Genomic DNA, 72,089 nt, shown 5'->3' with positions numbered 1-72,089 from the left:
ATATGTGCGACCTGTGCGCCCGTCATTCTAGGGGCGGCCCTCTTCTGTGTGTCCTCATCTGATTCAATCCCTATGGGGGCTGCCTTTGGCTTTTTCTGGCAGACTCGTAGAGAATGACCAGAGTAAAAGTTAGGAGCAGCATAGCTGGAGAACTGGACATGGAGCACACATCCAAAAATCAGCAGTCGGTCTAGTGCCGCTAGGCAAAATGTATACACCTGAGCATGAGGTTCTTGGTGTAACATTGTGAGCAGACTGTATGAAGCCACTGCCACGTCACGGAGAACCTCTGAGTGGGTCCCTACATTATTTAAGCCTTATAGATGCGGTGCCACATTAGGAGTCCAATCTACCGCACCATGCTGTACTGGGGATACAAGTGCACTGTCACAGATACCAATTCCTATAGGTCATCATTGTGTTGAAACTCGACATCAGCTTTAATTCAGAACTTTTTTTTACTGCGCATAATTTTTTTTTTTTTTATTTCAAAAAGTTGTATTCTCATTTGGTAGTGTGAAATTTGTGTAGGTGATGGGGACTAAAAATGCCTGTACGGAGGCCTGTTAAAGGGCTAGCTATGAATATTAATTATGTCGGCCTCGACTATTAATAATATTGCAATAATTTCTCACCAATAATTATACTGGCTGGCTGGACCAATATGTTAACCCCTTTACCCCAGAGCATGGTTTTCCACTTAAAGGCAATCTGTCACCAGGTTTTTGCTCCCCCATCTGAGAGCAGCATAATGTAGAGACAGAGACCCTGATTCCAGCGATGTGTCACTTACTGAGCTGTTTACTGTCATTTTGATAAAATCACTGTTTTCTCTGCTGCAGATCTAGCAGTTATACAGAGTTTATGAATATGCTGGACTACCTGGTAACACGCCAAGTAGTCCTGTAATGATAATCTACTGCTGGACTACCTGGTAACACGGCAAGTAGTCCTGTAATGATAATCTACTGATAATCAGTGATATTATCAAAACTACAGTAAGTGGCTCATCACTGGAATCAGGATCTCTGCCCCTACTTTATTCTGCTCTCAGATTAGGTGACAAAATCCTGGAGACAGATTCCCTTTAATGACTCGGCCATTTATTGCAATTCTGACCAAGGTCACTTTATGAGGTTATTACTCTGGAACGCTTCAATAGATCCTGGGGAATCTGACATTGTTTTTTCATTACATATTGTACTTCATGGTAGTTGTGAATTTAAGATGATATTTTATTTGTGTTTATTTGTGGAAAAAAAATGGAAATTTGTCAAAAATGTTGTAATTTTCAAACTTTGAATTTGTATGCCTTGAATCCATTTGTCCCACAAAATAGTTCCTAAATAACATTTCCCACATGTCTACTGCACATCAGCACAATTTTTGAAACATAATTTTTTGAATGAGGAAATTAGAAGGTTTCAAAGTTCATCAGCAATTCCCACCCGAAAATGGACCCCAAAATCTGTTATGCAGTTTCTCCTGAGTACGCGGATATCCCATATGTGGTGGAAAACTACTGTTTAGACACACGGCAGAGCTCCAAAAGCAAGCAGGGGCATTTGGGAGTGCAGACTTTGATGGAATGGTCTGCAGAACTCTTGAGGTGCCAAAATAGTAGAAACCCCCCACCACACACAGAGTGACCCTATAATGGAACTGATCTAGGGCTTCCTGGTATGTGGCTTTTATACTGGGGTAGTATCTGCAGGAGCACATTACGTTAGCATCTGTTAGTTGTGTAGAAATAAATGTAATTGTTTTAAAGGGAACCTGTCGCCACTTTTTATGGCGTATAAGCTGCGGCCACCACCACCGGGTTCTTATATACAGCATTCTAACATGCTGTATATAAGAGCCCAGGCCACTATGTACAACATAAAAAACACTTTAGAATACTTACCTGACGGTCGCGCGGTTGGTCATATGGGCTTCTCCGGTGCCGGGGCCGCCTCTTTTGGCCATCTTTGTTCTCCTCTAGCCGTGGTGCATGACGCGTCCCACGTCATCCACACTCTCCGGCATTCAGGTCCTGAGCAGTATTGTAGTGCGCCTGCATAGGACCGGCGAGTGTGTATGACGTAGATGCATCATGCACCCATGCTTCAGAAAGATGGCTGAAAGAGGCGGCACCGGAGACGCCCATGTGGCCAACCGCGCGACCGTTAGGTAACTATTATAATGTGTTTTTTATCTTATATCCCCGGCCTAGGCTCTTATATACAGCATGTTAGAATGCTGTATATAAGAGCCCGGTGGTGGTGGCCGCAGCTTATAGGCCAAAAAAGTGGTAACAGGTGCCCTTTAAACACAAGGCAGGTTTGTTGGGGCAGGTGTCGCATTGCCAAATGGTGTCCTTCCTTATCCGTCTTATGTAGCACACTCAGTACTTTTTCTGTGACCTCCATTTTCTGGTTGTTTGAGGGGTCTCACCTGGGATATATTGCCCTGGAGCAACACGAGCACCTTCAGCTCCAGAGGTGCTGGGGCCTGCTCCTTCCTGACATCCAAACGTCAGGGTTTTTATCACTACCTTCCAAATAATGCAATAAAAAAAAAATAGATTCGGTATTACAGTATTAAAAACAAAATGGTACTTGTGACGTAAATATTGGCAGTTTCATCCACTTGGAGGAAAAAAGTATTGTGTCCCAGTAACCCACCCATTACTAGTGAGACTTTCCATTACTGCAGCTACATTACTATATTGTAGTAGTTTTAATCGTGTGATTTATTGTATCTCTTTTTTCTCCTGGCCCAGCTATATGTTTAGTTTTGGCATTGACTGACCATTTACAAGACCCAGTTGTCAGTGTATCTCGACTCGGGAGGCCCCTGTATAAATAAATCTTGAGAAGCCTTGGTATAGTATTATAATAAGACATGTACGCTAAAGTATAACCCCATTGGCTAAAGTTAAATTTAGTTAAGGCCATGATGTCTTCTCCATGACCAGTTTCTAATACAAATTGCCATGCTGGATGAGGCTATGGACGGTCATGATCAGGATATTACAGTGCTTGTCTTGTGCCTTCTGTCTTTGTAGATTCCACTGTATGGTAATCTAAGCTTGAAATTTATCATCAAAGTGAAGATTGCCGAAAATCTTTGGTGAATTTTGAAGATGGACAAATGCAGGAGCCAAATGACTAAAAAAATCCTAAATCTCACTTTGGAGATCATCTACTTGCTGACTGGAGAGGTGAGGGGTAGAAATAGTACAATAATTATCACAGTATAATGAACCCCAAAGAACTTTATTTGTCCTTTTATTTAGGATTATGGACCTTTGAAGAAGTTTGGTCTCTGCACATCATCCAAAAATACCTCCAGTACATCAGGAATTGGGAAGACTCAAAACCCGGCCATGATGCCACCACCTCATTCATTTCATAAAGAGAAAAAGAAAGGGATTCTAGACCTCACGAAGCAGATAACGGAGCTTCTGACTGGAGAGGTGAGCACTCCTGGGAATACTGGGCAGATGCTACACAAGTCCCACCATAGGAAGTGTACGACTGATAATGTATCTGTGTGTCAGGTTGGTGTAAGGTGTGAGGACGTCACTGTCTATTTTTCCATGGAGGAGTGGGAGTATTTAGAAGAGCACAAAGATCTTTACAAGGACATTATGGAGACCCACCAGCCTGTCACAACACGTGGTAAGACAACGTTCCATAATCCTGGGCACTGTTAGTAAATCACTTGTGTAAGGTTCGGGGTTCTTACCGAGCAGTGGGTATCTCGGACTTGAACTCGAACACAAACTTTAAAAAAAAAAAAAAAAAAAAAAAATGCGATTCGGTGTTCGGGTACTCTTTGCATGTTAATAAAGTTTGTTGAAAGCCTGCAGCCAAAATATGGACCAATACCTCCACGTCAACAGTGCAGCTTCTCCTGCTCTGCTCTGTCAATGGGGCGCGATTGCTGATGGCATGCTGAGTGACAGCTGGCTTCCCGTAATTAGGCAGCAGGGACCCATCTGTTAATCGGCATAACGTCGGCAGTCACATCCCATCAACAGAGTAGAACGGAAGAGAAACCCCAGCTCTGTCAACGTGACGTCAGCAAAAAGGCTGCATCGCTAGCAGATCGGTGCTGTGCACAACAAGCAGGTAGTTAGCAATTACTTGCCTTTTCATTGTTAGGCAAATCGTAAAAAGACATTAGTCTCCGTTAACCTCTTTAAGCAGCAGAATGAAGAGTTTTCCAGTGGTTGGAGATAACCATGTAGCAGCTGTAATATGACTACTGTTTTTATATGGAAGATTAGAAGTCTGTAGTATGTGTAGTGTCATTGCAGTCATTCAATATTGTCAGATTTAGTTGTTAAGAAATGGCTGGAATTATGTGTTGGTTTTTTTACCACTTAGTGGAACTGGCCAACCATGTTTGTGGGTTTCCCACTTTATAGGATACATTGGGAGCAAGGAAGAGGACTAGGATTGTTGAATTTTAAGATGCTAGACCCTTTGTTTTAATGTGGGGAATGAGCTGCTGCCAAAAGTGAGTGGCAATGGCTTATTTCACACTGAAAACCCATATATATTTGGCAGAGCCGAGCTTGCTGGGTTATGGGGAAATTGAGAGGACTTGCTGAATAAATACGCCAGCAGCTATCTAGAGTCTTCAGCCACCTCTTCACTTTAGTATGCTTCATAAGACTTTAAAGCATTATATTTTTTGTTTCTCCCAACAGCATTAGAGCAGTCTGTGAACCTACCTCAAAGGGTAAGCAGCCCATCATCAGAAATGAGAGATTATACACAGCACTATCCAGGTGCCAGCATTAAAGAAGAACCTCTCCCATTTGATGAAGAAAAGGTCAAACTCTCTCATGTTAATACAACCTTGGACAGTGTACAAGATCCAACTATTCCTATTAATAAGGACTCCTTACAAGAAGAACACTCCTTGGAACCTTACTCAGCTAAAACGAATAAACAACTCTCAGCACCATGTACAAAGTTGCCAGCCTCCTGGGCAAAAGAAGATGCCACAAACTCTACCATCTCTCCAGTCATAGCTCAGACACCATTCAAGTCTTCTTGCATGAAGAAGGGCACTCTGGGTTTGGATAGAGGAAATCGTAGAGTCCAGAACATTTTTAACACCACAGATCCTACAAAGCAATTGTCACCTCTAAGTATGAAGGAAGGCATGGGCTTATGTGGAGTGCACCCATCTAGGGCTTTTTGCTCTGAACAGCTTCCTGATCCAATAGAGGAACATCAAGTGAAGGAGAAACCGCATTTGTGCATAACGTGTGGAAAATATTTTAGATGTTTTTCAGAACTCCTTTCACATCAAAGATGCCACACAGGCGAGAAACCATATATGTGCTTTCTGTGTGGGAAGGCATTCTCCCTAAAACGAAATCTCTTAAGCCACATAAGGTTTCACAGTGGAGACAAACCATTTTGTTGCTCACAGTGTGGAAAGAGTTTTATCAGCAATTCCCATCTTATTGAACACCAGAGGATTCATACAGGAGAAAAACCATTTTCTTGTACAGAATGTGGTAAATGTTTTATTACCAAATCCGATCTTATCCGGCATCACAAGATTCACGTGGTAGACAGACCTTATCCGTGCTCAGATTGTGGGAAGAGTTTTAAGCGGAACTCAGATCTTATTCGGCACTTGAGAATTCACACGGGAGAAAAGCCATATTCATGCTTGGAATGTGGCAGGGCCTTTACTCTTAAATCAAATCTTTCCGTTCATAAGCGGGTCCACACAGGAGAGAAACCTTATTCCTGTTCAGAGTGTAGGAAGTCTTTTATCAGCAAATCCCAGCTTCTTATCCATCAGAAAACCCACACAGAAGACAACCCTAGCGCTTTATCTGAAGGTGGGTCAAACCCCATTGTTGTTATACATCCAAACGGTTATACAGAAGATCATGTTTCTTTGTACTGAATATAATATATAAAGATCATATTTCAAAGGATTGAAATATGCTATATTATTGGACATGAAATGTTTCACCAGAACGGGTGATCTACTACATTTTTTTTTATGCTAAGGACCTTCCTTTAATCAGTTCAGATACGTGGGTAGAAATTAATAGAAGTATCTTCTTCTGTAACGCAGCATACTCCTCCAAATCAAACCAGTGGCTGAATGATTTTGCTGGTAGCACCTAAGTTTTACCCTTGAAAGCAGTCAATGAGCACTGCGGCTGCCGGTATAAAAATTCAGTCTTAGGACTTATTCATGTAACCGTAGAGCAGCCACATTTTCTGGTCCTTGTTATAATTCCTGAACAATGGCGGTTCACTTTAACCAAACTAGCGCCTAAGGATATATGAGGCTGTTTGGGGCAAAAGACCCGCAGTCTGGCCTGGGCATTACCGTGTACAATTGCGTGAATAAGGCTGTAAGCTTCACTTCTAAATTGATTCATTGAACATTAGTAACAACAGTTGGAAGTGAATTGGCCACTGTACAGATATTTCAAAGTTATGTTTGACAGCATTGAAAAAAGGTCTATTGTAGTAACGAGTATAGTAAGATGATTCTAAATATGTTAATATACGTTAGCATTTTCTGGTGCTATCAGTGCATTATCTAAGTCATTTTGACAAGGCTCATTAAAGGGTTGATACTGGCTTTTAATATGGCTGCTTCCAATAGTTCGTGCTAGAGATCAAGTCTTCTTTCTCTTTGCAGAGGCTATTTGCATATTTAAATTCCCAGAGGAGCATTGCATGACCTATGTCTCCTTACACTGGCTTGGCACTGTCCACATGGAGAAACGTTCCCTCTCAGACCTCCTATCGGAGGTCTCACATAGCCAAATCAGATCTCCTACTTTACACTGATGAAGGGCAAACACTCTGAAACATGTGTCTGAAAATGGAGTGTCTGGTGTGGCTTATCATAAGTCATGTGGCAAGGCTCATTAAAGGGTTGATATTGACTCTTCGGATTCCTATATCCAATAGGTGGCTCTAAAGTTCAAGTCCTCTGACGAGGTTTTTTTTTTGGCAAACTCCAAAGAATAACATGGATAACATTTCTCTAGAATGCTCAGCCTTTTGTTGAGTCATCAGATTTTTTGCAATCATTTACAATATAGTATAGAAAAGACCAAGTATTTAATGTACACCAGTTAAGATGTAAATGTTTACAGCAGGAGTGCACAACCTTTTCTGGTCCGAGGGCCACATAGTCATGTTGAACTATTACCAAGGGCTGCAAAAAAAAACAAACCTGGAGAGATATTACCATTTGAGACATATGGTATATCAAATATATGCCTGATGGATAGTGGTACACACAGTGGTAACTGCACCTATGGAAATAATGGGGCCCCTTTAACCACAGTTTACACTATGTAGAGGGGAAGGCCATGTGTGGCTTTCTCCCCTGTTCTCTTCATGCACAGAATGGCATAGCGAGCTATATGTGGCCCCGGGCCTTAGGTTGGCCCTCCTGCTTTAGAACACTATTATGGACTTGGAATATCTGTTTTTAGGCTCTGTTCATTAATTATGTTTGTATTTTCTTTGCCATGTGTTACACAAAACTGCAATTAAAATCCGTGTCAACACGTTAACATTATATGGACATAGTCTAAACCTGTGACAGTTAGTGCAGTTTGCTGTTTCTTGTTGGAATGTGTGATATGTCCATGCCTAGATCCAAAGGGCTCGATTGTAGTTACAGAGAATGTTGGGTACAAATGGTTCTGGAAGGGGATTACCCTTAGTGATGCAGCCAATCTTGACCGTGGAGAGGTGGTCCACTACAATGTATAGTGGCCACATCGATTTGAAACTGAGAAAGGAGGCTTTTTCCAAATACCTTCTGTTGCCAATTCTGCCTGTGAGCGGCGCTATCGCAACTGTCACCTTTTGAAAACACAATTTACCTGCAGATTTATGGCTAATCTACCGGTGATATCATTATTCTTCCACCACTTCATTAAAGGGAAGGTGTCAAATTTTTTTTCTACAAATAAAGTATTAATGTTATGTTAAAATAACATTTGTTTTTAATTGACAAAAATATATTAAAAAAAAAAAAATTAAAAGTTTGCTATTGTCCACTCTTAAACACTAGGGGGAGCAGCTGCTGAAATCCTACTGTATAACTACTGTAGAAATATATCTCACATTACAGCTGCAGTAAAGTGGGCAGAATCCGCTCTCCTGTGTGTGATCTCACAGCTCCCCCTCCCAATCTGGGTGTTTCCAACAGGATAAGAGAGGATGAAGTTTAGGATCACAGTGCGGAGCCATTTTGTTGTTGGCCGCAGAGTGATCCTAATGTCTAAAGTGTCACTAAGGCCAGCTGCATAGTGCCCCAGCGCTCGCTGAGTGTGTTCCCAATGCTCCAGCGCTCGCTGAGTGTGTTCCCAATGCTCCAGCGCTCGCTGACTGTGTTCCCAATGCTCCAGCGCTCGCTGACTGTGTTCCCAATGCTCCAGTGCTCGCTGACTGTTTCCTTATGCCTCTCTGTATCCCGTGCCCCCATATACTATGCTGCTGGCTGGGATCGAAAGTCCAAGGTGACATACGGCGAGGAGGGGTGATCGGTAGTGCAGTGCCGCTCAGGCTGCAGGTATCAGCTGCGATCACTGCTCCCAACTGCATGGACTCAATCTCATGCCCCCAGCAGCCTGTCCTGTCGGCGATCACAGTCCATAGCAGGGAGCAGCAGAGGCCTGAGGTGAGTACATGTGAAGGGGGGGGGGAGATGGGGGTAAGTAAGCAGACAGGGTGTGAGCTGTGATCTGGACTGCCCAGGGGGTGCATGCATTTCACAGCAGACGCCTTCTCTATGTTACGGTATAGGGTCGCAGTCTGACAGCAGTCTTTATGCCCAGGGGGCTGCCATAAAGGAGTGAATAACTGTCGTTACAAACACCAAATCCAGCATGGCAGCCCCCAGTGCTTCAGTAAAACTAGAATTACATAAAAACTAAATAAACAATGAGTTAAATTTTGTATTAAAAAAACCTTGATTTCATTATCACTATTATTAATAGAAAAATAAAAAAACGCAACACTTTCCCTTTAAGTTAGGTGCACAAGTTGATTATGTGCAGCAGACATTTCTGCAGGAAAAATGCTGCTCAAAATACGCACGTTTTTTCTGCTTTTTTTTACCTCCATTCATTTGAATGAGTGAAGAACGCTGAAAAAATTGACATGCTGCAGGTCTGAAATTGCTTCACATTTGCAAGGAATAAATAAGCAACGTGCATGAGATTTCAAAAATCTTGTTTACTTTGCTGATACTGCAAATTGCAACACGTTGATGCAAAATGTTTGCTGCAAATGCTGAACATGTGCACATACTCTGAGAGTGCAGCAACCTGGACTTACGAGGAGCTGCTGATAAGTCTTTGGCTTTACCCAGAGAGAAACTAGATAGGATGATGACACTTTACATTTATTTCACATACTCTCCACTGATGTCAACAAACTTCTTGCATTGGTATTCCAAGCCAAGTTCTGTAAGCCTAGCAAAAAGAAGGATTTCGGTTGTACCTCAAACCAGGCATCCATAACAGCCATGGCATCAGAAATGGTGTGAAATTTTTTACCCTTGAGGTGTTTCTTCAGGTTTGGAAACAGATGATAGTAGGAGGGAGCTAGATCTGGTGGTCATCCAGCTGAAAGCTCAACTCTGCCAGTTTTGCTGTGGTAGTCGCTTGTGCAGTGTGAGCGGGGGCGTTGTCTTGCAGGAACAAGATTCCTTTGGACAGCTTGCCGTGCCTTTTGGCATTTAGAGCTGCCTTCAATTGTTCCAAAAGTTCAGTGTAGTACCTTCCATTGATGGTGAAACCCTTTTGAAGGCACACCCTCCTTATCCTACAACACACGCCATCACTTTAGTGGCTGATTTTTGCACCCTGAACTTCTTTGAATGAAGAGAACCACTGTGCCTCCTTTCTTTTGACTGCTCCTTGTTTACAGCAGGGCTGTGGAGTCGGTAAGCCAAACCTTCGACTCCGACTCCTCAATTTCCCTTGCACCGACTCCTACATATATTGCTTATAGTTAAGTGAAAAATTTATTGTAGTACATGAACATGTGTATGTGAACATCAGACATTTAATAATTTTTATGATACAATAATCAAGATATTTGGATAGAACATAAAATATATTTATTGGAGTACAACATTATAACACAAAACTGTAATATATTGTAAATATGTAATACACTGTGCAATATGCAGTAGATTACATATGAATTTTGTGTTGTATGTGTGTGTGTGTATCTATATATATATATATATATATATATATATATATATATATATATATTTTATTTTTTTAATTAGATTTACTGTATATATTACATATTGTATTACATATTTACAATTTTAGTTTTTTGTGTTCTAAAGTTGTATTCTAATATATTTTATGTTCTATCTAAATATCTTGATTATTGTATCATAAAAATGATTAAATGTCTGATGTTCACATTGTACTACAATAAATTTTTCACTTAAATATAAGCAATATACTAAATGTTTGTTATTTACTATGAATTTGTTGTAAGAAATAGAATTGCTTCCATCAGATCCTCCTTCGCAGATGACCTCCAAATCTGACCTAATTATTTTAAAGCTGGAGAACAACCTCTCCACAGTAACTTGGGTTGGAGGCAAAGCTGTAACCACATGGGCAACATCTCTAACAATTTCCGGGTATAAAGGAATTGCATCATGCACAGTCAGTTTTCATGAATGGTTGAATTTTTCTATTTCTTTGAGAGCAAGTGAAAAATTTTACTGAAATCTGGTCAATCTACTGCTATATGAGACAGAGTGAAATCTTTTTTCTTGCGGCAACGCTTTGCCTGTTGCATGTCATCCAAATACTTGTCAAAGTTAAACTCCTCATCTGATGAGGATGAAGATATGGCAGCAGTAGCACTGTCAGGACCCAAGTCCTCTTGCGCCTGGCAGTCCTGTAGCCGCTCATCCTAACTGCTACCTCACTCAAAGCTTCTTTTCCTTTTAGTAAGCTGTTGATCATCAAGCAGTATACGATGACTTGGGTCCACATAAACAGCTGCCAGAAGAATTTTATTTTCCAATAGCTGTGGCTTTCTCCGTTTCATTGAAGCAGAAATGCCATCTGCGATTTAAACCTTCTCTTTGGGACAGGCAAAATAGCAAGTCCTTCCACTCCCTTATGAAAATGCCAGGAGTTAAATCCTCAGCTTGTAATTTTTTAGTCACTGTAAATGGGTGATTAAACAATTCCTTCAATTCAGACACGTGTCTATTGACCTTCATTTAATGTTACTTGAGGGTTCACCATATCTATAAGAAACTATTTTAGTTCAAGCAATCGCTCAGTCATTAAACAAGTGCTGCCTCACCGAGTGGCTTGATCAACAATTGCCCCTTTCCCAGCACGTCTCTTCAAGATGGAATCAATTTTAGGGGTTCTGGCGGCAATAACCAACTTCCTCACTTTTCCAATTAGATTTCCAGCATGTCCGCCCAGTTTCACACATCCGGCTTTTCGCCGGTTTGGCGGATGCGGCGCACACCAGTTCATTACGATACAGTACAGTGGCAGCGCCGCAATTTCCGGGTCACATGACAGCATGTCACCGGCGTTTGTCGCGCTGCCACTGTACTGTATACACTGTACTGGAGTGTGCCGCATCTGCCAAACCGGCGAAAAGCCGGATGTGTGAAACCGGGGTCCCTCTTGCAGACTCTCTTATTGCCAGCTGCAGCGTGTGCACAACACAGCAAATGTGATGAATATGAAAGTGTTTTGAAGCAGCTTCAACAAGATCATCTAATCCTAAAGTATCATTTTGCTGTTCTTCTGTTGTAATATCTGTTTGTTCCTCAGTTACATGAACAGCGCTGTGGCTCCATCTCAAACATACTGAATCCTAAATTTTCTTCTAGCTGTTGTTCATTACTCTCATTCATCAGTTTAATTGTACTTATCATGTTTGAAGCATTGTCCTTTACAATAGCAAGAACCTGTTCTTTTTTGAGTTCGTAATCTTGCAGAACTTTTTCCACTAAGGCCTGGAGAAACTGGCTGATGTGATGAGCTTTAGTATCTTTTACTGCCAGTGTCTTGCTAACAATTTCTTTCTTGTCACAAACATATCGAACATACATTGATGGCAAAATAGTTCAGTGAAATGCGGTGACTCCGGGCATCCCAGCAAAGGCAATGGGTGAAAAGATAGGACATTCAGACACATCGTGTTATGAGGATCCTCACAAAGAATGAGCAGTCAGTTTGTGTGGCCTTTTTCGAATCTGCTTTTGCTATTGAAAGCATTATTTATGAGCTCAAAAACCTTTCAGATGATGCGGTTTTTTAAAAAGCTGATCTGCTTTTGCAGCTGACAAACATATCCTCATAAAACGCGGAAAAAACGCTTTATGTGAATGTAGCCTTAGATCAGGAATAGAACAGCCATTTATAGGACATTTCATAACTTTCCCAAATTCCTATGAAAAAATATTCTGCATTGCACTACTGCCCCCAATTTATTATATATTTTAGGAGTCTGAGTCGGTGCGTTTTATACCAACTCCACGACTCCGACTCCACAGCCCTGGTTTTCAGGGTCATACAAATAAATCCAGGTCTCATCCATAGTGACCAGTCGATCCAGGAAGTTCTTATCAGTCCTTAAACGCTGACAAATGGAGCGGGAAGTTGTCACTCGCAGCTTCTCTGATCTGTTGTCAGACATTTGGGGACCCACTTTGCAGATCGCTTCCTCATGTCCGAATGTTCATGGATAATGACACAAACACGTTCACGGGAAATCCCCATGATGTCTGCTATTACTTTAGCTGAAATTTGTCAATTCCCCAGTATTAGGTTGTGCACAGCATTGACGATCTCCAGAACAACCACCACCACTCTGTCGTCCAGGACGTTCCTCATCATTGGTGCTGAAGTGGCCCATTTTAAATTTGGCAATCCAGTTCTTAACTGTGGAATATGAAGGGCACTGATCCCCCAATGTCTGCGACATATCACCATGAATATCCTTTGCAGACTTTCCTTAGAGAAACAAGAATTGTATCCCTCCTTTGCTCTCAGTTGCTGTGAATATCGCATTAGACTCCACTATTTTGTTTTCTTCCTGCATGTGTAGAACACTGTTGCCATAAGCAACAAACACAACATTTTGAAAACATAAATTAGACACACAAGGCTTTTCAATGTGATGTAACATTCGTTACCATAGAAACAAAAAAAAGATCACAAAGACTTATCAGCAGCCCCTAGTGTTTCTCTTTACTGTGAGAGGTGGCTATAAGCACACCCCGGCACGTGGATTACATCTGGCCGAATTGACACATTGCTCTGCTACCAAGGATCACTGGATGGCCCTAAACACTATGTCGTAGACACTTAAACTGCCTAACCGCGGAGGCTGGCACTCTAGACGCCTAAGAATAATGACGCCCCTTCTCCTTGATGGCAGTCCCTAAAACGCCCTACCTAATCCCGGTTTAATGATAATCCATAAAAGGCTGAACAACCAGTACTTTAGAGATCTAGTCCTAGGGACCCCATATACACTATACACATGTAAGCAGATTAGGGCATGATAGGTAAACCAGAAGATACAACTAATGTTTTATCAAAAACTTCGATCCTGCAATTACCCCATATAGATATGGGCTTAATGAGTAAATCAAATAGAATAATTACACCATGCTGGGCCTGTTAGCCTGCTACTTCTTGCTGTTATCTGCCTCCTGATTAACCACATTTTGGGGAAATGCATAGAGGCAATTGCATAAGCGATTAATTGTTTAGTATTGTGTTATCTATATGATTTACTCATTAAGCCCATATCTATCAGCATCATACTTCAGTCCTTTTATTTTATTAGGACTTTAGAAGGGTTAATATTTAGCGGTAATTTTTACATTTTGTCAATTAAATGTAAAAAAATGTCCGTGGTCAAAAACTGTTGTTTCGTCACATGGCAGGGCTCAGGAGGTAAGAAGTGCAATTTGGAGCATGAATTTGGCTGGAATAGATTGTGGATGCCATGTCTCATTTGCAGAGTCCCCCGGTGTGTCAAAACAGCAGAACCCCTTCCCCCCACACATACATACACTAGTGAACTCATTTTGGAAACTAGACTCCTTAAGGAACTTATTTAGGGGTGTAGTGACTGTTTTGTACCCACAGGTGCTTTAGAACATTAGGATGTAAAAAAAAAATAATAATTTTTGAACCCACAGAAGCCCCACAGTATTGTATACATTGAGATTTGGAAATATAACTTTTTAGTGGTGAATTTTTTTTTTTTTTTTTTTTTTTATTAGCTGTAAATCTTTCATTTAAACAAAGGTAATAGGTGAAAATGGACCCCACAATTTGTTGTGCAATTTATTCCAGACTTGGTGAAACCCAATATGTCTTCCTAAACTACTCTTAGGCCACAAGACAGGACATAGAGTGTAGGAGTGCTATTTGGCTGTTTGTGGGCGACATTTGCAGAGTCCACCCCAAGGCATACAGGCAAAATCTGACCCGCAGTATAATATTTGGCTCAAGAAAATGCCAACTATCTGCTAGAGCTGGTCCACTGGTGGACAGTGCATGCTAATACTATAAATCCGGTCCGATGCGCTCCCTGCTTACAACAAGGCAGTATATAACATGCCATATAGAAGTGCCCTACCCTATGAGGAGCTTCCTGAGCCTTCCTCCCCTTCTACCTACATCAGCGCACATATATCTCAGCACATATAGCTCCTACTACCTGAATCTATTTTCTCCACAAGCAGGGCTCGGGTATTGTGGGAGCTCGTGGCGTGATTTAATACCGTTTTAAATAACCACAAATTCAGATGAATAACCTGGGAATGGTAGAGCTAATCCAAAAAAAAGCTAAAGGGACAAAGCCCCACTGGAAATGTCTCCTCTTCAGCAGGTCAGTAACACTTAGCTTAAATATTACGGTTGGCCTGCGGCTTTGTCCAAGTTTTTAATTGTGGCTCACTGTGTATTTGGATTTGACATCCCTGCCCTAAGGTGACACTATGTTGGTAATGACACTTCTTGGTGAATTCATCTATGGCGACTATATTGGCTGCATAAGTGGGTTTTTTTGCAACATCCACTTCATGCTTTTTTTCTACAGAATTACACATACATTGTGCCCAGCTTGTGCTTCTAGAGATGCGCACCCCGTAAATTCTGGGTTCTCCCCACTACTACAGTGTTAAACATCTGTCTGCTAACAGGCATTTGGATTAGGGAGCCCAAATTTCTTTAGATTGTTTGTTTTTTTTTTTTTTTTAGGGGAGAGGAAACAGGTTTTTTCAGAGATTTATCCTACGAGTAATCTGGGGTGCTTGTTTTTTGTGGGATAAGTTGGAGGTTTTTATTTTAACATTTTGGAGTACATTATTGCTATTATGGCTCAGATCACATTTATCCTGTGCTCTACCCTGAGCACTTACATTGGGGTATCCTTGAAAATCACCCAAGATAGTTCTAATGAGAGTGATTATAATGAGGCTGATGGAGACACTTTGGACTCTTTTTGACATCTATTCCAGTTATATACATATTTTTATACAAAAACAAGGTCAGTCACACTTATTTATGATATAAAGATGCCTTAAAGGATGGGACGCGGTGGGAACAGACAAGACTGAGACCAAAGTAGTGAATGGATCCGTTGGGTGTTTCATCTGAATTGTATTTTTGGGGGTATTTACATGGAAACCCTGACATAAGTGCTCATCGTAGAGAACAGGATAAATGTGAACTGAGACTTATTCTGATATTTGAAAGGAAGAACAAACAAATGGTTGAAGAATTGCTTTTATTTTTTCAGTCTTTCTCCATGTGGTATAAGAGCTTTATTATTCGAGTCAGTGCTTTTACAGCGAGACTTGGCTATGTGTGTATATTTATAACTACTTTTACACATTAAAAACAATATTTTGCAAAATATAATGTTTTTGCATCGCCATACTCTGAGAGGTGTAACTTTATTTTTTCGTTGAATATGGGTTTGTATTTTGTGAAACAAGTGACATTTTCGTTGATATAATTTTTTTTCTTCACATACGACTTTTAATTATTTTTTTGCAGACTTTTATGTCCGTATGATACAGAAATTTTTTTTTTTGTTTTCTTGTCTTTTTTATTTTTATGGTATAGAATATATACAGAATAAATAGTTTTATAGTTCGGGTTGTTCCGGATTCAGCAATACCAATTCTACATCCTTTTTTATGCTGCATGTAATAGAAGCACTGACGAAGATCACGAATTTTGGGGACAACCTGCTGCAGGAGACCCCAACCCTTTCACTCCAAGAGAGTACATTTTGATAATAATACATTTGGAGGCAGTGATTACAAGCTACCTATATCGATATATTTTTTTTAAATTTTATTTATTTATTTTACAGACAAATTCCCTAATAAAAAAGTAATTTGCAAAGTTTAATCATTTTTTCATAGTATTGTAAAAATGTTGGCAATTTAGGATATGTTTTAGATTCTGAAGGAACAGAAGAAAAAAAAATAGTTATGAGCACCAGAGTAAAGAGGAAAATTTCCTCATCAATTACTTTTACACAAATGTAGGGAAGTTTTTCTTGGTCTCCCTATTATTTACTGTAAATCATGGAGGTGGAAATGTTATGGTTTAGGGCTGATCTGTGGCATCAATTTACCTTATTAGAAGCCACTATTTTTGATTGCACCGTAGTGTGCTTGAGAATTGCACCATGTGGGACATTTTAAATGTGATATACTTACAAGAAATCCCTTAAAGGGGATGCCACCTTTCAGGGTATTTCCCCCCCCCCCCCAACGCAGTTTGATATGTAAAACAAAGCTGTACTCACTGTTCCCAGGTCCATCGGTAAGTCTCCATCATTACTCCGTGTTTTGTAGTAGCTAATCAGTGGGTCAGCGGCTCCAGCGGGATGTTCCGTCTACACTGACTGTGCAGTTCAATTCACTGATTAGCTGCTGTGCTGACAGTGTGGTGTCAGCACTACAGCCATTGCCAGACATAGGGAGCAGCATGACAGCATTGGGACAGTGAGCGTAACATGGTCTTTTTTTTTGGTTGCTTGCTTTCCAATTGATACCAAACTGCGCTGAAGAATGAAAATTTCCTGAGAGGTAACAACTCTCCTAAATATTACAATATTCTCCATGTAAACCTGGCAAATAAATGCTTTTCACAGAAGCAAATGGCATATCTGATTTTTTTTTTTTTTTATTTTTTTTGTTTTTTTGTTAAATGATTGTAGTGTTTCATTTATTATATTTTTATATTATATTTTTCACTGAAAAAATAACTTGAAATATTTCAGTTGTCATACAGGCAACTTTTAGCAGACTATTTTGTGTGTAGCATGCAACAAGTAAAGTCATATCATTAGATGGATGGTGATTTCATGAGGGCTTTATTACTGGCGGCCTAGATACACACAGATACTGCAGCTTGCATGTTAGAGGCACTTTGCACACTACGACATTGCAGGTGCGATGTCGGTGGAGTCAAATTGAAAGTGACGCACATCCGGCGTCGCTGTCGATATAGCGTGTAAAGCCTGTTTGATATGATTAACGAGCGCAAAATCGTCATAATCGTATCATCGGTGTAGCGTCGGTCATTTCCATAATTTCGGAAGGACCGATGTTACGATGTTATTCCTGCGGCAGCACACATCGCTGTGTGTGAAGCTGCAGGAGCGAGGAACATCTCCTACCTGCGTCCTGCGGCTCACGCCGGCTATGCGGAAGGAAGGAGGTGGGCGGGATGTTTACGTCCCGCTCATCTCCACCCCTCCGCTTCTGTTGGCCGCCTGCCGTCGCTATGACGTCGCACGACCCGCCCCCTTAATAAGGAGGCGGGTCGCCGGCCAGAGAGACGTCGCAGGGCAGGTGAGTGCATGTGAAGCTGGCGCTACGCCAGCTATCACCATGATATCGCAGCTGCGACGGGGGCGGGGACTATCGCGCTCGGCATCGCAAGCATCGGCTTGCGATGTCGTAGTGTGCAAAGTGCCCCTTACTCGCTGCAGGAGAAGGTGGTCTTGCATTAGTTTGTGTATAATCTTTATCAATTGTCCTCTATTACAGTTGCCATAAAGCACACGGCACTGTGTATAGAGACAATATGGCCTCCTCCAGCAAAGTTTCTAGAAATGCTGCTGCTTTGCTCTGTAGTACACTTGCTCAGTACTTACACTCACTTAGAAGCTGTCCTGCTAATAAATTATGGCTCTGCAATTTATTTTGACATTTATTTAGCAATACAGATATTTTGGTGTTTGGCCTGTTACTGCAATAAACACTACTTGTGTTTACCATGAGAATACAATACTGTGATGTGCCAGGTCAGGAACTAGGAAGGTAGACACGTGTGTTCTATGGAGAATCTCCACATTTTGCATTCAATGTTATTGTCAAAGAGCCAATAAAATGATAGCGGAAAGTGTAAAAATTAAGGGCTCCTCCCTCCCCCATCAACTACGGTAGATAAAGGCGATAAAACTGGCGATTCTCCCCAACTCATCTGGCTGGCTGTTGGTGTTCCTGGTCTTGCGTGACAGGTTGCAGCCAATTGCTGAGCCTAGCAGCTTGTCATCTACATGGGCAGAGCGACTGAGCCCAGCGATTGCCTGAAGTGGTCTCGTGCGATAGTTGTGGCGTCACTGCTGCTGCCTGTCAACAAAGACCGGGATCAGTGACCTAGAGCTCAAACTGGTAAGTATAGCTGATTTTTATTATTTGAACCTACAGCAAACCCATGTAGTTACAAAGTTACGGTCGTGTCAACAACATTTTCTTAAATGAATAATGCAGGGAAACAGAACAAGGCTTGTAATATATTTCATAAGAGAAATATGTGTCCCCTCCCCCCCCCCCTGTCCACTCAAAGAAATAGCTCATATTTGTCTTCCTCAAAAGCAAGATGGCTCACCAGAACTGACATTGATGTCAGGTCACAACTCTGATAATACTCTGGAGAGGGGAGAAGAGAGGAGCAGTCAGCACAGGAAGAGACAAGCAGATTACACTGGAGCTTCAAGAAACGGTGTAGCTCACTCCAGTGCTGGAGGCACAGCCACACAGCTCAGTACTGATGTATAATGTCCACCATCTGTTTCTGTCTCATCTACTACTGAGAAATAAGACCAAAAATCCATCTTGAAGTATAGGAGATATAACTGCTAGTCTCCACCTACTAGCTGAGAGACAACTGAAAAATAGGCCTTCACAAGTCAATATTAAACCCATACATGAAAAAAACAGTATCAGTGTCATCTGTGTGCAGGGGCTTTGGAATTCTGTATTGAGAAACATCCTGAAGAAAATAATTGGTACAGAATTTGGAAATTAGTATTGGCTCCAAAAAAAATTAGAAATGTTATTTGAGAATGGAAATCTAGATATCGGTTCTGGACAACCATGCAAGGTTGTCACCAAAAATTATACAGCATCCTAGAAATCTGCCTTTCTGTTAAAAATACATACTCCCATTTTTAGGTGCTCCACCCTAACTTCTTGGGTACTTTTGTATGCTGAGGCAGTGGGAAACCCTGAATCCTTGACTGAACACCTGGTCACTTATACTGTTGTGTTTTGTTGTTTTTTTTATCGTCAAATAACTTGTTAGATTTTGGGTCGGAGTTCAATAAATGTCTGATCAGAGCGGATCAAATGTGATTAGATCAGGATAGACTATCTTTTCCCTTGGTCTCATCATTCTAACTTCTGTCCTAATGCAGCTGTATAGGAAATGCGCCTAGAGGAGCTCGGCAGCAACATGAACTCGGCTCATATTAATTGCATTGACTTGATGATTTACAGTTTCTCCCATCCAGTTTCCTAATATTGTTAGTGTTTACATTTGTCTCTCCTTGGTCTGTAACTTGCCTCTAATTTATGTGCCAGTAAGGATTTACCATCTATTGTGTTAACTAGAAATGAGCGAACCTGAGGTTTGTTTTTTCGAACCAAACACTAAATTTAAAAATCAAAGTTGGGGATCATGGGTGGGATGCTTTACGTGCGAACATCGCTATACTCAGGTACGCTTGGTGCTCAGCCCTGTGTGAGCCGCTTGCAGTGTTTGAATGGCGCACACTGGGAATAACAATGGCATGATCACATGTAGTGTGCAAAAAAAAAATTGAAAAAATCACAACCACCCTCCTCCGGAAGTGATCTGCTTATGGCTGGCTGTATGTCGGCTGATACTCAGACTGCAAATCAGTGACTGGATCCGGGGTTCGAGTCCAGATCGAGCCTGTGGATCTAGGCTCATTTCCTGCCAGTGAACCGAGCCTCAATGGAACCGCTCCTCTCTAGTGTTAACCTATTCATGAACCCTGCTACCTGTATCTTAGGGTAGGATCAGATGGTGCGGACAAATCTCTGCCTGTCAATTGGTGAGCCAATAGCCTCACATCGCGTTTGTGAAACAAAATCGTGAGGCAGTTGGCCATCACGGCCGGCAGGGTTTTGGCCACACTATCTCGCAACCACCCTATCTTATGTATGTTTATTAGCTTATTGTACACAGTCTTTTGTATCCCTGCAACATGCATTTCTATCAGTCTGTATTTTGTGCTTGCCAATTGTTTTTTTGTATAATAAAAGTTTTATATTTTTCTGTACCAATGGGTATTTGAGTATTATTTGTATCAAGGCTCTCTATGGGTCAGATGATTATATGTGGTATCCTGACATTATGTTATTAAGCATCGTGCTCTGGTGGACCTGACCTGTGGGCTGTTTTTTTCCACTAATGTCCCTTTGCTGTAAGTCTGACTGTAAAGTAGCTACCATGCCACAAGAAGGCCTTTAATAAGGAGCAAATGTGGGGTAATGGTATTATCATCTTTTAGACATTTGATGCACATGTACATCATGGTGATCATGTGTCCACAGAATCTACCGCATGATCAATGTCAGGAGCTCAGCTTAAAGGGAACCTGGTTTTTCGGCATATAAGCTGCGGCCACCACCAGTGGGCTCTTATATTCAGCATGTTAGAATGCTGTATATAAGAGCCCAGGCCGCTGTGTAAAACATAAAAACACTTTATAATACTCACCTAACTGTCGCGCTGTGGTGGATTTGAGTCAGATGGGCGTCTCCGTTGTCCGGTGCCGCCTCCGCCTCTTTTGGCCATCTTCATCCTCCTTCTTCTGTAGCCGGGGTGCATGACGTGTCTACGTCATCCACACTCGCCGGCAATGAGGCCCTGCGCAGGCGCACTTTGATCTGCCCTGAGCAGGGCAGATCAAAGTATTGTAGTGCGCCTGTGCGGGAGCGGCGAGTGTGTATGACGTAGGATGCGTCATGCACACAGGCTTCAGAAGGAGGATGAAGATGGCCGACAGCGGAGACATCCATATGGCCCAACTCCACTGCAGCGCGACCGTTAGATGAGTATTATAAAGTGTTTTATGTTCTACACAGTGGCCTGGGTTCTTATATACAGCATGTTAGAATGCTGTATATAAGAGCCCACTGGTAGTGGCCGCAGCCTATATGCCGAAAAACCGGTGACCGGTTCCCATTAAGGATTCAGTCTCATCTACGTATAAAATCTGCAAGTGCAATGTGATAAAAAAAAAAAAGAAATCGCATTGCACTCGCACCAATGTTAAACGATATGCTCTGCCCTATCAAGTTTTTCCTCTGCAAAATTCGGCCTGCAGCGCAATTCGCAGCATGCTGCAAGTGACGGCGTACCTCGCTAATACAAGTCAATGGGCGCAAGAAAAACGCGCGGCACACTGACATGCATGCGTAATGCTTTTTTAACATGATTTACATACTGTCAAAAGCTAGATAGATAGGGTCTCCCCTATTTTTGGTAGCTAGACAAGGTAAAGCAGACAGCCTGAAGACCACAGCTGACAACTTTACCTTGGCTGGTAATCCAAAACAGAAGTCACACCATGCTCTTTTTTTTAAATTAAGTAAAAAAAAATAAAAACATGGGGTCTCCACAAATTGCATCACCAGCCAAGGTGAAGCTGTCAGCTGGAGTCTGTGTTCTCATGGTGGGAAGAGCCATGATTATTGGTCCCTTCCCAGCCTAAAAATAGCAGGCAGCAGCCGCCCCAGAAGTGGCACATCCTCTGCTCATTGCACTGGTGCAGTGGCACACATTTTAATATATGGGGTTGATGCCAGTTGTGAAATGATAGCTGGCATCAAGCCCTGGTAATGTAACACCGGCCTGGATCCACAGACTCAGGCTGGCTGTAATGGACAGGCTAGAGAAAAGCTGCTCACAAAGCAGAACCCTGAGAACCTTTAACTCTTTAACCCCTATACAGGGATTTTGGTAGGCTGCAGTCCGATATTAGTAGCCAGGCAAGGTCGAACCGGAAAATGCAAAACAGGGACAGAATCACGCAGGCAAGGCGTAATCAGAAAACAAGAGGTCAAATCCGGATCGGGCAGTGAGGTACATAAACAGCAGACAGGAGGGTAGTCAGGAAATAAGCAGAAGTCAGTACACAAGAATCACTAAACAGAACAGGGTGGGACAGGAACCAGTAAAACCGAACTATCCTTTATGTTTGCAATAAAAAACACTAACAATAAAAAACACTAACAAATACCCTCGTTCACCACTTTATTAAGCACGAGCTCTGCTACATGGAGGTGACAGGAGCTGCAGAAGACACCGCCGCTCCTGTCAGCACCACGCAGCAACTGAAGACAGCCGCGCGATCAGCTGAGCTGTCACTGCGGCCACCGCTGGATCCTCCAACTGTGACAGAAAGTCACCTGTGATTACATCGCTGTCCATGTAGCAGAGCTGGATGCGACGCTGGACCTCCGTGGAATATGCGGACATGGAGGGGTTTTTCGTGCTTAATAAAGTGGTGAACGAGGGTATTTGTTAGTGTTTTTTTTATTGCAAATAAAGGATTTTTTCTGGTGTGTGTTTATTTACTGTAACTTACAGATTACTCATGGAAGGTATCTCGGGGAGACGCCTGCCATGATTAATCTAGGATTTAGTGGCAGCTATGGGTTGCTGCCATTAACTCCTTATTACCCCGATTGCCAACGCACCAGGGCAAATCGGGAAGAGCCGGGTACTGTCCCAGAACTGTCGCATATAATGTATGCGGCAATTCTGGGCGGCTGCTGACTGATATTGTAAGGCTGGGGGGCTCCCCATAACGTGGGGCTCCCCATCCTCAGAATACCAGCCTTCAGCCGTATGGCTTTATCTGGCTGGTATTAAAATTGTGGGGAGACCGCACGCCGTTTTTTTTAATTATTTATTTTACTGCACAGTATAGACACGCCCACCGGCTACTGTGATTGGGTGCAGTGACACAGCTGTCACTCAGCGTGGGGGGGCGTGTCTGACCAACCAATCACAGGCGCCTGTGGGCGGGGAAAGCAGGGAATACGAGATTGATTAATGAGCGGCCGGCTTTTTCAAAATAGTTAAAGCCGCCGAAGTCTTAACAGCTGAGCAGCGCCGCACCGGAGATCGGGGATCGGTGAGTATGAGAGAGGGCTGCTCACTTCAGTCACTCAGGGAATTAGCGGTCACCGGTGAATCCTGCACAGGTGACCGCTAATCAGGACGCGACAGACAGAGCCGCGGCATGACAATGAAGTTCATTCTCATCGCGCAACTCTGTCTGCTGTCAGCCGACATCTATAAATGACATTGTGCATCACAAACACGGACATTCCACGTACACATACACGTTCATTCCACACGCACACACGGACAGCATACGCCATCAACACTGATGTCATACGGACCAGAGAAACGCCCCTAAAAAACGGAACATGGACCCGAAAAACGGACCGTAAGACACGTACGTTTTTTTTTGCGGAAGTGTGTTTTAGGCCAAAGGGATAGGAGCATGCAAAGGTACCATAGGGAAACCACAACGCTCAGCAAACCCAAAATCCATAAAGTTCAGGGCAGCTCCTGAATCAATAAAAGCCATAGCCGTAAATGATGATAGGGAACAGATCAAAGAAATCGACAAAAGAAACTTAGACTGTATACCGCCCAAAGTAAACGAACGGGCAAATTGTTTCTCGCGCTTAGAGCAGACAGAAATAGTATGAGAGGCGTCTCCACAGAAGAAACATAGCTTATTACGCCATCTAAAATCCTGCCGTTCCACCCTAGAAAGGACCCTATCACACTGCATAGGCTCCGGAGACCGTTCCGAGAGCGAAACCGCTGACCGCATTGTTTTACGTTCACTTAAACGTCTATGAATCTAAATGCAATGACAGGGGCATCGAGACAAGAGGGGACAGGAAAGCCCACCATAACATCCTTCACAGGCTCTGCCAATCCCTTCCGAAAGAGAGCCACAAGAGTCGCATCATTCCACTCAGTAAGGACCGCCTACTTAAGAAACCTCTGACAATATATCTCTGCAAGTTCCTGACCCTGGATCAAAGCCAATAAAATTTTCTCGGCTTGATCAATAGCATTAGGTTCATCATATAACAACCCCAGAGCCTGGAAAAAAAAAACCACATCAGCAAGAGCAGGATCTTCAGGCGCCAGGGACAAGGCCCAATCCTGGGGGTCACCACGCAGCAGAGATAACAATCTGAACTTGCTGCCTGGAAGACCTTGAGGACTTCGGTTTCAAGGCAAAAAATAACCTACAATTGTTCTTGAAGTTCAAAAATTTAGACCGATCCCCAGAGAATAAATCCGGTAAAGGTATCTTAGGTTCTAACGCAGGTGTCTGGGCAAGATAATCGGATATATCCTTAACCTGAGATATAAGCTGATCGACTCGCCCAGCTAATTGTGTGACATCCATTGCTGCACAAGATCCTCCACAGCACCCAGAGATATAGGAAAAACACACACACACACACACACAAATAATTCTGCCACACTTTTTTTTTTTTTCCTTCTTTTGAGTACCCTGGAAGCTAGGTGAGGTCGGTGCTACTGTTATGATTCAGTGACCGAGGAGGATCAAAAAATGCGAAAACCCAAAATGTAACAGAGTGGCTGGAACCTTAACGAACTGCAGAACTAATCCTGACACACAACTAGAAGTAGCCGTGGGACGAGCCTAAGATGACCTAGTTGTCTCGACACAGCCGGAGAACTAAATATTCTTACAGATAGATATAAGAAAGCTAATCTGCCTCGGAGCAATCCCCAAAGATATAGATAGCCCCCCACATGTAAAGACTACGGTGATATAGGAAAACACAATCCAAAGCTAAAAAAAATCAGATTCAGCAAAGGTGAGGCCCAAACTATCTTTATAGGAAAGGATAGGAAGGAGCACTATTTGCAGCCGTAAAAACCCTAATACCAGCACGACTGATATGGAAAAACCCTGAGGCCACATGGTCTCTCCCCCACTAGATCAGCACTCAGATGTTACTGGGATCCAATAACACTAATATAGATGATGAACTGAATTAATACCAAGCATGACAAAAGACATTACAGAATCATGGAGCTAAGTATACAGACACTCCCAGCAGGGAATGATCCAATTCCACCAAGAACCACACAGACAAAACAGGAATCAAGCATAGTATTAAAGCAAAAAAAAACAACAAGAAAGTGGAAACAATAAGCAAAAGCACAAGACCACTTATCTGAGAGGAGTTCTGGTAGTGAGCAGGGCTGATTTCAGAAGGTCCTTAACACACAGGATATCCATTGAGCACCGGCAAGTAACAGGAGGAAACTGCTCAGTTATATATGATATGATTTTATGATTGTCAGTCTTCCACAGGTGTGTGGCTTTCATTCCAGAAATCAACTGCACCGCCAGCACTGACCACAAGAGGGAGCCCCAAACTGGAAAATGTATTCACAACAGTTTTTATCGTCTGTTATTGCATTCTGCACAAAATTTGCGGCGACCACAAAACGTAAGTTTGGCGTTTGGAATTTTTTTTTTTCTGCTACGCCGTTTACTGATCAGATTAATTGATTTTAAATTTTGATATAGCAGGCATTTCTGAACACGGTGACACCAAATGTGTATATATATTTTTTTAACCCTTTAATTTTCAATGGGGAAAATGGGGGGTGATTTGAACTTTTAGGATTTTTATTTTAATTTTTGAAAACTTTTTTTTAAAATTTTACTAGTACCTCTAGGGGACTATAAGGACCAGCAGACTGATCGCTCATTCATTTCTCACAATCAGAGCAGCACCACTCAGACCGGGAGAAATGCTCATCTCATCACCTGCAGTACTCAGCTGCAGGTTAAAGGACCTGAGTCATGTGAGCTACAGGAGTCATCACATGACCCTATGCTACTATGACAACCATGGATCCACGGGATCATGTCACGTGACTTCCAGTATCAGGTGGTGAGTAAACGTCTACCGCGATCGCTGTTAAAATGGCGCTGTCACATATTGACAGCGCAATTTAAGGGGTTAACAGGTATGGGTGGAAAGCGATTCCACTGGTACCTGTGAGGCACACACATGTCAGCTGTACAAATCAGCTGACATGTGCGCGGATCTCCGCCTGCAGCCCGCAGCAGGAGGTGGGGATTCACACTATGACTGCAGGGACCTAATATTACTGCCCACGGTCATTAAGGGGTTAAATAATTTTAAAACCCTGCAAGCTGTCCCCCCAATTTTCATACCCAGCCATGATAAAGTCTGACAGCTAGGGGCTGGTATTCTCAGGCTGGGGAGACTTATGCTTATTAGGCCCCCACAGCCTAAGAATAGCAGCCTGCAGCCGCCCAGAATTGTTGCAGCCCGGTTCTCCAAGTGAAGTTATGAGCTCACTGTTGGGCAGTGGAACAGTTCTGTAATCCACCAGCTGTATCCATGAACACTAAGCTGAGTTCTGTAGAATGACACTGGGGACAGGAACAATGCCCTTTGTATATCTCTCAGTTCTCACTTCAAGGTATTGTGTCTTACATGATTGGTGGGAGATTGCTGTTCCCTCATTAGTCGCTAGTTCACTCCAACTGCATAATTGTCCTCTGAATGATGTAGTCTAAAGGTGGTGTTACACACAGCGACGGCGACAACGACGTCGCTGCTACGTCACCATTTTCTGTGACGTAGCAGCGACGTCCCGTCGCTGTGTGTGACATCCAGCAACGAGCTGGCCTCTGCTGTGAGGTCGCCGCTCGTTGCTGAATATCCTGCTTCATTTTTTGCTCATCGCTCTCCCGCTGTGAAGCACACATCGCTGTGTGTGACAGCGAGAGAGCGACGAACTGAAGCGAGCAGGGAGCAGGAATCGGCGTTTGGCAGCCTGCGGTAAGCTGTAACCAAGGTAAACATCGGGTAACCAAGGGAAGCCCTTTCCTTGGTTACCCGATATTTACATTAGTTACTAGCACCGCTGCCAGTGCCGGCTCCCTGCACTCCTAGCCAGAGTACACATCGGGTTAATTACCCGATGTGTACTCCAGCTACGTGAGCAGCAGCCGGCACTGGCAGTGTGAGAGCACACCGCTTAGCACTGGCTCCCTGCACTCCTAGCCAGGGTACACATCGGGTTAATTACCCGATGTGTACCCTGGCTAGGAGAGCAGGGAGCCAGCGCTAAGTGTGTGCGTTGGTAACCAAGGTAAATATCGGGTAAAGGTTACCCGATATTTACCTTAGTTGCCAAGTGCAGCATGGCTTCCACAGCGACGTGTGTCGTTATGATCGCTGCTGCATCTGCTGTGTTTGACAGCTAAGCAGCGATCATAACAGTGACTTACTAGGTCGCTGTTGCGTCACAGAAAATGGTGACGTAACAGCGACGTCGTTGTCGCTGTCGCTATGTGTGAACCCAGCTTAAGGGGGCTAAGGCAATCCCCAATCAGCAGGCATTCCACAAATTAGCAGACAAAAGGGGGGTTCCAGACAGTCTAAAATGAAACAATGACTAATGTCTCTTGATTTACCGAACAGAGGAACATTATGTGTGGCATAATTAAGAACACCCCCACACTAGTGGCCAGATTCATGATGACGCCTCACAAACATTATTGGGGTTCTGTTCCCCAGAATGCTAGTCCAACATGTTTACATTATCTATTGTCAGAGACTGGAATGATCGACATTTGGTGTCTTCACCACTCAGGAGTGAAACAATACTCTTGTTACTCCTCTTCACATCATTCACTTTACAAATAGACTTGCCCATTGGTAATGAGCATATTTTAGGTGATAGCAAATCTGTAGAGCTCCTAACCAGAAATATCTCAGGCCAATCTCCCCTGCTGATACAACTGCAATTACGTGAAGGAATTTCTCAGGGAAAAATTTGTGGCACTTACATCCTTACCGAGTGCAGGTACTTAATACATCCATAGCACCTCAAATTGTGGATACTTTCATGTTAATGATGGATCAGCTGGGAGTAATGTGGTATGGGATACCATAAAGGCAAAAAAATTAGTAAAACCAAATCTAAGTCATGGGAACAAACCTTAAAGTTGCAGCAAGAAGTTATATCAAGGGAAGCAGTTTCAATTGTTGGAAATTAGACGAATATGGGAGATGGCTCAGGAAGCCCTGGCGGACCATCTACAGGTCTTATCTCAGAAGTGCATGTTTATCAAACAAAAATTATTTATTTAAGGAGAAAGTTAAGGGCAACTTTTAACATCAATAGTCAAGGCAGAAGAAGGTTCAACATACAGTACCTTACAAAATTGAGTACACCCCTACAGTTTTGTAAATATTTTATATCTTTTCATGGGACAACACTGAAGATATGAGGCTTTGATACAATATAAAGTAGTCAGTGTACAGCTTGTATAACAGTATAAATTTGGTGTGCCGTCTAAATAACAACATACAGCCATTAATGTCTAAACCGCTGGCAATAAAAGTAAGTACACCCATAAGTAAAATGGCCAAATGATGCCCAAAGTGTCAAACTTTTGTGTGGCCACCATTGTTTGCAAGCACTGCCTTGAACATGGAATTCATTAGAGCTTCACAGAAGCCATTGGAATCCTCTTCCACTCCCTCATGACGACATCACGGAGCTGGTGGATGTTAGAAACCTTGCGCTCCTCCACATTTTGTTTCATGATACCCTACAGTTGCTTAATAGAGTTTAGGTCTGGAGACATGCTTGGCCTGTCCACCACCTTTATGCTCAATTTCTTTAGCAAAGCAGTGGTCTTCTTGGATATGTGTTTGGGGGTCTTTTTTAAAGGGGTTATCCGGCTTATTTTACTTATTTTTTGTTATTGCACTATTGGGCTACATTGGGGCAGGTAAGTAGATAGCAACTGCCTAGCTGCCCTGCTGTCAGCTCCTCTGCCCCGGCTCAGAGTGGTCATGTGACCGCTCCTTCCGGGATTTTGCTGCTTCCTGTGATGATACATCAACAGGGGCTGGACCTTGTTGACGGGCATCACAGCCGATGTCATTTGCCACCCTGCAGCCGACCAGGTACAGTGCGATGAGCCCCCTCCCCACATTCCGTACTCTCCCCCGTTCCCTGTGTGCTGCTATCTGTGCAATGTAAGTGCTCGGGTCCAGGACAAACAGGGTTGCCCTCTCTGTCTAGGACACCCTCAGCGCTGTTTGCCACAGCTCATTGTTATGTATGGTGCCCGGGTAACTGTGCCCCCCCCCTCCTCCGTGCACTGTCTCTCTCCTCACACTGTGATGAATGCAGCCTCCTGCGCTCCTGGCTTTTGAATACAGCCAGGAGCAGAGAGCAGGGACGTCACCTGACACCAGCGAACAACAGCACTGAGCTCTGCATCACCTAGTTGTAAGCAGGCTGCACTCATCACAGCACGGAGAAGATAAAGCATGGGTGAAAGAGGGGGGGGGCAGAGAAGAGAGTGCAGGGGGAGAAAGAGAGCACAGGTGAGAGACAGAGAGGGGGGAGCTGGGGGGGGCAGAGCAGAGAGTGCATGGGTGAGAGACAGGGCGGGGGGCAGAGCAGAGAGTGCAGGAGGAGAAAGCAGTGCACGGGTGAGAGACAGAGCAGGGGGGCAGAGAAGAGTGCAGGGGGAGAAAACAGAGTGCACGAGCGAGAGACAGAGTGGGGTGCTGGGGGGGCAGAGAGGAGAGTGCACGGGTGAGAGAGGGGGGACAACGCACAAAATGCACGGGTAAGAGGGGGCAGAGAACAGAGTGCATGGGTGAGAGAGGGGGGGCAGAGAACAGTGCAGGGGAGAAAGAGTGCACGGGTGAGAGACAGAGTGGGGGGGAGGGGGCGGCAGAGAAGAGAGTGCAGGGGGATAGGAGACAGAGCGGGGGGAGGGGGATGCTGGGGGGGCAGAGGAGACAGTCCATGACGGAGGATTATATATATTATATAACTCTAGGTGTGTGTGGGTATGTGTGTATATATCCTATAGACTCACATTGGGGGTTATATATAGTTTATTACATAGTATTCATTTATCTATCAGGTGCTGGGTCAGAATACTGACAGGGTATGTGTGTGCAGAGAGCGTGCACAGGGCGGGGCTGGACATTGAGGCCAGGCGGTGCCAGCTCTGACTGAGGTTTGGCACAGGAAGATGTCATGTTTGGTTGAGCTGCATTTAAAAAGTGTTTGCAGAGAATAAAGGGATAATAAAAGAAAAAATAATGTAGGGATGTTTTATATGACAATACAGCACAGATTAGCATACATTTTTTTTGGCGTTTATCTTGGACAACGCCTTTAATGTTGAAATACAGCCCCGAGGCCCAGTTTCTGAAGGGAGGTGATCAGTCTCTGCTTCAGTATGTCACAGTGAATGTTGGCATTCATGGTTCTCTCAATGAACTGTAGCTCCCCACATCAGGAAGTACTCATGCAGCACCAACCCATGACACTCCTACCACCATGCTTGACTGTAGGAAAGACACATTTTTCTCATCTGGTTGCCCCCACAAACTTGACAGCATCTGAACCAAATAAGTTTATCTTGGTCTCAGCACACCATCCATCTCCATAATCTGCTTGTTTTCAACAGTTTGTAGGTTTTCTTATGCATCATCTTTAGAATAGGCTTCCTTCTGGGACAACAGCCTTGCACACCAATTTGATGCAGTGTGTGGTGTATTGTCTTAGCATTGACAGGCATAGCCCCCACCCCTGTAACCTCTGCAGCTATACTGGCAGCACTCGTATGTATATTTTGAAAAGACAACCTTTGGATATGATGCTGAGCACATGCGCTCAACTTCTTTGGTTGACTATGGCAAGGCCTGTTTTGAGTTGAACCTGTTTTGTTAAACCGCTGTATGGTCTTGGCCATATTCAGATTTAGGGTGTTGTCTGTCTTCTTATAGCCTAGGTCATCTTTATATAGCACAACAATTTTTTTTTTCAGATTCTCAGAGAATTATTTGCAATGAGGTGCCATGTTGAACTTCCAGTGATCAAGTGATCAGTATGAGGCCTCTTTTACAAGTCAGTGTTTCGTCACTGTGTCATCAGTATTTGGATGCCAAGACCTGGAGTGGAAGTTACACAGAAGATAATTGAAAGACTGACACCTGTTCTGTGTTTTAGAGACACTACTGGCTTTGGCATCCAAATACTGAAGAAGAAAGAGGCCTGAGAGTGTGTGAGCGATAACACCAAATTTAACACACCTGCTCCCCATTCACAGCTAAAACATTGTAATACTAATGAGCGACATAACATCAGGGAGGGAACATGGCTAATTGGAAACAATTTGGCCATTTTCAGTTAGGATGTACTCACTTTTGTTGCCAGCAGTTTAGACTTTAATGGCTTTGTGTGGAGTTAGAGGACACCTAATTTACACTAATATGCAAGCTGTAAACTGACTTTACATTGTATCAAAGTGCCATATCTTCAGTGTTGTCCTATGAAAAGATATAATTAAATATTTATAAAAATGAGAGGGGTGTACTCACTTAATATACTGTATATATCTAGACTTGGGTCAGCAAAATGAGACATAATTACTGAACCCTCAGAGGTTCTCTCTTCATTATGCTCCAATTACAGGGATATATGCATTTAAATCTATGGCTCAAGGGGAGGAAATATATTCCTATTTAAATATTATAAAACTTCCTACATTATCTGCAGCTTCTAGAGAAGTTTTAGAACAATCCCTGACAGTGGAGGACATGTTGAGGAATCTCCACAATGAAAAGGCTCCAGGATCTCATGGTATTCCAGGGGAAATATATAAATACAATTAAATCCTCATTCCTAAAATTATTAAAAATGTTTGAGGGGGTGGAGTTGGGGGGAGAGCGGAAGAGTTTGCCCACCAATTTGAATGAAGAAATTATATTACTGCTGGAACCAGGGACAAACTGCTCACCCGGCTTTGTACTGACCAACCAATATCCTTACTACTGGGTGATGTCAAATTGTTGGCTAACAGATTGAATAAAATAACTGAAATAATTCATGAAGAATAGATCAATAGTGGTTCATGCCCAATAAGTCTACAGCCGATAATTTAAGGTCTGTATTATTATTATTTATTTATAAAGCACCATTAATTCCATGGTGCTGTACATGAGAAGGGGGGTTACATACAAAGTACATATACAAGTTGCAGTAGACAGACTAGTACAGAGGGAAGAGGGCCCTGCCCTTGCGGGCTTACATTCTATAGGATTATGGGGAGGAGACAGTAGGTGGGGTGTAGATTGGGCGGCAGCTCCGCACGGTGGTATCCAAACCTACAACTACAAGTGCATTTCAGTAATTCCATACAAAAGGGGAAATGCATATATTAGCGTCATTACACACAGAGGGATATATTTCATGTGTTTATTTCTGTTAATGTTGATGATTATGACTTACAGACAATGAAAACCCAAAAGTCATTATCTCAGAAAATTAGAATATTATATAAGACCAACCGAAAAAATGATTTTAAACTCAGAAATGTTGGTGCCTCCTGAAAATTATATACAGTAAATGCCTCAATATTTGGTTAGGGCTCCTTTTGCATGAATCACTGCATCATTGAGGCGTGGCATGGAAATGATCAACCTGTGGCACTGCTGAGGTGTTATGAAAGCCCAGGTTGCTTTGATAGCAGCCTTCAGCTCAGTGGCGTAACTAGAGTTTGATGGGCCCTGGTGCAAAGTTCGGACCTGGGCCCCCCTCCACTGACACTTGTCTCTTACCCTCAGCACCCAGATTTCCCATGATCTGACATCCCTCTATCAGCACCCAGCTTCCCCATGCTCTATTATACAGCTTTCCCTTGCTCTGCTATACATCTTTCCCTCAGCACCCAGCTTTCCCATATCAGAGCATAGGAAAGCTGGGTGCTGGGAAATGTATAGCAGAGCATGGGAAAGCTGGGTGCTGAGGGAAAGAGCCTTTTCCCTCAGCACAAAATGTTCCCATCCCATGCTTGTATCTTTGTCCCCCCTTGTATATAGTTCTCCAAATACTATAATGGCCCCCACATAGCCTTCCATATAGTATAAAGGGTCCCACATAAACCCTTCATATATTAGAATGCAGCTCCATAGTCTTCCATGTATTATAATGCATTTCCCATAGTTCTCCATGTATAATTCACCCCATAGTCCTCCATGTATAAAGTAGCCCTCTAATTATTATGATGAATTTACCATAGTTCTCCATGTATTATAATTCACCCCATAGTTCTCCATATATTAGAATGCACCCCATAGTCCTCCATGTATAATTCACCCCATAGTCCTCCATATATTATAATTCACCCCATAATCCTCCATGTATAAAGTAGCCCTCTAATTATTATGATGAATTTACCATAGTTCTCCATGTATTATAATTCACCCCATAGTTCTCCATATATTAGAATGCACCCCATAGTCCTCCATGTATTATAATTCACCCCATAGTCCTCCATATATTATAATTCACCCCATAATCCTCCATGTATAAAGTAGCCCTCTAATTATTATGATGAATTTACCATAGTTCTCCATGTATTATAAGTCACCCCATAGTTCTCCATATATTAGAATGCACCCCATAGTACTTCATATATTATACTGCACCACATAGTCCTCGATGTTTTAGGCTATGTGCCCATGGGGGAAAGTGTCCTGCGGTTATATCCACAGGACATTCCGCAGGAGGTCCCAGAAAACCGCAGCACAACTTTGTTTACATGCTGCGGTTTATTTGCGGAATTTCCTGCGGATATGGTGCGGGCATTCTGCATTGAGGATACAGTACCATGGCTTCATAACTGCATCCTCAATGCAGAACAAGTGCTGAGTGATCGGGGTGTTCATACCTCCATCATGCAGCACTTCTCTCAGTCTCCGGCCGTGTTTACACTGTGAAGGAGAAGGTAGGTGGGCCTGAACTAGCTCCGGCTGTCACATGACCGGAGTTCGTGCAGGCCCCGCCCACCTCCTCCTTCCTGCTCCTGTGCACCGAGGGAAAATGACCGGGTGTCTGCTATCAAGGCAGGTAAGTATGGGCCAAAGCTGGGGATTTCCGCAGGTAATGCCGCAGGAATAATTGACATGCAGTTATGTGCGGCTGCAGGATATCCACAGTATATTCCGCAACCGCATATTCCACAACGTGGGCACAGCACTCCTCATGTCCCATAGGATAACATGGGGTGTGTCTGTACATGCTGAAACTTGCGAATTTATCTGGAAAATCCAGATAAATCTGCAGGTTTTCCGCGGCAAAATCCGCAGAAGCAAGCTCCTGTGGGCACATGGCCTTATAACGCACCCCCATATTCAGTGTATAAGGTAGCCTTCATAGTCCTCCATATATTATAATGTAGCCCCCATAGTCCTATATGTATTATAATGCAGCCACATAAAACCTTCATATTGTGTTATGCAGCCCCATACTCCTCCATGTATAATGCACCCATATAGTCCATGTATAAGGTGTCCGTCATGTTGTATAATGCAGCCCCATAGACCTCCATGTATAATTCAGCACCCCCTTGGCCTTTGGCCACCGTGTACACATTGATTTAAAAAAAACACACAACAAGTTCCTACTTCCTCGTTCCAGCGCTGCTCCGTCCTCACCTCTCCTTGTTCCCCTGCTGCTGCGGTCGGCGTCCTCCCGTCCTGCGCTATGTGCTTTCAGCATAGCATTTGCACAGGAGTGACGTCCATATAATCCATGTATAAGGTGTCCGTCATGTTGTATATTGCAGCCCCATAGACCTTCATGTATAATATAGGCAGCCCCCCATTCTCCATGTATAATACAGGCAGCCCCCCTTCTCCATGTATAATGCAGGCAGCCCTCCATGCTCCATGTATAATTCAGCCCCCCCATGGCCTTTGGCCACAGTGTACACACTTTTTTTTTTTTTTTTTTAAATCAAACACACACAACAACAAAAAAAACCCAATAAGTTCTTACCTCTACTTGTTCCAGTGCTGCTCCGTCCTCCCCTCTCCTTGTTCCCGTGCTGCTGTAGTCGGCATCCTCCCGTCCTGCGCTATGTGCTTTCAGCACAGCAGTCGCACAGGAGTGACGTCACCGCACAGGCACGGGGGTGGGGGGGAATGATGGAGCGTGGAGCTGCACTGGGCGCTCCACGTTTCATTGTTGCTGTGCGTGATGATGGGGAAGGGGGGCCCAGTGGTGCCGCCGCCCCTGACACCAGGCAGCGGGCCCGGTGTCATCGGCAGCGGGTCATATAGCGGCCACGTGGTCTGTGCCAGATCAGCGCAGCTCCGCTCACAGAAAGGAGTTGGCTGCTGATCTGCCGGGCGGCAGCGGGCCTTTAAGCTGCGGGCTTCGGTTGCAGTCGCGACCTCTGCGATCGCGGTAGTTACGCCCCTGCTTCACCTCATCTACATTGTTGGGTCTGGTGTCTCTCATTTTCCTCTTTACAATACCCTATAGATTCTCTATGGGGTTTATGTCAGTCAACTTTGGTGGCCAATCAAGCACAGTGATACTGTGGTTATTAATCCAGGTATTGGTACTTTTGGCAGTGTGGACAGGTGCCAAGTCCTGCTGGGAAATGAAATTTACATCTCCAAAAAGCTTGTCAGCAGAGGGAGGCCTGAAGATCTCTACAATTTCTTGGTAGATGGCTACGCTGACTTTGGTCTTGATAAAACACAGTGGACCTACACCAGCAGATGACATGTCTCCCCAAACCATCACTGATTGTGGAAACTTCACACTAGACCTCAAGCAGCTTGGATTGTGGCCTATCCACTCTTCCTCCAGACTCTGGGACCGCAATTTCTAAATTAAATGCAAGATTTACGTTCATCTGAAAAAAAACAGCTTGGACCACAGACCAACAGTCCAGTTCTTTTTCTCCTTGGCTCAGGTTCTGGTGTCTATTGGTTATGAGTGGCTTGACACAAGGAATGCGACACTTGTAGCGTGTGTGCGTGTGTGCGCGTGTGTGCGTGTGTGTTGGCTCTTGAAGCACTGACTCCAGCAGCAGTCCACTCTGAATTCCAAATAGCAAAAAATAGAATCCAGCGGACCATAGGCAGAAAAGTGTGTATATATATATATATATATATATATATATATATATATATATATATATATATATACATATATATATATACATAAATATATATATATACATATACATATATATATATATATATATATAAAAATTCTTTACTTACCAGTTTAAAATCTTCATGGTACAGGCTTGCACATAGAACAAGATAATATATCCATCCTTTTTTAATGCGTTTCGACAAATAGCTGCTACATCTTAATCATGGATACAGAATATTCTGACTTAAGGTTCATGCGCACGTAACTGCTGATTATTCTATAGAGATTTGACAGCACATGTGCACTTCAAATCGCTGCAGAATGAATGCAGTATTTTTGTTAAAAAAAAAAAAAAAAAGCCGATTTCATGCGCTCGGGATGCTGCCCCCACCATAGACACAGTGGGAGCTGCATCTAGAACGCACAAATAATTGACATGCTACTTTTATGAACGCACGAATTTGGGCCAAAATTTTAGCACCCAAATCGCTGCGTTCATAAAAGCAACATGCGAACATATCATGCACAATCTTCATAGATTGTGCAGGGGACGCATGCATTTACGCTGCAGTGCAATACGCAGCGTAAATTCATGCAATTCGGCAACGTGCGCATGAGCCCACAGACTCTTAAAAAGGTTTAGACATATCCCATCATGCAACAGTGCTACTACTCACACAATAAAATACACCTGTGCATTCCTAGGGGTATGTCGAGACTTTATCTAATAAACACATGAATATAAGAGTTAAACCACACAATATATGCAGATATTATAGAAATCTTGCTAAACATAGATTTAATTATACTGTGCAATAAGGTCTTGACAAATATTTACTCCCTGTGGATTTCTTGTACACAATTTAAAAATCCAAAATGATTCCAGATTGAGGGGTTTTTTTTTCTGAAAATCTCCACCTCTATCAGATCTTATAACCTTCTCTATAGCCCTAAATTTCAAACCTGAAACATCCCCTCCATGCACCTGCGAGAAATATTTGGAGACCGCTGAACAACCGCATAAATTAGTTTTACCAGAGTCCACAATGTGTCTTCTGATGCATTTTTTTAGCGGCCTCACCGTACATCCCACATATTGTACAGAACAAATACAATTAAATAACTCCTTCGCTATTATAATTTAGATGTCTATTAATTTGGTATTTTAGACTTGTCGCAAAAGAAAAAAGAAATATTTCCCTTAACTATGTGAACAGATTCTTTGTAAATCTCCCCAAATTTTTTAATGGCCTTTTTACAATCCTTTCATGGCTGCGGTTATCCAGGTTGCTTGTGCACCTTTTTCTACCACTTTTTCCTTCCACTCAACTTTCCATTAAAATGCTTGGATATCGCACTCTGAACAGCCAGCTTCTTTAGCAATGGCCTTTTGTGGCTTATCCTCCTTGTGGACTGTGTCAATGACTGTCTTCTGGACATCTGTCAAGTCAGCACTCTTCCCCATGATCGTGTAGCCTACTGAACCAAACTAAGGGACCCTTTTAAACGTTCAGGAAGCCTTTGCAGGTGTTTTGTGGTAATTATTTTAATTTTCTCAGATAATGGACTTTTGCGGTTTTATTGGCTGTAAGCCATAATCATTAACAGAAATAAACACTTGCAATACATCACGGTTTGTAATGACTATATGCGTTTCCCTTTTTGTATTGAATTACTGAAATTAAATGATGATATTTTAATTAATTGAGATGCACTTGTACGTAGCTCAGAAACTGGGTATAGAACGATAATGTCAGTTGAAATTGCAAAAGCATTTCACACCATTGAGTGGATTTGTGGATGGTATTGGGTTTCTGTTAGGAATTTTTAAATTGGGTCAAGTACATTACGTATCCCAGATTGCTAGGTTTAGGGTGACTGGTCAGTTGTCATCTCCTTTTGCGTTGGATAGGAGCACTCAATAGGGTTGCCCGCTGTCGCCCCTTCTCTTGAAAATTGAGGGAGCTAAGTGAACTTATAGGCTTTATTTGTAATGAAGAAAAATCTTAATTACTTACCGGTAATGGGATTTTCAGAAGCCCATGACAGCACCACCTGAGAGATAGGTTCCGCCCACATCAGGACAGGAAACCCACTGATAAAAAGGTGGTACCTCTCCTCCACATCAGTAGGTTTACAGAGCCAGAGAGGACCAGCAAAACACAAACAAAAATGTTAAATCACACCACCACCAAAGGAATACACCATTCACTCTAACACTCCCCGAAGGGTGCCCATAACCAGTGAATAGGGGGGGGGGACTAAGGGTGCTGTCATGGGCTTCTGAAAATCCCATTACCGGTAAGTAATTAAGATTTTTCCCTTTCGCCCATGACAGCACCACCTGAGAGATTCTAGAGACCAATCACCTTAGGGAGGGACCACCGCCTGTAATACCCATCTACCAAGAAGGGTCGGCCGTGGAGGACAAGTCAAGTCTATAGTGACAGAAAAAGGTAGAGGAAGAGGACCAAGTGGCGGCCCTGCATATATGATCAATAGACACCTCTGACCGCTCAGCCCAAGTAGTAGAAAGTGACCCAGTGGAAAGGCCCTAATCTGCAGGGGAACTGGCACCCCCTTAGCTGAGTAGGTCAGCGACATAGTATCCCAGGCCCACCTAGCCAAGGTGCTTGTAGATACGTTCTAGGGAACGTCCGGGGGCTGTAAAATAACAAAAACAGGGCCTGAGATTCTTGCAATTCCCTGGTCCTAAGTAGGTTATAAGGGCAAGTCTTACATCCAAGCTATGGAGCCTGTCCACTTTGTCATTGGAAGGAGGGTCACAATGGAAGGCAGTATAAATTTCTGGGACCTGTGAAGGGCTTGACCACTTTAGGCTATGAGGGATCTGTACGCAATACCACCTTATCGACCAAAATTTGGGTATATGGATGGACAATGGAGAGCGCCTGTAGGTCACCCACCCGTCTAGCGGACGTCAAGCAATGAGTAGTACAACCTTCAGGGTCTTGGAGGGAACATCTGAAAGGGGCTCAATTGGGTGTCTATAAGGGCATCAAGGACAAGATTTAATCCCAGGGAGGCATGCGAGGAGAAGGGACAGGAGTCTCTCTAGCACAGGATATAATGAACCTGCTAATCCATCTATACTCTGAGGTTAATGTTTATAGAGGGCTTCTTGGGCCAAAACTTGTACCTGCAAGGTGCTAGTGGATAAGTTCAATCCAACCCTTACTGAAGGATTTCCAGGATGGCCGGGAAGAGAGGGGGACCCCCGATCTGTGCCCAGGAAACTTGCTGCATTTTTCACAAGACCCTTCCCTAAATACCAGTGGCGACCGGCTTCCTACTTTTAAGGAGAGTTTTACTAAATTCTCAGGAGAATCCCTGTGCTAGGAGCAGCTGCCTTTCAAATGCCACACTGTCAAGTGGAGGGTAGGAGCCTTGGGTTGGCACATTGGTACCTGGACTAGGTCTGTCCTGTCCGGCAGTATCCAAGGGTCTGATATTGCCAGTCTTTGGAGCCAACAGAACCAGGCTGTTTTTTGGCCAGAAGTGAGCTATGAGGATAATGAGGGCCTCTTCTTCCCGAACCTTCCTGAGCACCGCCGGAAGAAGAACCAGGGGTGGAAAGGCATATAGAAGACCCTGTGACCAGGGGGATCGGCATTGCATCTATTGTCATGGGATGATCCCTGGCTGATTTTATTGCAGTTAGTTCACTGAAGTTTGAGGACTGAGTCCTCACATGATCGTCCCATAGTCCTTGTAACAGGTGAGTTCTCAGGTAAGCTCCCCAGTCTAAGTGACCTGCATCTGTTGGGATGATATCCGTGATGTTGGGACACCTGGACACCCCTGCGGACAATAGAGTTAAGTCCTGCCACCAGGACAGAGAAAGCAACACCTTTGGATCCAAGCAGAGTCTCATATCCAAGAAGCCTCCTGACTGTTGCTGTCAGACCAGGACCTCCATCTGAAGGGATCTCATATGTATCTGAGCCCAAGGAACCGTGGGGATGCAGGATGTGAGGGTCCCCACAAGAGACATAGCCTGTCTGAGGGTCATGACTGGTTTTTCAATCGCCAAGGTGACCAGGGATTGTGACTTCAGTATCTGCTCCTCCAGGAGAAAAGACTTCTGAGCGACTGAATCCAGGATCAGCCCCAAGAAAGACCGACACTGTTGAGGTTTGTGTTCTAGATTTTTCCTGATTTATGATCCACCCTAAGTGCTCTAGGATGGAGATCACTATTCTTTTCTCTCCCTGTCATATAGATGTTACAATAAAATACCCCCGAGGGGGCGACTTCAGTTGTAATGTCAGCCCTTTTGCAATGATCTGTAGAATCCACGGGCTGGAGGAAACAGTCTCAAGGAAGAAGGAGAGCCTCCCCCCCCCCACTGGGATGGTGGAGTCATTGAAGGCCTCGTGGCTTGGTAGAGTATGATGGATCAAACATAATCCTGAGGACCTCTTCAGTCTATCCTTCCAGGAGTTCTGGTCTCTGGGAGGCTCCTTATGTAAAATTGCTTCCTCCGAAACAGACGGCTACAAGGGAATGGAGTTCTTACAGCTGGAAATCCTTGTTTATTGTTTGCCGCTTTGGACAGAAGGTCATCCAGTTGTGATCCAAACAAAAAGTCTCCTTTCACAAGGTATCCTGCATAGTTTGTTCCTGGACTGTACGTCTCCCTTCCAGCATTTCAACTATAGGGCCCTTCTGGCTGAATTGGAAAGAGCTGCTACCTTTGCAGATAATTTGAGCGAGTCGATGGAAGCATCCACTAGAAGTCTGCCGCCCCCTGTATACGTGGAAATGAGGAAATAATGTCCTTACTAGACACGGTACCCTTAAGTTAGTCTTCTAATTGTTGGACCCAGACCATTATGGACCTTGTTACACATGTACCTGCCACCGCCGGGCAAAGAGCTCCTGCTGCAGCCTTCTAGGTACCACGGACCTGCATTCCAGGCCTCAAACATGAGGTCTTGTGTGGATTCAGGATCTTTATCATCCACCAGCCCCATAGTGGAGTGGACAGCTTCCACTAGGGGTGTCACCTCAGAGGATGGGAAGCATAGTGTGCCGTCCACGTCTGAGGAAGATGAGGAATCCAAGGCTGAGGAAGAGGCAGGTGAAAATTTTCTGGAACCCCGTTCAGAGCCGCCTGAATTATCTGAAGTTCCCCCATCTTTCCTAGTGGATTGTTTGTGTTTCCCTGACTTCAGCACGGCTAATATCTCTCAACTCAGCCTTGAGGCTTGGTGCTTCCATACATAAGCCAAAACCAAAGAGTAAGAGATGCAGTTTCCTTCTACTAAAATTACCCCCTTTTTTTTTTCTCCCCAGCTTGTATGGCTGAGAACAGAGAACAATAGACGTTAGTTTCCATATTACAATAGTTTCTTACCTAGCCTGTTAAGGTTCACAATAGAGAATAGTGGATATGGTTCCCCCATATTATAACAGCCTTTTCTTGGTTAGTAATAGCTGACAACGGAGAATAAAAGCAGTAGTTCTCCCACATCATAACAGTTATTCTATGACTTGTAAGATTGACAACAAGGGATAATAGTTGCAGCCTCTCTATACCAATAACAATTGTGTATAAAGGCTGACAACAGAGAACAATAGCAGTCTTTTCTGGTGCTGAGGGATTTGCTTATTTACACTTTACAACATCTGGAATGATATAATTATAAACTATGTATCTTTGATCACACCTAGAGTGTCAAAATGGAATATTAAGCCTTTTGTGGTAAACATTATGTGTGGTTTTGTTTTTTTTTTTAACAGTGCTTTCATTTGGTTTGGGATTTTTTGGCCAGGCACTACCCTTCCTCAGTCAGCAGAGGACAGTAACCACCTGATCCACATAGCACAATCTGGACCAGAACTGAGAATCACAAGTGATACAACAGTCCAAGCCTCCCAATATAGCTAGGGTTACAGGCGCACCACAACACCCAGCATATAGCTAGGGTTACAGGCGCACCACAACACCCAGCATATAGCTAGGGTTACAGGCGCACAACACCCAGCAGCCTCTTTTTTTTGTTCATTTAAGACAAGAAAGGGAGCAATCAGTCTACAACAGATGTTTTCACTTGGACACTGATTCACTGAGACAAGTTCATGTTTCCTCTTATAAATTCAGCATGCATATTTGTCCATGTTACCTAAGAATAAGGACCCTGTTCTAGGGTCCGAAACATGTCAGGATTTGGTCACGTTGTTTCATTTTGTATGTAATTTCAACATTATGATCTAAATAAAACAGAAGAACTACCTGATACAGGTGGGACAAGGCCCCCTTGGTAATCTGAGGATAGACTGTCCTTGTAAACCCCACAATTCCTATGATTCCTCTTAGAGGTACCTCCTGAAGAAAGAAGGGAACATAGGGGGGAGACTTTTAAACAATGAAATGCTGCAGCAGACACTCACCCCCCAAGATGGCAGATCTGGTACCGGTTTCGGAGGCAGTTTATGACTTCCAGATTTTGATTTCTCAGATCCCCTGAAATGTCGACTTGCCGGACTGGAGGGACTAGCCCTGCCGGAGGAGCGCTCCCCTGCTGCCCTGGGAATCCGTATGTTTTTCCAGCACATCCTGCTCTGGAGGAGAGTTGTCTTCCATCCTGAATAGGGGAGAAGTCATACTCACCAGAGTGCAGCGAAGGTGACTCCTCATACCTCCCTGGTTCAAATTTCCCTCCCGAAATCCGTTCACTGGGCGCCGCCATCTTGGAACACTTTGCACATGCACAGGTGATGAACTTCCGGGTGCCGTGTCACTTCCTCTTCACCCCGGCGTTCTGTCAGCAGGGCGCCCGCCTCGCGGGCTCCGTGTGAGGATCACATAGCCTGGGGCAACGCAGAGCCGAGCTCCCGCTCCAGGCCCGCGCCCCACCACCGCAGACAGCCGAAGCCCTGGGGAGGTGCATCCGGGCCCGAATGCCGGCTTTTGGTAAGAAACCAAACTTCCACACCGGGTCAGACCTGGGAGAATCCGTGGGTTGTCCCATCAGGACAGGAAACCAAACTGATGTGGAGGAGAGGTACCACCTTTTTATCAGTGGGTTTCCTGTCCTGATGTGGGCGGAACATCTCAGGTGGTGCTGTCATGGGCGAAAGGGAGAGTTTGCTGTTACTATACGTGGGGGATAAGGCCGGTTTCACACATCCGGCTTTTTGCCGTTTTGCCGGATGCGGCGCTCTCCCGTACAGTTAATACAGTACAATGACAGCGCTGTAACTTCCGGGTCACATGCGCCGGTCACATGACAGCATGTGACCGGCGCTTGTTGCGCTGTCACTGCACTGTATTAACTGTACGGGAGAGCGCCGCATCCGGCAAAACGCCGGATGTGTGAAACCGGCCTAACTCAGCAAGACAAGTTATTCTCTTGTGAATTAGAGACTTGCAAATTTACCTCATTTATAGGATGTTTAGAACTTTGAGCTTCCTGTATAAAATAGGAAACCACTCAAATGCAGATTGCATGAGGTGTGGGGCGAGGAACACACATTATGTATATGTTCTGGGAGTGTGTTCGCTTGGGGTCCATTTTGGAATGTTGTATGCTTAATTGAAAGTGTGTTTAGGGTGCCAATTCAAGCAGATCCTAAAGTGTGGGTGTATTTACAGTATATTTGGGAGGGCTGGCGGATTCTGAATCTCTAATGGCTATTGGCATATTGTGTGTTATGTATCTTAGTTAGCTGGGACATAGAACCTCTTTTGCTGACTGCATGGATGTCCCCTGATGAGTCTTTATCGATGAAACACGTCGGAAAAGAACAGGGATATCTTAGAGGGTTCAGCAAGAGGTATAGCTGTGGTCTGTCCTTGTCAGGACAGAAGCTGATGGGATGACATACTTAGAGGATTCTCCATATCTAGGGACAAAAGCAAGGTGGACACCTGAATTCCATAGGCGATGCCTTTTTATCTATACTCCTCCTTATCTGGTGAGACCACTCCACTTTATAATCATTTTTGACTCCTTATATGTACAGTCCTTTTGTACTATTTGTGTTATGATCTAATTATCCATGTCATCATGAGATTATGCTGCGTTTTTCCTATTTTGTATCTCAGTGGGACCACTGTGGTTTTAGGGATATAGGAAAAATACGTAATTACTTACCGGTAATGTGTTTTTTCTGAACCCATGACGGCACCACGAGAGAGAGGATCCGCCCTTCAAGGACAGGAAACCTCCAGAATAAAAAGGGGCGGCACCTCTCCCCGCATCAGTTGATTACCGAGCATGACAGGACCTCCGAAACAAGGAACACCATTAAAAAACATATCCCGCCACCATAACCGCCCAGTGAAGAGTAGTGAAAAGGGAAGCAAACTAGCAACCCCAAGTGCAGGGAGGGAATGTAAGGGTGCCGTCATGGGTTCAGAAAAAACACATTACCGGTAAGTAATTACGTATTTTTCCAGCACCCATGACGGCACCACGAGAGAATTACAGAGAGGAAAACCTAGGGAGGGACAACAGTTTGCAGAACCCGTCTCCCAAAGGTGATGTCGGTGAACGACAAATCAAGGCGATAGTGATTAAAAAAGGTGGACGGAGAAGACCAGGTTGCCGCCTTACATATCTGCTCAATGGAGACCTTCGATCTCTCCGCCCAGGAAGATGCCATCGCTCGCGTGGAGTGTGCCTTCAAACCAGGAGGTACGTCTTCCCCCCCGGCCGCGTAGGCAACCGAGATGGCATCCCTGATCCACCTTGCCAAGGTGGATTTAGAAGCCTTAAGCCCCTTTCTACAACCCTGGAAGACTACAAACAGAGACTTATCCCTCCTCCCTTCCGAGGTGACCAACAGATACCGTTGAAGACAACTCCTAACATCCAGGCAGTGCCATCCCGCCTCCTCCGGAGTAGAAGGGTTGGCATAAAAAGAGGGGAGCACTATTTCCTGTGATCTATGGAAGTGGGAATGCACCTTCGGCAAATAGGCAGGATCAGTTCGTAACACAACTCGGTCATCAAAAAACTGGGTATACGGAGGAGAAATGGATAAGGCCTGAAGGTCACTAACCCTACGGGCAGAAGTGAGGGCGACCAGGAGAATCGTCTTAAGGGACAGATGCTTTATAGAGATAGAATCTAAGGGCTCAAACGGGGGCCGTGTTAAAGCTGAAAGGACCAAGTTAAGGTCCCAGGACGGTAGTGGCATGGTTCCCCAAGGCTTAGACCTAGCACAGGACCTAACGAACCTAGATATCCAGGGATCTCCGGCCAGGGCATGGTTATACAAGGCGCTCAGTGCGGAGATTTGCACCTTAAGGGTACTAACTGACAGACCCAGTTCCCAACCCTTCTGGAGAAATTCCAGGACAACCGGGACGGAGGGAGGTTTAGTAGGATCCGCCCCCGTAGAGGTCAGGAATTTGGCCCAAATGCGCCCATAAATGCGAGTAGTGACAGGCTTTCTGCACTGCATCAAGGTGGATATCAGACCCTGAGAAAACCCCTTATTGCCTAACAGCGATTGCTCAAGAGCCACGCCGTCAGATGTAACCTGGTGTGCTGCGGGTGGAAGGCTGGACCCTGGGATAGGAGATCCGGTAGGTCCGGGAGAACCCACGGATCGGTGACGGACAGGTGCGTCAGCCAATAAAACCAAGGCCTCTTCGGCCAAAAGGGTGCTATGAGAATCACGACTGCTTGATCCTCCCTTATCTTCCTGAGCACTGCCGGGAGGAGGATGAGTGGAGGGAAGGCATATGCGAGGCGGAAGTCCCACTTGAGCAATAGCGCGTCCACCGAGTGGGGATGATCCCTCGGATCCAGGGAACAGAATCGGGGAACCTTCCTGTTGGTTCGAGTTGCAAATAGGTCTATCTCGGGAACCCCCCACATCTCCGTTATCCGGTCGAAAACGGACTGATTTAGAGACCATTCGCCTTGGTGAAACTGGGTGCGACTGAGAAAGTCCGCCAAATCGTTCTCCTTCCCTCGGATATGTACTGCCGACAGGGAACTCAGATGAGCCTCTGCCTGAGATATGATCCTGCTGGAGACGGACATGAGGTGTCTGGAGCGAGTACCCCCCTGGTGGTTGAGATAAGCTACTGTTGCTTGGTTGTCCGACAGAACCTTTACATGTCGACCCCTTAACAACAGCATGAAATGACCTAACGCCTTTTCCACCGCCAGCAATTCCCTTGTATTCGAGGAATTTTGAGCTTCTTCTCCAGACCATTGTCCCTGAATGAAATGAGCGTCCAGATGTGCCCCCCAACCGTAGAGACTGGCGTCGGTGGTTACCACCACGGGCTCTGGCGCCCTCCAAGGCACCCCTCTGCCCAAGTGGACCGGATCTAGCCACCAATGGAGGGATTGCAACGTGCGATGTTTGAGAATGATGAGTCTGTCCAGATGGTCCCCGTGAGCCGTCTGATGCTGTAAGATATTCCACTGTAGGACCCTGGTGTGTGCCTGAGCCCATCTGACGGCCGGGATGGCCGCAGTCAGGGAGCCCAGGAGGGACATCGCACCCCGGAGAGACAGACGCCGGTGCCTCAGAGTCCGGTCTATCTGGGTCCGAAGGGCTTCCACTTTTGAAGGAGGCAACCGACAGAGTTGAGTGTTGGAGTCCCAGAAACAGCTGAACCTTTAATGGAATTAATCTGGACTTTTCCTCGTTGATCAACCAGCCCAACTCCCGCAGGGAAGCTTGCACCTGCCGGAGAAGGGCCGCACAATGAATAGCTGAGGCGCCCACAATCAAGAAGTCGTCCAGATAAGGAATCAGAAGGACCTCTCTCTGACGCAGATATGCCGACATTTCTGCTATTATCTTTGTAAAAATCCTCGGGGCGATGGCCAGACCGAAGGGGAGGGCTCTGTATTGGAAATGGCAGACCCGACCGCCCATATGGAGGGCTATCCTGAGGAAGCATTGGAAGAGAGAGTGGATTGGGACATGATAATATGCATTGCGTAAGTCTATGACCGCCATGTGACAGTGGGGATACAGATATTTCACTATGGATCGCACGGACTCCATCTTGAAGCTGTCTATTTGAAGGAACCGGTTGAGGGCTTTCAGGTTGATGATTATGCGATAGGAACCGTCGGGCTTCCCCACCAGAAAAAGGGTGGAATAGAACCCTTCTCCCTGTTCCCTTGTGGGAACTTCCACTAGCACCCTCTTGAAGAGGAGGAGACGAACCTCTGCTTCCAACGCCAGCTGTTCCGCCGGAGAACGACGCAGAGGGGTAACCACGAACCGGGGAGAAGGAGGCCGAAGGAAGGGGAGCCGGAGGCCCGAGCGTATCAGGGCCCGTATCCATGCACTGGAGGAAATCCTTTCCCAAGCCGGAAGGAACTGAGAGAGCCTCCCACTGACCTGGGAAAGCGAGTCACTTGGACGACTTATTCTGATCTTTTGAGGGGCCCTTGAACATGAACCCCTTTCCCTGAGTCTTTCTATCGGACCAGGTATTCCGATCCCGTGGTCGGGTGGGGCGGCGAACTGGCTTCCTCCGAAAGGACCGCCGTGAAGAAGGAAACGATGGAAAGGGAAAGCCGCCCTTCTTGTCGCTAGCTTTTTCCAGGATGTCATCCAGTACCGGCCCGAACAGAAATTCCCCTTGACAAGGGATATTGCAGAGTTTAGACTTAGTTTGCAGATCCCCCGGCCAGCATTTCAGCCCGAGAGCCCTTCTAGCCGCATTGGAGAGGGAAGCTGACTTTGCAGCCAACTTAGTGGAGTCCGCCGAGGCGTCCGCAAGGAAGGCCGCCGCCCACCGCAACTTGGAGAGGGAGGACGCAATCTCCTCCTTAGGTGCTCGGGATCTAAACTGGTCTTCCAGTTCGTCAATCCCTATAGTCAGGGATCTAGCCGTACAGGTAGCCGCAATGGCGGGTCTTAGTCCTCCGGCAGCAGCTTCCCAGGTATTTTTTAGGAAGAGATCAGCTTTCTTATCTAATGGGTCTTTCAGGGAGCCCATGTCCTCAAAAGGCAAGGCAAACTTTTTGGACGCCTTAGCGACAGCCACATAAAATTTTGGCGCCTTATCCCATGTGGAGCAGGAGGCCTCCTCAAATGGATATTTTCTCTTAAAGGCGCCAGGAATGGAATGCTTCTTATCAGGTCTCTTCCATTCCCGGGCAATTAAGGCTTGTATCTTATCCACCACTGGGAAGGAGCGTCGTTTCTTCTGCTCCATGCCCCCGAACATCCTATCCTGGATAGATTTTTCAGGTTTCTCATCCGTGAGGCCCATGGTGGTCCTCACCGCCTTAACTAACTTCTTCATATTATCTAGTGGGAAGCACTGGCGACCCCCTGAATCACTATCAGAGGAGGAGCGAGAAGTAGAGCCAGAGGAATCACATTCCCCATCCGACCTATCAGAGGTCTCGTGGGTAGGCGAAGGGGCTCGAGAACCCCCAGCACTTTGTGCTCCAGACAGGGATCAGAGGGAGTCCCTGACCTCTTCCCGTATGAGGGTTCGGAGGTCGGAGGCAAATCCTGGCTGTTCCTCCGACAAAGTCTGCTGAATGCAGCCTTTGCACAATCTTAGTCCAAGAACCAGAAAGTTCTTTACAGCACAAGGCGCATTCCTTATGTCTGGATTTAGATAAACACTTCTTAGGTTTACTGCGATCCTATAAAAAAAAACAGACAATATGACCGCCATTAAAAGCGGAACATCTGAGTTGCACTCACCCACCGATGCCCAGAGGCTATACCGGTTCAGCAGGGCCCTCATCTGACTTCCGTCCTTTAGAAGGCCGTCTTCTGTCAGGAGAGTCAGGGTCCCTCCGCTTGGAGGACCGGTCATCAGTCCCCCCACGCTTGACCCCTGAGCCGGTGACACTGTCATCCTTGCCACCCTTCTGCTGCCGCTTCAGGGAGGCAGTATCATGATCACAGGGAGGCTTTGGAGAGGAGGGAGGCGAAGGAGACGCTGCGGACTGCTTGTCAGTCATGTTAACAGAGCACAGGCACATAGAGGAATTTGCCGCTCTTATTTTCAAAGAAAGTCTGGCGACTCCGCCCCCACTTCCGGCGGATGTCCCATCCGGCTCCACAGGCCGCCCGTCCAATAGGAGAAACGCGCGCCAGCGCACAGCCCGGACATCTCCTTCCCATAACATGGCGCTCATCCCGGAAGTGCCACATCAGCAGCCGCCACGAGGACGCCCTGCAGGGATCGCAGCAGGCGTCCCCCTCATCTCGGCCTGGTGCCGGCGCGCAGACAAGACGCTGGTAAGGAGAGGGGGGGGGGGGGGGGGGGGGAGGAAGGCAAGAAGCCCGTGCGCAGACATAACCCCCGTGGGTACGCTGCGACGGGAGAGCCCTGCGGATAGGTACTTTGGAAGATCCACTTACCACCACCCCCCCCCCCCCCCCGCAGGCTCCTTGCGCTCCTATCGGGCGCGCTGTACGCACTCCGGACCCCCATGGGTCTGTTGCGGCAGCTCCCCAGCACCTCGGCCGACCGCAGCAGGACCCGTGCCGCTGCCAGAGCCGGCCGACCGGGCGCCGGACTTGAATCCTCGGCCTATCAGGACCTTCCTGGATCTACTGGATCTCTGGAGACTCCCTGTTCAAGGACAGGAAACCAACTGATGCGGGGAGAGGTGCCGCCCCTTTTTATTCTGGAGGTTTCCTGTCCTTGAAGGGCGGATCCTCTCTCTCGTGGTGCCGTCATGGGTGCTGGAAAAATACACAGTTTTATATAGTTTTCTTTTGTCCTGTATTTTTGGCAACTGTGGGTTGGGCCCTTTGAATTTAGGCCCCTGTCTCTTAGAGGACCCACTATGCTAGTTCCCAGCGTGGCTATAGGTTGCATAATATCTCCCTTGTTTATGGGTGTTTTTAACAAACGTTTAAGAGTTCTAATCAAAAGGTTATTTCTTAGCCCCTTATGTTTACTTCATATATTTACGAGGCTAATGTACAGTTTGATTATTCAGTTGCTGCGATTCATCCTAGAATACTGACCAATTGGGCCATCAACTATAATTTACTTTGCCTATATGAGGAAGAAAAAAAAAAAAAGTCAGTCTTTGTGGTGGCATACGTTAGTATACCATAGAAGCCTATTCAAATTTGTGGCGAATGCAGTAAAAGAAACAAATTTTTTTTATATGGAGATAAGGTATTCACACCAGTGACTATGTAAGGGGAATACATGGAATAGCAGAAACTGCTGTGTGAATACTGACATGAAAAATTCAATAGCTATATGTGAGAATGAAATGTGAAAAATGGAACCTGCATTACTGCCATGAATATATGAATAAAGAGAAATTTAGCTACTGAATTGATCAATGCAAAGAGCCCCAACATTACGCCAAAGTATTTCTCTACGTGGGGGTCCCTAGCGTGTGTGTGTGTGTGTGTGTGTGTGTGTGTGTGTGTGTGTGTGTACTCTCATGCAGTTAAAAAAAAAAAAAAAAAAAAAACTTCCCGTGTATGGGAAGCTGAGACCCAGGCTATATATACGTATCATGTGGATTGGCAATAGGTGTGAGTGGGGTGGGTTCACAAACGAAAAACTACTAACAAATAAGGAATAACGTTTGGAACTCCATTCTTTGTTAGTAGTTTTTCGTTTGTGAACCCACCCCACTCACACCTATTGCCAATCCACATGATACGTATATATAGCCTGGGTCTCAGCTTCCCATACACGGGAAGTTTAACTGCATGAGCGGACACGCACAAGCTAAGGGACCCCAACGTAGAGAAATGCTTTGGCGTAGTGTTGGGGCTCTATTGCATTGATCAATTCAGTAGCTAAATTTCTCTTTATTCATATATTCATGGCAGTAATGTAGGTTCCATTTTTCACATTTCATTCTCACATATAGCTATTGAATTTTTCATGTCAGTATTCACACAGCAGTTTCTGCCATCACATGTATTCCCCTTGCATAGTCACTGGTGTGCATACCTTATCTCCATATAAAGAAACATTTTATGTCTGAGTACTTGTAGAACCAGGGACTACAAATGTTTGTAATTTTCTGCGCTGTTCAGTATTGCCATTATACGAGCTACAGCAGTCATAATAAAAGGCCGATGCACATCTTCCGTTTGTCTGGATTTTAGACCTAAATTGTGCAAAAAGAAGATAGATCTGAGTCATTGTTTTATTTTCTTTAATGCAGCAATAAAATGACACCTTCTTAGAAGATATAAGATACAAAAGCACCGACATGTTTTGGACATGGCTGTTGAGTCCAAACCAAAGTGACAACTCAAAAGAATTAGTTATGCACAATTAACAAAAAAAGAAAAAAAAATTTAAAAAGTGTTTGGTTGCCTTTTTTTTTTTTTTTAATAGTGTGCTTTACCAACTCTACATGATACAAGCACACAATTTATGAAAAAAAGAAAAAAAATTATATAAAAATTGCAATGTTTCCCAACTTATTCAATAAGCAAACTACTAAGGCATTTCTAGCAAGGGGCTATGCTGAAAACAAGAACAATTGTTAATTTTACGGCAGACAATAGAAAAAAAAAAAAAATATAAAAAGCTAAATATTTACACACAAATGCTAAAAGTTTAAATATGTTTGAGGTATGAACATCAAAATATGATAATCAAATTAAAAAAAAGGCTTTGATGACCAGGAGAACATCTCCCAAATACAATGAGCCACGAGACATCAAGCAGAGAAGTTTCAAGTAGTGGTTAAAGGGCCATGAGAAAGTCTTTGACCTAAAATGGGAAAACAAAATGTTTACTATACACATTAAAAGGAAAGAAGTGTAAACAAAGGGAGGTGGGGGGGGGGGAATTGTCATGCAAAGAAAAGTCTGCAGTAATTCTGTTATGAGCCTCCTGCATTAGCCATGCAAGTGGGCAGTCATGTGTCTGAATGCAGGGCAATCATGAGTGTGTGATACTTAATCAGCAGTTACAGACTGAGTAGTCTGTCACTATGTAACACCCCCTTCAATGAAAATGCAAAAATATAAAAATACATACATACATACATACATACATACATACCCTGCATAAGGTGTATCTTTGCCATTTGCTGAACTACATTTCTCATGATCCTGCTTTACTCTGGATTGGTTTCAGAATAGGGAATAAGCATGCAAGGCCATTGCTCTAGACCAGAGGTCTCAAACACGCGGCCCGCGAGGCTGCTTATTACGGCCCGCAGACCCAGTGATAATCACGGTTCTACTGTATGCTGAGGGTCTGCGCCAGCAGGACTTTACTGCATTGGAATCCATTTGCGGTTCCGCGCAGAGGAGCTGTCAGCTCTATTCCAGTTGCTGCTGCTGTCTGCCAATCAGATGCAGTCACTTCCTTGCATCTGGTTGCCAGGCAGCAGCCATTGGCCCAGCTCCTCTGCGTGGCACCAGAAATGCATTTAAATGCAGCAAAGTTCCTGCCGGCGCCGACCCTCAGCATAGAGCCGCGATTGTCATGGGCCGCAACAAGCTGGTAAGGTACGTGCTCAAGATCAGGACCCGCTGCGTCTTGGACGCAGCGGGTCCTGATAAGGAGCAGACTTGCGGCCCTGCCTAGGAAGGACGCTTCCGACTCCACAGCATAAATTCACATGCTGCGCCCTCTGCAAGCCACACTGCAGGTCCGTTTTCACACGCACAGTGGGCATGGGTTTTTTAGAAATCCCATCCACTCTGCTTGTACTGTACATAGCAGGGTTTTGGACGCAGCTGAAGCATGCTGCATCCAAAACTCTGCAAATACTGATGGTGGGCACACAGGGAGCGGAGGAAAGGTGAGAATTTTTTTTTCTATTTGCATATTACTAAAAGATGGCCACAATACTACAGGGATGGCCACAATACTACAGGGATGGCCACAATACTACAGGGATGGGCAGAGCTCAATATTACAGGGATGGGCAGAGCATTATAGGGCACAATACTACAGGGATTGCCACAATACTACAGGGATCACATCACTGCTGCAGCCAAAAAGGTAGATTCTTCGTCAGACCTGGAGAGGGTAAGGAATACTTTCTTTGTATGGTGCAGGGGGGGGGGGGGGGGGGGGGTCAGCTACTCACTGGGAAATGGTTAAACAATGATCTATAATGAGTTATGAGACGACCTTAGAATAAGTACAGGGCGAAATTCAAAAATCTATATGACCAGACAGAACAACTTGAAAAAACAAGCAATAATATTGAGCACCCCTCAATTAGGTTATGTGCACACAGTCAGGACCCGTTGCGACCTGGACACTGCCGCGAGTATCCGCCGCAGGAGATCGCATCTGCTCGTGCCCACGATCTGGGCTCAGGCAGTTGCCTTCTCTCTGTACAAAACACTTGTGTTTCTGCAGCAAAAAACTGACATGCTTGTGGCTCGGAGAGCTGCACCGCAGGTCAGTTTACACTGCAGGCAGTACATGCAGTGGGCATGGGATTTCTAGAAATCCCATCCACTGTGCATTGCAGCATTTTGGACACAGCTGAAACCCACTGCATCGAAAACACTAAACCCTGATCGTGGGCACGCAGCCTTAGGCCGGAGTTCCACTTGAGTATGACTCGTGCAAGTCTCGCATTACCCGGCACGGCTGCACACTAACGAGAGCGGGTAGGCTGCTGGTATTCTATGCCGCTAAGATTGCTAGTGTCTGGAGAGTGTGTGGCCATGCTGGGTGATGCGATGAGAGACTCACACGCAAAGTGGAACTCTAGCCCTACACAGAATTTCAAAGAACCCCTCAAAAAGGTTATATATATATAAAAAAAAAAAAAAAAAAAAGTGTATTTGAAGATGTTCTGAGAAGTGGCCTCATGGTGTTTCACTGAAGATTTACACTTCTACATTTTGAAGGCCAAGCTTACTAATTTCATAATGGGAAGTCTGGCAGCTCTTCTGTGTTTTGGAGCAGCCTAGGATTTTAATGCTAAAGCTAAATATTAAGTGGACTGTGGTCAAATTCACCCAGTGAAATGTCACTTTTTTCTTTAAAGCGCTTACTTTGTCAATTAATGCTTCTTGTTGGATCTTGTCATTTTTGAAGTCATCGTTTACATCCAAGACCAGAATTGGTGTGTGTCTCAGGGACTCAAAATCCAACCTAGATCAAAAGAACATGTGGAGGTTTGTTGAAAGCTGCATGAGCCAAGAGTGCTAAAGAGCCAAACATCTGCCCAAAATGTAATTGGACGAACCACAAATAGCATACAGATATACTAGACCGACTTCGCATGGCCAACAGAGAATCCACAAACCTTTACAATATCCCCCACTATGGCACGAGACTTACTGTGTTGTTCTGTCATACAGCCATTTCTCATGTTTATAATGCAGGCTTTCCAAGTATTCCAGTTCAATTCCTTGTTCCTCCTCTCTGCCTCTTGAATGAAGTCTACCCATACATTTCTGAAGCGGGATGGAACAAGATAATCATGTTGTATTGAAAGGTCTTCTGCTTCTAGGTTATAAGCCACAGTGGAAAGTATAAAGTAATTCGTACCTGGGGAGCTGCTCGGAGATATATTATACCATCCAGCTCAATTTCACCCTCAAACTGTTTGAGAAGCCACGTGTGCCAGTCCTGATAGATTGACCACTCTGTCTCATTGATGTTTCCGGACTCAAACAAGCTTGAGGCAAAGATGTACCTGTATGGACAATAATGGAGTGTTACACGGCCCCTTCTCTTCTAGAACACAATTTCTTACGGATGATGAATATTATAAGGTGCTTACCGATCACTGTACACAGAGCGCTCAAAGAACTGTACTGGATGCTCTGCTTCTCTTAGTTTAGGAGACACTGGCTTCAGCTGAGCCCTCACTCGGCTTAAGCAAGCATATGTCTGGAAGGTGTAAGCCCATCGTGTTGGCTTGTCGTACAGCATCTGAAGGAGGTTTCCACCACTCTTCTGTGACGTAGACAGTTCCTTAAAGAAAAATGAATAAGCCTATAGTCAGAAAATTGACATGGACAGTACTTAAAGTGTAACAATCGCTTTAATTATTTTCTTCATGAATCAATAGTACACATGAAAATAAGCAACTTTGCAGTCTTAGAGAAAGATGCCATCTTCTCAGCCAGAAGCCATCTGTCATTATCAAAACGCAATTCTGAGGTAAAATCTGTATTCAAAGAAGGCTTTCCCATTACTGAGCTAGAATCTCATTGGCACGAACTGCCATCTCCTATGTATATTGAGGGAGAAAGGGCGGGGCTATGGCTATAGCCCCTCCTCAATCATGAAATTCTACAACAATCGTGAGAAGCCAATGTGTTGTCACGCCAGCCAGGGGTCTGCTGAAGCTCTGTCCTTCATGGTACTTCTATGAAAGCCAGCCCGTGGCCAGTGTTCATAGGAGACCAATTTCATCTGGATACAGCAATGCTGTGGGATTGCCCTGTACAGAACAAATTATCAGGATATTGTAGGTTCAAGGCCTTTAAGCATACTATTAAATAAAACACTTTAATTCTTTTTAAATATTGAAATTCAAATTGCCGCCATGAACCTGAGGGACACTGACCTGTTCCTAGCATAGGTCATGTGTTAGTCATTGCAGCCCCAAATCCTGGCATCAACACCAATAAGCTGATTGAAGCAGCCAGAAACACAGCACCTTGCAGTGTTATGGCTGTGAATGGTACTGCAAGCACTCACCCATTCACAACTAAAGTGTATGGAGTTGTGCCACAGCCCTGAGGCCCAGACTAATCTGATCTAAATTATCTAGGAATCGATCCAAAGTGCCATGCACTCCCCTACTCCCCCCCCCCGCCCCCTCCACAAATTTGCTTAAACCACTAGTGGCAAAGTGGTTTAGCAATCAGAATGATTAGGAAGTCTATCCAGACTCAAGTAACTCATCTGTAAGGCTATGTTCACATGCTGCATATTTTCTTATTCACAAAGATGCAGTGTTTTTGGCCCTAAAAACGCACCCGCGGCAAAATCAGAAAACGCATGCGTTTGATACATTTCTACCAATGTGTCAGATCCATTGACTGGAAGGGCTCAAAAACAGGCAAAAATGCAGCCAAGATGTAGCCAAAAAAGGATCCACAGTGTGGACAGCAGTAAAAAAAAAAACAAAAAAAAAAAAAACACAACCCCACAAAATCAGACTTTGCTGGGGGAAGGAAATACATGCATTTACACCGGTTTCAGACGTCCGTGTTGCAGGTACGCGTGACATCAGTTTTTAAACACGGATGCCACACAAACCTATGTTATTCTATACTTACTCACATGGCTGTGTTTTCACAATGACCATGCGACCCCTCACGCATACACGGAGACATGTCAGTTTTTCCTCCGGTAGCACGGGTGTCACACAGTTCGCACAGGATAAGCAGGTACAAGCCATACGCATGGTTATGGTCATACGTGTGTCACGCATATGTCACACATGGGACATTGTGTTTGCATACATGTGACATCAGTGTGACACGTACTACGTACTAGAGAAAACACTTTAAATAAAAATTATTTTCTAAATTCACCTGTATCCAGAGCTGTTTTCTTCGGCTCTGCTGCCTCCTGCTTCTGACCACTGCTCATTATACTCATAGAATATTCACTGCACTGAGGACCTGGAAGCCGAAGCATCGCCGGGGACAGCATCCCAGTGAAGTCACCATGCTGACACCCACTGTAGCGTGGGTGTCCGAGTTCATTGGACATCCTGGACGTCACTGCACACGCACACATTGCTTGCTGAATACGCACCTGTCCCTGCGATGCTGTATCCAGCGCTGTCCCCGCAATGCTCCGGTTTCCAGCTCCTCAGTGCGGTAAATAATCAATGAATATGAGTGGCGGTCAGAAGCGGCAGTCAGCAGAACCGAAGAAAGAAGGGAATTTTGTTACTTACCGTAAATTCCTTTTCTTCTAGCTCTTATTGGGAGACCCAGACAATTGGGTGTATAGCTACTGCCTCCGGAGGCCACACAAAGTATTACACTAAAAAGTGTAAGGCCCCTCCCCTTCTGGCTATACACCCCCCGTGGAATCACGGGTTCTCCAGTTTTAGTGCCAAAGCAAGAAGGAGGAAAGCCAATAACTGGTTTAAACAAATTAACTCCGAATAACATCGGAGAACTGACAAACCGTTCAACATGAACAACATGTGTACCCGCAAACAAAACCAAAAATCCCGAAGGACAACAGGGCGGGTGCTGGGTCTCCCAATAAGAGCTAGAAGAAAAGGAATTTACGGTAAGTAACAAAATTCCCTTCTTCTTCAGCGCTCTATTGGGAGACCCAGACAATTGGGACGTTCAAAAGCTGTCCCTGGGTGGGTAAAGAAAAACCTCTTGTCAGAGCTGCAAGACAGCGCCCCCCTACTGGGAAGCCACCGCCGCCTGCAGGACTCTTCTACCTAGGCTGGCATCCGCCGAAGCATAGGTATGCACCTGATAATGTTTGGTGAAAGTGTGCAGACTGGACCAGGTAGCTGCCTGGCACACCTGTTGAGCCGTAGCCTGGTGGCGTAATGCCCAGGACGCACCCACGGCTCTGGTTGAATGGGCCTTCAGCCCTGATGGAACCGGAAGTCCAGCCGAACGGTAGGCTTCCAGAATTGGTTCTTTGATCCATCGAGCCAGGGTGGCTTTAGAAGCCTGCAATCCCTTGCGCGGACCAGCAACAAGGACAAAAAGTGCCTCGGAGCGGCGCAAGGGCGCCGTGCGGGAGATGTAGATTCTGATTGCTCTGACCAGATCTAACAAATGCAAATCCTTTTCATACCGGTAAACCGGATGAGGACAGAAAGAAGGTAAGCAAATGTCCTGATTTAGATGGAAATCAGATACTACTTTAGGAAGAAATTCTGGAGTGGGGCGCAAAACCACCTTGTCCTGGTGGACCACCAGGAAAGGAGCCTTGGATGACAGTGCTGCCAGCTCAGACACTCTCCGAAGAGACGTGATCGCCACTAGAAACACCACTTTCTGTGACAGGCGAGAAAAGGAAACCTCTTTCAAAGGCTCGAAAGGCGGCTTCTGTAGAGCAACTAGTACCCTATTCAGATCCCATGGATCTAACGGCCGCCTGTACGGGGGTACAATATGACAAACCCCCTGTAGAAACGTGCGCACCTTAGACAGACGCGCCAGATGCTTCTGAAAAAACACTGATAGTGCCGAGACTTGCCCTTTAAGTGAGCCAAGCGACAAGCCTTTTTCTAACCCCGATTGTAGGAAGGAAAGAAGAGTAGGCAATGCAAATGGCCAGGGAGACACTCCCTGAGCAGAGCACCATGATAAGAAAATCTTCCACGTCCTGTGGTAGATCTTGGCAGACGTGGGCTTCCTAGCCTGCCTCATGGTAGCAACAACTCCTTGAGACAATCCTGCACACGCTAGGATCCAGGATTCAATGGCCACACAGTCAGGTTCAGGGCAGCAGAATTCTGATGGAAAAACGGCCCTTGGGACAGTAAGTCTGGCCGGTCTGGAAGTGACCACGGTCGGCCGACCGTGAGATGCCACAGATCCGGGTACCACGATCTCCTCGGCCAGTCTGGGGCGACGAGTATGACGCGGGTGCAATCGGATCTGATCTTGCGCAACACTCTGGGCAAGAGTGCCAGAGGCGGGAATACATATGGGAGTCGGAACTGCGACCAATCTTGGACCAAGGCGTCTGCCGCCAGAGCCCTTTGATCGCGCGACCGCGCCATGAATGCCGGGACCTTGTGGTTGTGCCGAGACGCCATGAGGTCGACGTCCGGCACCCCCCACCGGCGACAGATTTCCTGAAACACGTCCGGGTGAAGGGACCATTCCCCTGCGTCTATCCCTTGGCGACTGAGGAAGTCTGCTTCCCAGTTTTCTACGCCCGGGATGTGTACCGCGGATATGGTGGATGCTGTGTCCTCCACCCACGTCAGAATCCGCCTGACTTCCTGGAAGGCTTGCCGACTGCGCGTCCCTCCTTGGTGGTTGATGTATGCCACCGCTGTGGAGTTGTCCGACTGGATTCGGATCTGCCTTCCTTCCAGCCACTGCTGGAAGGCTAGAAGTGCCAGATACACTGCTCTGATCTCCAGAACATTGATCTGCAGGGTGGACTCTTGCTGAGTCCACGTCCCCTGAGCCCTGTGGTGGAGAAAGACTGCTCCCCACCCTGACGCGAGTCTGTCGTGACCACTGCCCAGGATGGAGGTAGGAAGGATCTTCCCTGTGACAATGAGTTGGGCAGAAGCCACCATTGCAGAGAGTCCTTGGCCGCCTGAGAAAGGGAGACTTCTCTGTCCAGGGATGTCGACTTCCCGTCCCATTGGCGAAGAATGTCCCATTGAAGAGGACGCAGATGAAACTGCGCAAAGGGAACTGCTTCCATGGCTGCCACCATCTTCCCTAGGAAGTGCATGAGGCGCCTCAAGGAGTGCGACTGGCCCTGAAGAAGCGACCGCACCCCTATCTGTAGTGACCTCTGCTTGGTCAGCGGAAGCTTCACTATCGCTGATAGAGTATGGAACTCCATGCCAAGAAACGTTAGAGACTGAGTTGGTGACAGATTTGACTTTGCAAAGTTGATGATCCACCCGAAAGACTGGAGAGTCTCCAGCGTAACATTCAGGCTGAGTTGGCATGCCTCCTGAGAAGGTGCCTTGACAAGTAGATCGTCCAGATAAGGGATCACGGAGTGTCCCTGGGAGTGCAAGACTGCTACCACTGCCGCCATGACTTTGGTGAAAACCCGTGGGGCTGTCGCCAGACCGAATGGCAGAGCTACGAACTGAAGATGTTCGTCTCCTATTACCAAACGTAGAAAACGTTGGTGCTCTGTAGCAATTGGTACGTGGAGATACGCATCCTTGATGTCTATTGATGCCAGAAAATCTCCTTGAGACATTGACGCAATGACAGACCGGAGGGATTCCATCCGGAACCTCCTGGCGTTCACATGCTTGTTGAGCCTTTTTAGGTCCAGAACAGGACGGAAGGAGCCGTCCTTTTTTGGAACCACAAAGAGATTGGAGTAAAACCCTCGCCCTCGTTCCTGAGGGGGGACAGGGATTACCACTCCTTCTGCTCTTAGTGAGCTCACCGCCTGCAGAAGGGCATCCGCTCGGTCGGGATGTGGGGAGGTTCTGAAGAACCGAGGTGGAGGACGGGAACTGAACTCGATTCTGTACCCGCGCGACAAAATGTCTGTCACCCACCGGTCTTTGACCAGTGACAGCCAAATGCCGCAAAAACGGGAAAGCCTGCCACCGACCGAGGATGCGGAGGGAGGCGGCTGAAAGTCATGATGAAGCCGCTTTGGAAACGGTTCCTCCGTTTGCTTTCTTGGGTCGTGAGTGAGCCCGCCATGAATCAGAGCTCCTTTGTTCTTTCTGCGTCCCTTTGAATGAGGAAAATTGGGCCTTGCCTGAGCCTCGAAAGGGCCGAGACCTCGGCTGCCACTTTTTCTGCTGAGGTTTGTTTGATCTGGGCTGGGGTAAGGACGAGTCTTTACCCTTGGACTGTTTGATGATTTCAGCGAGCTGCTCGCCAAACAGTCTATCTCCAGATAATGGCAAGTTGGTTAAACATTTTTTGGAACTAGCGTCTGCTTTCCAGTCCTTTAACCACAATGCTCTGCGCAACACTACGGAGTTGGCGGACGCCAACGACGTACGGCTCGTAGATTCCAGAACCGCGTTGATAGCGTAGGTCGCAAACGCAGACATTTGTGAGGTTAGGGTCGACACCTTTGGCACTGCTGGCTGCATGACAGCCTCTACCTGTGCCAACCCAGCTGAAATAGCTTGGAGTGCCCACACGGCCGCGAATGCAGGGGCAAACGACGCGCCGATAGTTTCATAGATAGACTTCAACCAAAGGTCCATCTGTCTGTCGTTGGCGTCTTTAAGTGAAGCGCCATCCTCTACCGCGACTATAGATTTTGCCGCAAGCTTGGCAATAGGGGGATCCACTTTTGGACACTGGGTCCAGCGTTTGATCACGTCAGGGGAAAATGGATAACGTGTATCCCTAGCGCGTCTGGAAAAACGCTTGTATGGCTGAGCGTGGTGTTTCTGGATAGATTCTCTGAAGTCAGAGTGGTCTAAAAAGGCACTCAATTTACGCTTGGGATACAAGAAATGGAATTTCTCCTGCTGTGCAGCAGCTTCCTCTGCTGAGGGAGCTGGGGGAGAAATATCCAACGCACTATTGATGGCCGAAATAAGGTCATTGACCATAGCGTCACCATCAGGGGTATCCAAATTGAGAGTGGTCTCATGGTCCGAAACCTGACCACTTTCTTCAGTCTCATCATAGAGAGACTCATCCCTGTGAGACCCTGAACAATGTGATGATGTGGAGGGTCTGTCTAAGCGAGCTTGCTTGGGCTGGCTGGGGCCGTCATCTGAGTCAGAGCCATCAGCCTGTGATACATGAGAGCCCCTTGAAGTACAGACTCGCTCCAATTGAGGGGGACCAGGGGGCAAGGACACAGCCGTGTCCGGAGCCTGAGTAATTGGCCTGGTTTGCAAGGCCTCAAGGATTTTTGTCATAGTGACAGCCATCTGACCAGCCAAAACTGCAAAATCTGTCCCTGTTACTGGGGCAGGACTTACAGGCGTCTCTGCCTGGGTTACTACTGCCACCTCCGGCTGACGAAGCGTTACAGGCACGGAACATTGCACACAATGGTGGTCAGTGGAGCCTGCCGGTAGATCAGTCCCACAAACAGTACAGACAGTGTACACAGCCCGCGCCTTGGGACCCTTGCGTTTTGTGGAGGACATGTTGCTGTCTCCTCAGCGCAATATGGGGTCTATAGCCAAGAAGCGCCCTACAGTGCAAATATATATACAATATCTATATGGCACCAGAAGAAAGTACACAAATAGAATCACTGTGGCACAAGAGGGGCTTTCAGCCTGCTTACCGCCCGCCTCAGAGCGGGTGTGTGGCCGCCAGACGCCCTGTCTGAGTCTCCCAGAGCCTGCCTGCCTGTCCCCAGCCGGACCGCATGAATAATGGCTGCCGGCGTCCTGTGAGGAAGAGGGGCGGCTCTGGGCGTTCCTAAACGAAGAGCGGGAAAGCGTGCTCTCACTGTGCCTCGTGAGGGGGCTGGAGCATGTAAATCAAGCTCCAGCCCCCGGCGCTGGCCATTGCACAGCGTCTCTCCTCCGCCCTGATTGACAGGGCGGAGGCGGGAACGAAGCGGCGCTAGGCCGCAAAAGCCGGGAAGTAAAGTTAGGAGCGCCGCCGCCGTAAAAGCGCGGTCGGCGCTCTGTCCCCGGCGCCCTGCATGTCGCAGTTGCGCCCCGCCGCCGGAGCGGTCGGCGCTAGTTCCCAAACACATAACCCGTCACCCAGCCATAACTAAGGTGACACAACCCCATTGCTTATGTCCCCGGCGCACTATAACGCCCAGCAAGTCTGGAGCGTTCTGTGCCTGCCGGGGACACCGAGTACCTGACAGATGCAGGGCCATGTCCCTGACTGTACCAATGCTCGACATCCATCAGGTTCGTTCTGGGTCTGTGGATGGAGCCCGGCCTCAGGGCTTTGTGGCCGGAAGGATCCCACTTCCACAGAGCCCTCCAGGGGGATGTGGAAGGAAAAACAGCATGTGGGGCTCCAGCCTCTGTACCAGCAATAGGTACCTCAACCTTTCAAGCACCATCTGGTGAGAAGGGAGCATGCTGGGGACACTATATGTGCCCACTTTTCTTCCATCCGAGTAGTTAGCAGCTACTGCTGACTACACACCGTGGAGCTATGCGTGGATGTATGACCTCCTTCACACACAAAGCTAAAACTGGAGAACCCGTGATTCCACGGGGGGTGTATAGCCAGAAGGGGAGGGGCCTTACACTTTTTAGTGTAATACTTTGTGTGGCCTCCGGAGGCAGTAGCTATACACCCAATTGTCTGGGTCTCCCAATAGAGCGCTGAAGAAACAGCGCTGGATACAGGTGAATATAGAAAATCTTATTTCAGAGATAAGTGTTTTCTCTGGTACGTGTCACACGTATGCAAACAGATGTCACGTGTGACACACGTAACACACGTATGACCATGCATGTGGCTTGTATTTGATTAAACATGGACGTCTGAAACCAGCCTTAGCTGCACCTTTGTGACCTCAAAAATACACCAAAAACGCACTAAAGCTATGACCGCACTTTGCGTCGTGCTACTTGCAGTTCTAAACACACGTTTTTGCCTTGATTTAGCCAAAGTTGCCTTTTTCAGGAATTTAGCGCTAAAAACGCATGCGTATTTACCGCGTTTTAGATGAGTTTTCAGCGCCATTTACCTGCTTTTTTGACAGATGCGTTTTGAACATCAAAACACTGCTAAATAAAGTTTACACAGTCAAACAGAATGAAAAAAAAAAAAACAAAAAAAAACGCATGCCTTTGGTTTGTCCAAAACCATGTTTTCTGCACCTAAAAAGCAGAAGCAGGTAAAACGCAGGAAATTGGAAGTTTCTTGGTTTTTGCCATTTTACATTGAAGTCAATGTTAGCAAAACGCAGCCAAAATGGCAAAAACAACTGACATGCTTCTTTGAACGCATTGTTTTTGCGACAAAATATGCAAAGTAAACGCAGCGTTTTAAAACAAAGTGCAGTCTAGAAATCTACATTTTCCATAGAGTATTATGGAAAAGCAAAACGCATGCCTTTTGGCAAGAAAACGCTGGAGCTCAAACCGGACCTAAAAAGCAGCTGAAACACAAAGTGTGGTCATAGCCTTAGGTCTCAGTTTGTGGTTTCTGTAAATACTTAAAAAACATTGATTAAAAATAAATGAATTTAACATCTATAAAAGACTGTATTCTGCTCATTAACCCCTTAACCACGGGCAGTAATATTACATACCTGCGGTCATAGCGTTAATCCCCACCTGCTGCTGGCGGGGATCTGTGCACATGTCAGCTGATTTGTACAGCCGACATGTGTGCCTGGCAGGTTCGAGTGGAACGCTATCCACCTGTACCTGTTAACCCCTTAAATGGCACTGTCAAGATATCACAAAATACGATAATAGATGATCACAATGTAGCATCTAAGCAAAAATGGTACCACTAAAAAAACCAATCAGCTTGAGACGCAAAAAATAAGCCATCACTGAGCAATAGATCTTGAAAAATGAGAACGCTGCAGGTCGCGGAAGATGGTGCAAAATATATGCCACTTTTTTCTGACAAATTTCTGATCTTTTTAATCCCTTAGATCAGAGGTCCCCAACCGCCGGTCCGCGGACCAGGACCGGGCCGTTGGGGGTTTTCAGACGGTCCGCGGCGCCGCTGACAGCTAGCTCTGCGGCCCTGCGCCTGGTCAGAGCACGCTCTGTGTGGATTGATAATGTTCTCTGCCGTAGCCGTGACAGCTCGCAGCTCCCGGCAGAGAACATTATGCAGGATGGGGCGGGGCATCGGGCGGGTCTTAGTGACGCGGCCCTCCAGCACAGCATGGTATGTACTTGACGGGGTGGGGCGGCAGGCTCTCCTCACTGACTCGCCCCCGGAAGAACATGTTATGTGGGGCGTGCCGGGGCAGCAGACTGGCCTCATTGTCGCGGGTTTCAAAGGTTGGGGACCTCTGCCTTAGATGAAATAAAACCTACACATGTTTGGCGTCTTCGAACTTGCACTGATTTGAGGCATCACAACCAGGGCTGTAGAGTCGGTATGCCAAACCTGCGACTCAGACGCCTCAATTTCCCTTGCACCAACATATACTGCTTATATTTAAGTGAAAAATGTACTGTAGTACAGTGTGAACATCAGACACTTAATTTTTATGATAACATATATCTAAATATCTTGATTGTATGTTCTATCGGAATACAACTTTAGAACACAACTAATAAATTGTAAATTTGTAACACTATGTGATAGCTTACTATAACATACACACACACACTTCTAAGAAATAGAATTACCTCCATCAGACCCACCTTCATAGATTACCTCAAATCTGACCTAATAATTTTAAGGCTAGAGAACAACCTCTTTACAGTAACTTGGGTTGGGGGCAAAGCCATAACCACATGGGCAACATCTCTAACAATTTCCGGGTATAAAGGAATTGCCTCATGCACAGTCAGTTTTGATGAACGGTTGAATTTTTCTATTTCTTTGAGAGCAAGTGAAAAATTATACTGAAATCTGGTCAATCTGCTGCTATAGGAGACGGAGTGAAATCTTTTTCCTTGCGGCAATACTTTGCCTGCTTCACGTCATCCAAATACTTGTCAAAAGTTAAAATTCTCATCTCATGAGGATGAAGATATGACAGCAGTAGCACTGTCAGGCCCCAAGTCCTCTTGCGCCTGGCAGTCCTGTAGCCACTCATCCTAACTGCTACCTCACTCAAAGCTTCTTTTCCTTTAGTAAGCTGTTGATCATCAAGCAGTATATGATGACTTGGGTCCACACAAACAGCTGCCAGAAGAATTTTTATTTTCCAATAGCTGTGTCTCCGTTTCATTGAAGCAGAAATGCTATCTGCGATTAAACCTCCTCTTTGGGACAGACAAAATAGCAAGTTCTTCCACTCCCTTATGAAAATGCCAGGAGTTAAATCCTCAGCTTGTAATTTTTTTATAGTCATGGTAGATGAGTGATTAAGTAATTCCTTCAATTCAGCCACCTGTATCCATTGACCTTCATTTAGGGTTACCTGAGGGTTCGCCATGTCTATAAGAAACTGTTTTAGTTCAAGCAATCACTCAAATCATTAAATAAGTGCTACCCCACCGAGTGGCTTGATTGACAATTGCCCCTTTCCCAGCACGTCTCTTCAAGATGGAATCAATTTTAGGGCTTCTGGCAGCAATAACCAATTTCCTCACTTTTCCAATTAGATTTCCAGCATGTCTCTCTTGCAGACTCTTCTTGCCAGCTGCAGCGTGTGCACAACACAGCGCATGTGATGAATATGAAAGTGTTTTGAAGCAGCTTCAACAGGATCTAATTCTAAGGCTGGTTTCACATCAGCGGTATTCTGCCGTACTCCCAGATCCGGCACAGGGGCAGTACAGTACAATACAGTTTACTGGCAAGCTCCGGGCACATGCGGTCATGTGACCGGGGCTTGCCGCACTGTCTGAACTGTAATGTACTGTACTGCCCTTGTGCCGGATCTGGGAATGCAGCAGAAAAACGCTGATCTGAAACGGCCCTAAAGTATCATTTTGCTGTTGTTCTGTTGTAATATCTGTTTGTTCCTCAGTTACATGAGCAGCGATGTGGCTCCATCTCAAACATACTGAATCCTAAATTTTCTTCTCGCTGTTGTTCATTATTCTCATTCATCAGTTTAATTGTACTTATGTTTGAAGCATTGTCTGTTATTTTCTAATCTGCTTTTGCTATTGAAAACATTAACTATGAGCTCAGAAACCTTTCAGGTGATGCGGTTTTTAAAAAAACTGATCTGCTTTTGCAGCTGAAAAACGTATCTTCAAAAAACGCAGCAAAAACGCTGTGTGCGAATGCAGCCTTAGATCAGGAATAGAACAGACATTTATAGGACATTTCATAAGTTTCCCAAATTCCTATGACAAAATATTCAACAAATTCTGCATTGAGCCTACTGTACCCAATTTATTATATATTTTAGGAGTTGAGTCGGTCCATTTTATACCGAATCCAACTCGGCTGTGGAGTCGGAGTCGTGGAGTCTGTATAAAATGCACTGACTCCAACAATATATAATAAATTGGGGACAGTAGTGCAATGCAGAATGTGCTGAATATTTTTTCATAGGAATTTGGGAAAGTTATGAAATGTCCTATAAATGGCTGTTCTATTCCTGATCTAAGGCTACATTCACACACAGCGTTTTTGCTGCGTTTTTTGAGGATACGTTTGTCAGCTGCAAAAGCAGATCAGCTTTTTAAAAAACCGCATCACCTGAAAGGTTTTTGAGCTCATAGATCATGTTTTCAATAGCAAAAGCAGATTAGAAAAACACCACAAACTGACTGCTCATTCCTTGTGAGGATCCTCACAAAACACTGTCTGAATGTCCTATCTTCATTGCCTTTGCTGGATGCCAGAGTCACTGCATTTCACTGAATTATTTTGACATCAATGTTCGATAGGTTTGTGTCAAGAAAGAAATTGTTACCAAGACACTGGCAGTAAAAGATTGTAAAGCTCATCACATCAGCCAGTTTCCAGTAAATCTGTAATATAATCTATATTATAGTGTATTACATATTTACAATTTATTAGCTTGTGTTCTAAAGTTGTATTCCAATAAATATATTTTATGTTCTATCTAAATACCTTGATTATTGTATCATAAAAATGATTAAATGTCTAATGTTCACCTTGTACTACAATACATTTTTCACTTAACTGCAAGCAATATATGTGGGAGTCGGAGTGGCAAGCCAAACCTTCGACTCAGACTCCTCAATTTGCCTTGCTCCGAGTCGGAGTCGAAGGTTTGGTTTACTGACTCTACAGCCCTGCTCCGACTCCACAGCCCTGATCAAAATGACAAGTCAGTTTTACCATATAAATGAACACAGAATAAAATATTTAAAAAAACAATAGTACAATCACACTTTTGCAATTGTTCCACATTTGCCATTTTCATTTAAAATTACAGCTCGTTCCACAAAAAATGAGCCCTCACATGACCAGATTGACTGAATAAAAAAAAGTTACATCTCTGAAGAAGAATGGCGAAAAATAAAAACGGAAAGCACAAGATCGGCCGGTCATGAAGGGGTTATTAAAAGCAGCATGCAGGTCCTTTTTGGATATACAGAAATAACTTTTTTTAAATATTAAAAAGGCTTATAAAGTGGCCAGCAGCACATCCTCTTGTGAATGTAGTTAAGAATACCTCGTGCTCGTTTTCCGTGGTCTGCACATTACACCACTTGGCGATGGGTTCCGGAACAACCTCCCATTCATCATTCGCCTGCTCCAGAATGCGGACAAACGTGGACTTCCCAGCAGCTGCGGACACAAGAGGTGTACTAAGTAATGGTGGCCAGACCGAACAGCGCAGGATACAGCTATTTGTAGATATATACACTTCTCCTGGAGAAGGGCATTCTTAACCCCTTCTCACACCATGACCCAAGTGTGTGCAGATGTACTCATGGGCAGAAAGAGCAAAGAGTTAAGTGTGGGTTCCCTGGGAGATGCACTGCAGTGTAAGGCTACTTTCACACATCCGGTTTGAGCCATGCGGCTCAATCCGGCTGTAAAACCTATGTAACGGATGCGACGAAAACACCGCATCCTTTGCATAAGTTTTTACATGCGGCCGGTCCGGTTTTTCCCGGTTGCGGCACGCTACTGAGCATGCGCAGTGGAAAAAAACGCATGCGGCGGCCGGATGCGTTTTTTCCGCATCCGGCATCCATTGAAAATGCGCCGCAGCGGCCGGATGCAGCGCGATGCGTTTTTTTGCCGGAGCAAAAAACGTTGCAGGGAACGTTCTATCCGGCCGCCGCATCGGCTAAATCTGCCGCATGCGGCAAAAACCAGACCGAACGCAAGCCCCTGCGGCACAATACGGCACTAATGTAAGTCTATGCAAAAAAAACCGCAACCGGCGTTACAAAAGCCGGTTGCGGTTTTTCTGCAGAGCGCCGTATTGTGCCGCAGAGCAAAAATCCGGATGTGTGAAAGTAGCCTAACGCTATGTGCGCACTAGAGATGTGAAGTTTCTCAAGAAAATTTCTTGAGAAACTTCTGGGAGTGAAAGATTTCCGGACCTCCGGAAAAAATCCGCACCAAATCCGCATGCGGATTTGCCGCGATTTTCCCTGCGGATTTTTGCAGGCTGTACTGCAGAAATCCGCAGGGTACCTGCGGAAATAATGGACATGTTCATTTTCTCAAGAAAGTTTCTCGAGAAATTCTTCATGCGGAAATTTCTTGAGAAAAATCCGCACAGCTTTTTTTTTTTCCATAGAAATTGCTGGGAAATGTCTGCACAAAGATTGCAGACATTTCTCAAGAAATTTCCGCAGCAAATCCGCGGGTAAAAAGCTCTAGTGCGCACATAGCCTTAGGCTCCGGGCACTTCAATACTGGGTTCTATAGGGCAGGAGAGAAGTTATTGCAAGTACAAAAGCCTCACAAGGTTTATTAATAAAAAAAATAAAAATCTTTCGTTTAAAGCCCCCTCTAACACAACTAAGTTATGTGAACACATATGCAATTATTTAACCCAGAAAGTAAACAAAAAAGAAACCAAAAGCTACCATTTTACTTTTATTCCCGTTAAGTGGAATATATTTATTATTTATAAATAAACTTCTAAGTGAAAATGAAAAGTAGAAATGCTCTACCAGAACCAGACACACGGGGGCGCTGCCGCCATTATAACGAATGGCAAAAAAGCCGCCAGAATTACCAACAGCTGAAAAGCGCCAATGAAATCAAAGCGAGCAATGGCGGGAGCGTCACCGCCGACACCGGCCAGCACACGGCACTGTACAGCCCCCGGCAGACAGGACACAGACCAGCACACGGCACTGTACAGCCCCCGGCAGACAGGACACAGACCAGCACACGGCACTGTACAGCCCCCGGCAGACAGGACACAGACACCGGCCAGCACACGGCACTGTACAGCCCCCGGCAGACAGGACACAGACACCGGCCAGCACACGGCACTGTACAGCCCCCGGCAGACAGGACACAGACACCGGCCAGCACACGGCACTGTACAGCCCCCGGCAGACCAGCACTGCACACAGAGGGCGGCAGGCAGGACACAGACACCGGCCAGCACACGGCACTGTACAGCCCCCGGCAGACCAGCACTGCACACAGAGGGCGGCAGGCAGGACACAGACACCGGCCAGCACCACACACTACCGTCCGCACCGCAGACCACCACTGCACAGAGGACGGCAGGCAGGTCACACAGTATATCCCAACACACACACAATACTGTCCGCCCCGCATATATATTACACACACTAACGCCCGCCCTGCAAATCATAACACACAATACCCTCCACCCAGCGTATATATATATATATATATATATATATATATATATATATATATATATATATATATATATATATATATATATCACACTACCACCCGCCTTCCATGTACAGTATATCATATCGCACTCACCGATGTTCCCTTCTATGGACAGCTTCTTGCTGCGCTTGTGGAAGCTGAGGTCCATGCTGGGGCTGTAGCACGTCCTCTTCGGCGGAGTGGCCATAACCAACGTGATGTGAAGGCTCCGAAATATTCAGCCGCACAGAGAAGGAATAATAACATGAAGCGTGGAAATGACAAGCTGCAGTATATAAGGTTCAGACTCTCGGCCAATCAGAATAGCGCAGACAATGCTGTAACCAATGAGAGCCTTAGGGTTGGGCCACACCAGCCAATGACTGAAGGAGAGGCCGTAGTGAAAAGCGCGGGATGTTCGAAGCTGGATGGTGTGGAATTCTGTGGTGTGTGCGGCAGCGGAGCACTAGTGACGTCACTGCAGGCGGGAAATCATTCATGTCAGCGGCAGTGGACGTGACAGACCCTCACCCAGCTGCTCTCCCGATGTGGCCCTGGGGCTAACCTTCCTTACCGGACGTCTGTGCACACGTGCTTCTAGCACATTGTTTTGCACCAAAAACGAGCATTCTGGGAGAATAAATCCCGTTATCATCCTCTTCAATGGGTGAATAACAATAAAATAATTGAAATCCTGCAGAATATTAAATAAAAAAAAAAACCCAAAAACTTAAAACCACATGGAAGCCTGTGTGCCCACGGGAGTTCTTGGTGAATTTGCATATTGCAGGATTCCTGCACCTGTTCAGCCCTGTACACACCTCGTGTATTTGGTGAGGTTTTTACCTCAGAATTTATAAGCCACAATCGGAGGGAAAGTGTAAGGCCGGCTTCTCACTTGCGAGTTTCTCGCAGTAGAGCAATGTGAGAAATCTCGCATTGGAATCGGACACATGTTAGTGAATGATTCAGCTCTCATCTGCGATTTTTTTCTCAGTCCAAATCGGACTGCATGCTGCTTTCTTGCGAGTTTCTACTGCGAGTCTCTCCAATGCAAGTCTATGGGAGCGTGTAAATAATCGGATGTCACGGGACGGCATTCACACCATCCTAGTGACATCCGATTTTCTAAATACATTTCTCGCATGTTTCCTAAAACACTGGAAACAAGTGATGTCTCCCAATGTCTGTCAATCACTATTCTCTGTCAGTCGGTCTCTCCCTCTCGGTCTCTATTCTCTCTCTGTCGGTCGGTCACTATCTCTGTCCCTCACTCTCTGTTCATGTCTGTCTATCCCTCTCCCCCCCTCTCTCATACTCACCGATCCCCGGCGCGGCGCTGCACGGCGTTCACACTGCTCCGGCGGCTTTTACTATTTTGAAAAAGCCGGCCGCTCATTAAACAATCTCGTATTCCCTGCTTTCCCCGCCCACCGGCGCCTATGATTGGTTGCAGTGAGACACGCCCCCACGCTGAGTGACAGGTGTCTCACTGCAACCAATCACAGCCGCCGGAGGGCGTGTCTATACTGTGCAGTGAAAAAAATAACTAAATAATTAAAAAAACCGGCGTGCGGTCCCCCCAATTTTAATACCAGCCAGATAAAGCCATACGGCTGAAGGCTGGTATTCTCAGGATGGGGACCTCCGTGTTATGGGGAGCCCCCCAACCTGACAATATCAGTCAGCAGCCGCCCAGAATTGCCGCATACATTAGATGCGACAGTTCTGGGACTGTACCCGGCTC

The 72,089-nt window shown here is 45.4% G+C and overlaps 2 protein-coding genes across 2 annotated transcripts; one reads left to right on the top strand and one right to left on the bottom strand.

The window, feature by feature from the left end:
* The first annotated feature begins 3,059 nt into the window (after positions 1-3,059).
* On the top strand, positions 3,060-8,650 carry LOC142311094 (uncharacterized). Its single transcript, XM_075349185.1, has 4 exons — positions 3,060-3,205; positions 3,281-3,460; positions 3,545-3,665; positions 4,703-8,650. The coding sequence occupies exons 1-4, from the start codon at positions 3,128-3,130 to the stop codon at positions 5,923-5,925; spliced, it is 1,602 nt and encodes a 533-aa protein (XP_075205300.1). The 5' UTR covers positions 3,060-3,127; the 3' UTR covers positions 5,926-8,650.
* A 42,908-nt stretch (positions 8,651-51,558) lies between these two features.
* Positions 51,559-70,596, bottom strand: LOC142311103 (deoxycytidine kinase 2-like). The gene is made up of 7 exons (XM_075349209.1): positions 70,457-70,596; positions 68,193-68,308; positions 55,108-55,301; positions 54,873-55,020; positions 54,663-54,778; positions 54,374-54,473; positions 51,559-52,115 (listed from the first exon to the last, which is right to left on the bottom strand). The coding sequence occupies exons 1-7, from the start codon at positions 70,548-70,550 to the stop codon at positions 52,089-52,091; spliced, it is 795 nt and encodes a 264-aa protein (XP_075205324.1). The 5' UTR covers positions 70,551-70,596; the 3' UTR covers positions 51,559-52,088.
* Positions 70,597-72,089: the final 1,493 nt, after the last annotated feature.

This window comes from Anomaloglossus baeobatrachus, chromosome 5 (assembly GCF_048569485.1).
Source record: "Anomaloglossus baeobatrachus isolate aAnoBae1 chromosome 5, aAnoBae1.hap1, whole genome shotgun sequence".
NCBI classification, from domain to species: Eukaryota; Metazoa; Chordata; class Amphibia; order Anura; family Aromobatidae; genus Anomaloglossus; species Anomaloglossus baeobatrachus.
The sequence above is the reverse complement of the archived record's forward strand: the minus strand, read 5'-3'. Positions and strand labels throughout refer to the sequence as shown.

Coding starts and splice junctions, on each gene's coding strand:
- LOC142311094 (XM_075349185.1), top strand. CDS start 3,128: ATGGACAAATGCAGGAGCCAAATGACTAAAAAAATCCTAAATCTCACT. Junction 3,206..3,280: donor TCTACTTGCTGACTGGAGAG/GTGAGGGGTAGA, acceptor CCTTTTATTTAG/GATTATGGACCTTTGAAGAA. Junction 3,666..4,702: donor CCAGCCTGTCACAACACGTG/GTAAGACAACGT, acceptor TTCTCCCAACAG/CATTAGAGCAGTCTGTGAAC.
- LOC142311103 (XM_075349209.1), bottom strand. CDS start 70,550: ATGGCCACTCCGCCGAAGAGGACGTGCTACAGCCCCAGCATGGACCTC. Junction 54,474..54,662: donor CTGTATGACAGAACAACACA/GTAAGTCTCGTG, acceptor CTTTTGATCTAG/GTTGGATTTTGAGTCCCTGA. Junction 52,116..54,373: donor AAGAAGCATTAATTGACAAA/GTAAGCGCTTTA, acceptor TTCCCATTTTAG/GTCAAAGACTTTCTCATGGC.